The sequence below is a fragment of the Melanerpes formicivorus genome, unplaced genomic scaffold (assembly GCF_026170545.1).
Source record: "Melanerpes formicivorus ecotype bairdi unplaced genomic scaffold, bMelFor1.0.p_v2 SCAF_134, whole genome shotgun sequence".
Classification (NCBI taxonomy): Eukaryota; Metazoa; Chordata; class Aves; order Piciformes; family Picidae; genus Melanerpes; species Melanerpes formicivorus.
In genome coordinates, this window is record NW_027142486.1 from 112,635 (window position 1) to 177,815 (window position 65,181).

Below are 65,181 nucleotides of genomic sequence, written 5' to 3' on the forward strand. Positions count from 1 at the left end.
CTTCTTTGCTTTATTTTATCTTCTTTACTGTGCTATACTCACTATGCTTGCTCTACAATACTGGAACAATGGCTCAAGGGTACGGGTGTGAAGACTTTGATGGAATGTGTTGTTTGAACCTGTCAGATCATGGAGTGTCAATGCATGCTGAGATTAAGTGGCTAAGGAATCACACGCGTGCTGTTGCAATTGTGAAAAGTCCCTTGGATGATTGGTTAAGATCAATATTTGGGAATGTGTTACAGTGGGTTATACAATGGATAAAAGAAGCTTTAAGGTTTTTAGGTATTATTGTACTAATTTTGATTGTTGTTAAACTTGTCTATAATTGTATCATGCAAAGTGTTCATAGGATAACCTCCAAGGCCTTACTTGCACAAAAGAAAAATGGGGGAATTGTTGGGGATTGGCTTAGGGAGAAGGGACAATGGTCCCAGGAACATCTGTGCAATTCAGGCCTTGAAGGACTTTCTGTTGAAAATATAGCAATGGAGTAGGAGTTGTGGAAAAGCGCCTGGTATGCTAAGGTCAAGCTTCCCCTGAGAAGAGACAAACAAGATAAGGAGGAGGCAAGATCTGGGAAAAAGAGCAATTAGACTGAGTAGAAAAAACCACAGAGTAGTGAAATAATGATGTAATCTTTTAGAGGTAAACCAATAGTATGTGTTAAATTAGAATGGAATTAACTATGCATAAGATAAGACTATAAATAATGAAGTGTGGAACAATAAAGTTGGATGATTTCTATCACTCATATTGAGTGCTGTCGTCCCTGTCTCCATTCTCGTCAATCCATGAGTGTGACATCTGTGCTGCCATCAAGCAGGCCAAGCGCACAAAGCTTCTGTGGTATGGGGGGAGATGGTCAAAATATAAGTATGAAGAGGCCTGGCAGATCGACCACATCACCCTTCCTCGGTCTCACAGCAGCAAGCAGTACCTACTGACCATGGTGGAGGCAAGTAGAGGGTGGCTGGAGACCTACCCAGTACCTCATGCCACTGCTCGCAACACCATCCTGTACCTAGAGAGACATGTCTTGTGGAGTCACAGCACCCCCGGGATGATTGAATCAGACAATGGAAGCCTCTTCAGGAACCATCTCCTAAGGGACTGGGCAAAGGAACATGGCATTGAGTGGATTTACCACATCCCATACCTTGCACCAGCTGCAGGGAAGGTTGAGCACTACACTGGCTTGCTAAAGACCACCCTAAAAGCCATGGGGAGTGGAACCTTTAGGAACTGGGAGAGACACCTAGCTCAAGCCACTTGGTTAGTGACCAGCAGAGGATCTGTGAAATGAGCTTGTCCTGCCCAGTCCCACCTGCTGCAAACAGTGGATGGAGATGGAGTTCCTGTGACTGCTGAGAAGAACCTGCTGGGGAAGCCAGTGTGGGTTTTCCCTGCTGCTGGTGGGTGCAGACTAACCCGAGGGGTGGTCTTGGCTGAGGGGCCTGGTGACACCTACTGAGTCATGTTAGAAACTGGGGACATTCAGTGTATCCCACAGCAGAATGTGACTCTGGCTGAGAGGGGATGAACTGAGAGGGGGCAGCGCGGATCAATGTATTTTAGTCACTGTGTGAATAGTTATAAGTTGTTCAAAGTTTCTCCGTCCTAGCTTAATATCAGCCTAGCATCCAGGACTCAACATACACACCACACACCAACCCAGAGAACTCCTGGGTCATCTCACCTGCTTCCCTACAGCAATGGACTGTTCCTGATTTTTTCCTTTCCCTTTCAAAAACAGACTGATTCCTGATTCTTCTCCACATCCCTGCCCAGTTCAAGCACCACCTACATTGACCAGCACCAGAGAGAGAGAGACTGCCCTGAGAGAGAGCGAGCCGGGATAACAAGGGACTTGCACCAAGGATTCCAATACCACATGTCAAGATTGGATGAAGGGGCTGCGACAGGAGAGTGGAAGTGGAGCAGAGGGGTGGATTGTGGTGGGTTAACACCCATTCTGAAAATAACACAGAGCAGGGTGGAGGGCTTGCAGGTGCTTTGCCCTCCCTGCAGGGCATTTTCCCCCTGGGAAACTGAGTCTGTTCCACTCCCCCCTCCCTGTCCACCTCGGGTATAAAAAGCAGGACATTGCAGCCATTAGATCTCCTTTTTGGCTCCTGCCTCTCCTGGATGAGAGCTACTGCAGCTGCCTTCCTGCTCCTCTGCCACATGGAGCCTGATCTTTTCCCTGCTGCCTCTGCACCTCTTCAGAGACTGGTTTTGTATTCTGTTTTTTTTTCCCCTCCCATCCATCCTTGTTCCTTGCCCTTGTGAACCTTATCTGTTATTGTTTTATATACATAGTGTTGAAAGAAAACTCTTTACCTCCCTACTTCCAGGCCGACTCCAAATCATTGCTTGGTGGATTTGCTTCTTTCTGGTGTTTTTCCTTTTGTTTTCCCTCTCTTCTGGGAGGGAGGAGGGGGGAGCAGGGGAGAGATTCTCAGCCTTGCCCCCATCTGAGCTCTTAACTCCAAGCTAAGGCTTAAACCACCACAGGGGGCTGGGACAGGGACAGCCATCCCTGAAGGGCCATGGGGACAAGACAGCCACTGCTGGGGACAGGGATGTGGGAGGGACAGGGGAGTGGAGTGGTCTGACAGCAGCCATGGCGTGTCCCTGTTGTCAGCGGTGTCCCCATGGCAGGTGGCACATCCCCACCCGTGTCCCATTCCCATGTGTGTGCCCTCGGGGGGGGAAGGGGGGGCTGTGTCCTCTCTTGTGTGCCCATGGAGGTGGCACAGCCCCACACATGTCCCCAGGCTGGCTCCCTCGGTGTCCCCTGCTGCAACAGCTGCCTGAGGAGGTCCCAGAACCTCCAGGAGCTGCAGCACCACTGTGTCCAGCACCGCCAACCACATGGGGAGGGACAGCTGTGAGAGACCCCAGGGGGAAGGACATCTATGGGGGAGCTCCTGCTCCCTTCTGCTGGACATGGCTCCCCTTGACCTCCTGCACCCCTTCTGCTGGACATGGCTTCACACTTCTCCCACCCTCAGACGGGGACACGCTGCACCCAGAGTCCTCCAGAACCAAAGGTGAACTTTCCCAGTGCCCTGCTATGGTTTTCCACAGCAGCTCAAGCAGCTCCCTGGGACTCCTGGCCCTGTGGGTTCCTCACCCTGCTGCCGTGGTTTGGATGAAGAGCAGCTGGAGCCTGTGACCCCCTGGAGCTGCTCCTGCCAGCACCACTCTCTGCAGCAAAGTTCTCTCTGCAGCTCCTGCAGCTTCCTGCACAAGCAGCTGCTCAGAGGAAATGTCCATGATGCCCAAAGACTCTCCTGTTGATGTCACCCATGCTGGAGGTCACTGATCTTGGTTTGCACTTGAGCTTGGATCCATGCCCAGGTGGAGGGCAGGGACAAGTGCAGTCCTTCAGGGATCAGCACTGGGACCAGGCTTGGTTAACATCTTTGTTGTTGCATGGAGAGAGGCACTGAGGCTCCCTCAGCACCAAGCTCTGTGGTGCTGCTGACTGCTGGAGGGAAGGATCCATCCCAAGGGACATTGAGAGGCTGCAGAGCTGGGCCCAGGACAACCTCATGAGGTTCACCAAGGCCAAGGGCAAGGTCCTGCAGTTGGCTCAGGGCAATCCCAGGCACTGCTATAGGCTGGGCAGGGACTGGCTGGAGAGTAACCCTGAAGGAAAGGCCTTGGGGATGCTGAGGGAGGAGAAGCTCAGCAGGAGCCAGCAGTGAGCACTTGCAGCCCAGAGAGCCAAGCAGAGCCTGGGCTGCAGCAAGAGAAGTGTGGCCAGCAGGGCCAGGGAGGGGATTCTGCCCCTCTGCTCCACTCTGCTGAGACCACACAAGGAGCTCTGTGTCCAGTTCTGGAGCCTCTGTTCCAGGAAGGATCTGAAGGTGCTGGAAAGTGTCCCGAGAAGGGCCACAAGGAGGAGCAGAGGGCTGGAGCTGCTCTGCTATGAGGACAGACTGAGAGAGTTGGGGTTGTACAGTCTGGAGAGGAGAAGGCCCCCAGGAAACCTAATTGTGGCCTTCCAGGATCTGAAGGGGACTCCAGAAAAGCTGGGGAGGGACTTTTGAGGGTATCAGGGAGGGATAGGACTGGGGGGGATGGAACAAAACTAGAGACTGAGATTGGCTGTGAGGAAGAAGTTGTTCCCCAGGAGGGTGGTGACAGCCTGGCACAGGCTGCCCAGGGAGGGGGTGGAAGCCTCATCCCTGGAGGTGTTTAAGACCAGGCTGGAGGTGACTGTGAGCTGCCTGCTGTAGTGTGAGGTGTCCCTGCTCATGGCCAGGGGTTGCGACTGGATGAGCCTTGAGGCCCCTTCCAGCCCTGACAGTTCTGTGATTCTATGATCCTGTAGGAGGCCACTGCAGCACTGCTGGGACTCACTGCCAGTGCTCCCAGTACAGCTCCAGTGCCCCCAGTGCAGCCCCAGTGCAGCAGCAGGATCAGCGCTAGTGCTCCCACTATAAATCCAGGATCATTGCCAGTGCTCCCAGTGACAGCTCCAGTGCTCCCAGTACATGCCAGGATCACTCCCACTGCTCCCAGTGCATCCCCAGTGCCCCCAGTGCATCCCCAGTGTCCCCAGTGCAGCACCAGTGCAGCAGCAGGATCAGTGCTAGTCCTCAAACTATAAATCCAGGATCATTGCCAGTGCTCCCAGTAACAGCTCCAGTGCTCCCAGTACATGCCAGGATCACTCCCACTGCTCCCAGTACATCCCTGCTGCTCCCAGTGCAGCCCCAGTGCTCCTGCTACAGCCCCAGTGCTCCCAGTACACCACCAGTACTCCCAGTACACTCTGTTGCTTCCAGTTTGGCTTTCTAGCAGCTCCCAGTGCTCCAGAGCAGTTCCCTCACTTGTCCCAGTTCTCCCAGTTCCATAGTGTGGCTCCAGCCACTGCTCTGAGTGCTGCCCCCCGGCTCCCAGTACTGCTTCAGCATCCCCCCAGCACTCCCAGTGCCACCCCAGCGCTCCCAGTATCACTCCTTGTGTCCCCCCAGTGCTCCCAGTTCCATCCCAGTGCTCCCAGTCTTGCCCCTTGTGTCCCTCCTGCGCTCCCAGCTCCACCCCAGCACCACTCCCAGTGCTCCCAGTCTGTTTCCTGGGCCGTGTCCAGACTTGCTCTCCCCTCCCCCCATCCCTTTCACTTTCACTTTCCCCCGTGCTCAAAAAGGGGAAGCTGGGAGGAGGGGAAGAGCTGGGACTGGGCAAACTGGTCCCTGACTGGGGATAAACTGCAGCTGGACTGGGAAGAAGCAGTGGGGACAGCCCGAGGCCCATCCCCAGCTGGTGGCCCTGGGGTGAGTGGCACCAGGGGACAAACTGGGATCAGACTGGGGTGGAGGGGGACTGAACTGGGCTAACTGGGACTGAGCTGGTGCCTTTGCCGGTTCAAGCAGGACTGAACTGGGTTTGAGTCCCTAACTAACTTCTGAGACCAAAAATCCCCCCAGGTTTTGTGCCTCTCCCCACCCCACCCCCAAGGTCTCTAAACAGAGGTTTCTGACCCCAAAACTCCTGAAATGGGAATTTTTGAGCCCAAAATTTTCCCAGTTAAGCAGGGCAGGGCAGGGAGGGGGGAAGGGGGGGCAGGGGGGGAAGTGTTGCACAACAGTTCCCAGAATTGGTGGTTTTGAGATCCAAACATCTGAAAATTAGTGGTTTGGAGCCCCAAAATGTTCCTTAGTCGCTGGGTTTGAGCCCAAAATGTTCCTAAATTACTGGGTTTGAGCCCAAACACTCCTGAATTTTGGATGGAGTCAGGGAGGTCCCAGGTGAGAGCACTGGGCTAGCCCTGGGAGCACTGGGAGGAGCCAGGGAATGGAACTGCTTCAGCCCTGGGAGCACGCTGGGGGGGTGTGTGGTTAGGGTGGGAATGAGGAAGTGGCAAGGGGGTGGCACTGGGGAGAGCCATGGGGTGGCACTGGGATACTACTGGCAGCACTGGGGAGAACCAGAGTGGCACTGGCAGCACTGGGAACAGCAAAGAATTGGCACAGAGGCATCGCTGGGGCCACTAGGGGGAGCCAGGGAGTGGCACTGGTGCGGCACTGGGAGCGCTGGGGTGCAATGGGGAGAGCCTCTGTGGCTGCACTGGGATCACTGGGAGAGAACTGGGAACACTGGGGTGCTACTGGGAGCAGCTGGGGGCGGCACTGGGGCAGCACTGGGAGCAATGGGGTGCTACTGGCAGCACTGGGGAGAGGCAGGGTGCAACCTCTGTACTGCTCCATGTCAAGCTGGTCTCTGGGTCCCCAGCCTGGTCCTTCTCCAGCAAGGGCAGTACCTTCCCTCCTCCTTGCTTGCTTCCTCCTTTCATGCAGAGCATTCCCTTCTCCTGGCTCCATTTCCCAGCTTCCCAAGCCCCTCCCACAGCAGAACATCTGCAGGGCAGCTGGGAATGCTCCTGGCACAGCATGGCCAGGAAGGAGCAGCTGTGAGCAGTGACACTAAGAGGCAAGGCCTGGAGCCAATCCCAGAGCAGCTCCAGAAATTACCTGCTCCAGAGGCAGAATCACTTCCATTCCATGGTGGTTTAGAGAACTAAACAGTCTCTGAAATCCCAGGGCCATCCTCCCTGCAGTGCCAGGGACATCCTCCAGGCCCAGGGGCATCCTTCCTCCAATGCCAGGGACATCCTCCCTCCAGTGGCAGGGACATCCTCCCTCCAGTGGCAGGGACATCCTCCAGGCCCAGGGACATCCTCCCTTCAGATATCCCCTGTAAAGGCCATGAGAGAGAGAGAGAAGCTGCAAGCAGAAGGGACAGAAGAAGAGAGCCAGAACTGCTCCTGCCTCTCCTCCCTGGCCCCATCAGCAGCCAGTGAATGGTGTAGCCTTTGTCATTCTTTCCCTTTGGCATCCAGTGGTCATTTATTTGACTTTCAGTCTGTGCAGACAGGGCCTGGGCTAAAGTTCCCCTTCCAATGGCCACAACCCCCAAAGGCAGCTGAGCCCCAAGCCTGGGCCTTGCAGACAAACCATTGCTGAGTGTCAGCCAGAGCCTCCTCCTCAGCTCATCTTTGACAGGTCAGTGTCTGCTGTCCCTGTTCAAAGCTGAGCCCTTCAGCAGCTGAGCAAAGGTCATCTCTGATCCCTAGGCTGCAGGGAAGGAGTTTGTCCTCCCTGACAGCAGGCAGGGTGAAGCTTTTCTCCTGCCATGAGCTCCATTCTGGTGCTGGGCAGTGGGCATCTGGTGAGGGTCTGCTTGGCTTCTGGAGCATCATAGCTCCCTTGGCACCTGGTTGCCTCCAGTACCAACACCTTGCCCCGAAGGGGAGGCAGGGCCTGGGGGCAGAGGAAGGCTGAATTTCAACTCCAGTGCCTCAGTCTTCTGTGCCTTTTCCTTCCCTTCTGCAGGTGGAATTTCAGCTGTCCTGTGTCACTGTTCCCCTTGGGTAGCTCAGGCAGGTAAGTGTCTCTCCTCCTGCCCTGAAGGCTGTGCTGCTGTGGGGCTGCAAGAGCAGCACTCTCTTGCTTTCCTGCAAGCCCTGCACACAGGGGCCAGCAGGCCCTGCTCATCCCCCAGGTCCCCTCAGGGGCAGGCAGCAAGGAACTGGAGGCACTAGCAGCAGGGCTGTTCCCTGCAGGGCCCAGGGAGGAAAAGACAAGGGCCAGGGTGTGTCAGGTCCCAGCCATCCCTGGAGCAGCTGGGAAGGATTTTGCCCCAGGTGGACAAAGAAACCTGACCCAGGTGGGCAGAGAGACTCCCAGGGGGAGGGGTCCCCGGGTCAAGGTCTCTTCCACTCCCCCTTCCTGCCCACAGCCTGTTTAAGGGGAGCCATCTGCCTGCTTCTGCCTCTTCTTCCTGCCTGAGACTCCTCTCTGCTCCTGCAGCTGCCCCATGGTGAGTGCTGCCTCCTGCTGCAGCCACTCTCCTAAGAGCTGCAGCCAGGGACAATCCACACTTACATCCAGAGACTTCTGTGCCAGCTGGGCCTGCTGTTGTGGTGGCTTTTCTCATTTACCCTTTTTGCTTACCCCTTTGTCACTTCCCTTTTACTCAGATCCTTTCTCTCTGTTTTGTTAAGCTTTGCTTTTGACTTCCAAAGGGATTCCAGGCTGCTCCTTTCCTGACTTGTACCTCTCTTTTCTCCTGCCTAATTTGCTTTTGTCCTCCTGGGAGGCAAATCCAAGTCTGTTCCATTTGGGCTTCTGGGCTGCAGGGAAGCTTAAAGCACAGCAGAGGGTGACAAAGTAAAAGGGTTGGGAAGGAGGGAGGTGAAGCTGAGGGGGAGGCTGGGGGCACCTGGGTTGAGTGTGGCTTTGGCTTCTCCCCAAGCTGCTTGCTTTGAAATGGTCACCAAATTCAAGTGGTCTTCCCCAGGCTGAGTCTGTAGTGCCCACGATGGCCACTGCCTGGAGATCTCCCACTCCTGGTGGCCACCCAGCAGCTTTGCCCTCCTATTTCTCCCCCTGTGCAGTTGAGGAGGGAGGGAGCAGCTTGGTGTGCCTTTGGCAGCCAGCCAAGGCCATTCCACCCCTGTCCTTACTCTGGAGCTTTGCCAGGGTCCCCTCCAGGCTTGGAGTTGGTCTCAGAGCTGTGCATGTAGCCAGTGCTGCCCTTCCTGTGCCTCGGAGGGGGGAAGCAGCTGGGCTGAAGCAGCTTCTCCTGTGCTCTGCACAAGCACACAGGGCTGATTGTGAGCAAGGAGAAGGATGGGCATGGAGTGAGGATTCCCAGAGGGCTCCCCTGCACCTGAGATGGGACAGGGACCTGCTGGGAGTCCATCAGAAGGTGTCACCAACTCTGCCTTCTGTTCTCTAGAGGTTTTGGCCACTCTTTGAGCCCTGAGGAAAGGCACAGGAAGGCAGGAGGAGCAAGGAGATGTTTGGTAAGAACTGGGTTTGTTCTCTTTGGGCAGGGGTGGAAAGGCAAAGGAGTCACTGAAAGCAAATCACCTGCAGGTTCCCTTCCAGAGCACAGCTGAAGCCAAGGCCATTGGGGTGGGAGGAATTTGGTCAGAGGGAGGGGCCTGCTGCACCTGAGGGCTGTGAGGCCATTCAGAGAGCTGGACAGAGAGGAACCTAATGAGGCTCAACAAGGACATGTCCTGCAGCTGGGAAGGAAGAATCAAGTGCAGCAGGGCAGGTTGGGAGGGGATCTGCTGGGGAGCAGCCCTGTGGAGAAGGACCTGGGAGTGCTGGTGGGCAGCAAGTTCTGCATGGGACAGCAATGTGCCCTGGTGGCCAAGAAGGCCAAGGGGGTCCTGGGGTGCATTAGGAGTGTGTCCAGCAGATCCAGGGAGGTTCTCCCTGCCCCTCTGCTCTGCCCTGCTGCGACCTCACCTGGAGTATTGCATCCAGTTCTGGGCTCCCCAGCTCAGGAGGGACAGAGATCTGCTGGAGAGAGTCCAAGGGAGGCTACCAGGAGGGAATGGAGCACAGCCTGGTGAGGAGGGGCTGAGAGCCCTGGGGCTGTTTAGTCTAGAGAGGGCAGAAGCCTGAGAGGGATCTGATCCATGTCTCTCAATAGCTGAGGGCTGGGGGTCAGGAAGGAGGGGACAGGGACAGGCTCTGCCCAGTTGCACCCTGGGGTAGGACAAGGGGCAATGGATGTAAACTCCAGCACAGGAGGTTCCATCTCAACATGAGGAGGAACTTCTTCACTGTGAGGGTCACAGAGCCCTGGAGCAGGCTGCCCAGAGAGGTTGTGGAGTCTCCTCTGGAGACTTTCCAGCCCCATCTGGCTGTGTTCCTGTGCTGGATTCTATGGTCCTGCTCTGGCATGGGGACTGGGCTTGAAGATCTCTGGAGCCTCCTGCCCAGCTGCAAACAGCTGGACAAGGTGGGACTCTGTGAGCTCCTCTCCCATCCCATGGGAAGAGGAGGACACTAATTACTCTAAACTCTTTTGCAGGAAACCCTTCACACAGTTTCTCTTTCAGTGAGTGCCAGGAGTGACCAACAGCACCTAGGAACAAAAGCCTTCTGAGCAAGGAGTTCTGGAGGCTTCCCATGCCTGAGGGCCCACCACACTCAGATGAAGCCAACTCCCCACTCCAGGAATGGCCAATCACAACGACTTCAAGCTATTCCTTGATCGTGTTGGCCATCCAGGTAGGTGTCTGGGACTCCAGGCTGCCAGTGTGCAGAGCTGCCTGGGCAGGGAGCTTTTCCCAGCACAGTCTGGGCTCTGCAGTCCCATCCTCCCCAGGTTCTAAGGCAAGGAGTTGCCCTGCCCCTGCTCTGGCCAGCTGGCATCTTGGCAGGGCAGTGTTCTTCCCTCAAGGAACACCTGGCAAGGAGCATGGCCTGGGCTCCTTCTCTGGCTGTGCCTTTGGGTGGTGGGGAAGCAGTGGGCTTCCTTTGCTGCTGCTGAGAAAGGAGGAGATGAGGTTCCATGGGAACAGGGCCTGGCCATGCCCCTGAGCACAGGGCTCTGCTGGGAAGACTTTGAGCAGGCAGAGGGCCAAGTGAGAACCCTCCCCAGGTGGCACCTTCAAGGTGCAATTGAATCCCTGTGAGGTGAAGATTTCTAAGGGGGAATGAGGAGAGAGAAATCACCCACAGGAGAGGCCTGGGAAAGATGCTTTAGCAGGGGCCTTCAATCAGAGCTCTTGGGCATCTTCATGGCAGATAGATGATCTCCAGGTACCTGAAGGAGGTACCAGCAGTGTCCCAGTGGCACAATGTTTCCTTCACAGCAAGTACCACATCAGAGCTGTGGAAGCTCTCCCAACAAATGAAAACTCTCCAGAAAGCTGTGCAGGACATGCAGGAATCCACCCAGAGAGACCTTCAGAGCCTCAAGGAGGAACTAGGTGAGCAGGGCCCCCACCAAGCAGGCCTTCATCTCTCTGCTGGCAAAGGCTGGGCACAGGCAAACCGAGCTGTGAGCACATCCTCTGCACCTCCTCACAGGGGATGGAGAAGGACAAAACTCTTTCTTGTGGAGTAGATCAGAGAACTGTCAGGGCTGGAAGGGACCTCAAGGCTCATCCAGTTCCTACCCCCTGCCATGGGCAGGGACACCTCACACCATAGCAGGTTGCTCACAGCCACCTCCAGCCTGGCCTTAAACACCTCCAGGGATGAGGCTTCCACCACCTCCCTGGGCAACCTGTGCCAGTGCCTCACTACCCTCATGGGGAACCACTTCTTCCCGACATCCAATCTGAATCTCTCCCCTCTTCTACTTTTGTTCCATTCCCCCCAGTCCTATCACTCCCTGACACCCTCAAAAGTCCCTCCCCAGCTTTCTTGTAGCACCCTTCAGAAGGTCTCCTGGGAGCCTTCTCCTCTCCAGACTGCACAACCCCAACTCTCTCAGTCTGTCCTCACAGTAGAGCAGCTCCAGCCCTCTGCTCCTCCTCATGGCCCTTCTCTGGACACTTTCCAGCACCTCCAGCTCCTTCCTGCAGTGGGGGCTGGAGTAGTTCTTGTGTGCCCTGTCCCAGGGCCAGCTGCATGCTTATGTGGACACTGCAGGTGCTCAAGGCCTCTCTTCTCTCCCTTGTCTTTGGAAGCAGTGTGTAGCTTGGGCTGTCAATGACCTGATCTGTGTGATGAGGTTGTCCATCTCCATGTCCTGCTGCTGACTCTCTTTCCTCACTCCCCTGCCTCCTGACCAAGGGTCTTCTCTGCTGCAGCCCAAAGGTGCTGGCTGGAGAGATGGGTGGAGCTGCTTCCTGCCCTTCATCCTGCTCAGCAGGCTTTTGCCAAGCCTTCAGGAAGGCTCCTGGGGCCTGTGCTCTTTGCCCACCCCTCCAGCACTCAGGGCATCCAAAGCAGTTCAGAGGTGGGGCAAGGGACTTGCCAGGTCTCACCCTTCAGGAGTCCAGGTGGCCCAGGAGCCAGAGAGGTGGAGATGGGATGGAGGAAAGGGCCATGGCAGTGGGCAAGCCCCAGAGGGAGAGAGAGCTTAAAGGGAGGAGCAAGGTTGGGCTTAGGCCTTGAGTAAGCCCTTGCAGAGGCTCAGGAGTGCCCCTTCAGTCCTGGTGTGCCTCTGTCCTGCTGACTCCATGTCCCCTGAGCAGTGTCCCTGTCCTGGGGAAGGCAGCTCTGGAGCTGCACTGGTCACCCTCCAGCATCTTCTGGGGCTGGGTCTTCCTTGGCAGAGAAAGAGGTCAGCATCTTGTTGGTCCCTTCTGTGAGGAAAGGCCCTGTGCCATTGGTGGGACAAGAGCTTCCCTCAGGGGAGGCAAGGCCATTGTGCTGGTGGCACTGCTGTTTCTTCCCAGGAAAGAAAGTGGAGCTGAGTACCACAGGGGCCCTGGGATCCCTCCAGCAGCTCTCTCAGCAGATGGAAACTCTCCTGAAGGCTGTGCAGAATGTGCAGACTGTGCAGGAGGCCACTTGCCACGACCTTCAGATCCTCAGAGCAGAGCTGCAGAACAATCAAGGTGAGCAGGATCAGCACAGAGAGTCAGGGAGGCAGAAAGCATCAGGCTGGAAGGGACCCTCAAAGGTCTTCTTGTCCAACCCCTCTGCAGTGAGCAGGGACACCTCCAGCTGGATCAGGCTGCCCAGGGCCACATTGAGTTTGACCTTGAAGCCATCTCAAGGGATGAGACCCCCACCACCTCTCAGGGCAACCCCTTCCAGTAGTTCACAACCCTCACTGTGCAGAACTTCCTCCTGATGTCCAACCTAAACAGGTTTTAACAGCAAGGCAGGAGTTCAGGATGAGTGGCCTCCGGAGCTGGCCTATGGGGTCAGGGAGCAGTGTAGTGCCCCGGTAATCCATGAGGAATTTGTTTGGGACCTGCTGGGATCCATCCTAGGGTGCTGAGAGAGCTGGCAGATGAGCTGCCAAGCTGCTCTCCATAATTTTCCTCCAGTCCTGGCTCACTGGAGAGGTCCCAGGTGACTGAAACTGGCCAACGTGGTCCCCATCCATAAGAAAGGTCGGATGGAGGAGCCTGGAAACTCCAGGCCTGGCAGCCTGACCTCAGTGCCAGGGAAAGTGATGGAGCAGATTATCCTGGGGGCAATAACTGCACACCTGAAGGATGGCCAAGGGCTCAGGTCCAGCCAACATGGATTTAAGCAGGGCAGGTCCTGCCTCTCCAACCTGATCTCCTTCTATGATCAGGTGACCCACCTGGTGGACGTGGGGAGGCCTGTGGATGTGGTCTACCTGGACCTCAGCAAGGCCTTTGACACTGTCCCCCACAGCAAACTGCTGGCTAAGCTGTCAGCTCATGGCTTGGACCACTACACTCTGTGCTGGGTTAGGAATTGGCTGGAGGGCCGGGCCCAGAGAGTTGTAGTGAATGGTGCCACATCCAGCTGGCAGCCAGGCACCAGTGGCGTCCCCCAGGGACCAGTGCTGGGCCCTGTGCTCTTTAACATCTTCATTGATGATCTGGATGAGGGGGTTGAGTCAGTCATCAGCCAGTTTGCAGATGACACCAAGTTAGGGGCAGATGTTGGTCAGTTAGAGGGTAGAAAGGCTCTGCAGAGGGACCTCGACCGACTGGACAGATGGGCAGAGTCCAATGGGATGGCATTCAACAAGTCCAAGTGCCAGGGGCTGCACTTTGGCTACGGCAATCCCATGCAGAGCTACAGGCTGGGGTCGGAGTGGCTGGAGAGCTCCCAAACAGAGAGGGACCTCGGGGTGCTGATTGACAGCTGTCTGAACATGAGCTAGCAGTGTGCCCAGGTGGCCAAGAGAGCCAATGGCATCCTGGCCTGCATTAGGAATAGTGTGGCCAGCAGGAGCAGGGAGGTCATAGTGCCCCTGTACTCTGCTTTGGTTAGGCCGCACCTTGAGTCCTGTGTCCAGTTCTGGGCCTCTCAGTTTAAGAAGGACATCGAAACACTTGAACATGTCCAGAGAAGGGCAACAATGCTGGTGAGAGGCCTTGAACACAGCCCTATGAGGAGAGGCTGAGGGAGCTGGGATTGTTTAGCCTGGAGAAGAGGAGGCTCAGGGGTGACCTCATTGCCCTCTACAACTACCTGAAAGGTGGTTGTAGCCAGGAAGGGGTTGGTCTCTTCTCCCAGGCAACCAGCACCAGAACAAGGGGACACAGTCTCAAGCTGTGCCAGGGGAGGTTTAGACTCGAGGCGAGGAGGAAGTTCTTCGCCGAGCGAGTCATTTGTCGTTGGAATGTGCTGCCCAGGGAGGTGGTGGAGTCGCCGTCCCTGGAGGCGTTCAAGGGGAGATTGGACGTGGCCCTTGGTGCCATGGTCTAGTCATAGGGTCTGTGTTGATAGGTTGGACTTGATGATCCTGGAGGACAATCAAAGGAACCTACAAGCAGGTCCTTTGCACCTCCTCACAAGTGATGCAAGTGCACAGGGCTCTATTTCTTGGGGAGCAGCTCTTGTGTCCCATGCAAGTGAGATGCCTGCATGCTCAGGTGGACACTGCAGGTGCTCAAGGTCCCTCTTGCCTCCCTTGTCTCTAAAGGGAGTCTGTAGCTTGGGCTTTCCATCACCTGATCTGTGCTAAAGGTGTCCTGCTGCAGTCCTCTTCGCTATTCCCCTGCCACATGAGCAGCACAGCACTAGAGGAGAACAAGAAGCTTCTGCTCAGCAGCCTGGGCTGTGTCTCAGCACTCTGGAGCCAGCCTTGGCAAATCCACTCATGGCTGCTTTCCTCTCTTCCCACAGAGCTTTTCAGGATCCAGCGCTACCAAGGTAAGCAGCAGGGCGATGGTGGAGCCGAGCACTCGCTGGGAGTGCAGCTCTGGCAGGCAACTCCCAGTGCTCAGAGAACTCTTGGCTGAGGAACATGCTCAGGGCAGGGATTCTTTGAGAGCTTTGGACTTGGTTGTGTGCTGCCACAGCCCCTGCCTGAGCTTGACAGGAGCCCTCCCAGCTGCGGGGAAGAGGGATGGTCAACCAGCATTGGTTGCTTCAGGCCCTGCCTCCCACTCCTGGCCTTGCCCTCTTTCAAGGCTCAGGAGAAGTGTCTGCAGCTGCTCTTGCTCCACTGAAGGCTCAGTTCCTTACTCTTTAAATCTGAGTTGAGATGAGATTGAAAATCTCCTTCAGGCTTTGCTAAGGACTTCACCATGACCCCAACCCAAATTCCAGCTGCTGGTCCTGCATTTCCATAGCCATGAGACTTGTGTCCAGCTGGCTCAAGACTTGGCTGTCCTCCACCATCATTCCCAGCAGGGTCTGCTCCCACACACCAGTTTTCAGCAGTTATTGAACTCTTTGGGTCTGTATTTTAGCAGCTCTTGCTGGCCACTGAGTGTCTGCAGTGATTGCCAGGTGGGTTTCAGCTGCCTGCCAGCCTGATCCCTGATCTCTCCAGCTTCCCCCTCCCTTTCTGTCACACACAACTTCCTTTGGCCATTCTGATTGCAGCTCCTCAGGCCTGTAAAAGTCTATTGTAGTTCTGGTGTTGCCAAGGAGGAGCTGCATGGCCAGCTCCTGGTCCTTCTCCTCAGGCCATCCCCCCAGCAATTCCTGGTCAGCAGCCCGAGGGAAGGACATGGAAGGGATGGGAGGAGAGAAGCTGGAGGTCCCCTGAGGCAAGAGGCTGCCAGGTGCACCTAAGCATGGAGGGGGAAGGAAGAGCAAGGGAGAGGTGGATGAGGACACAGAGGAGAAAGTCTCAGGAATGCAGAGTTTGTGCTGACTGTTCCTGATGGCATGACTTGATGGTTGCAGGGGATGTCACCCTGGATGCGGACACAGCTCACCCCAGACTGGAGATCTCTGAGGCAGGGAAGAGTGTGAAAGACACTGGGGCCCTCAGGGACGTTCCCAGGAATGATCTGAGGTTTGACAGCCACCTGTTTGTGCTGGCAAAGGAAGGATACACCTCGGGCAGGCACTACTGGCAAGTGGATGTTGGCAGGAGGAAAAGCTGGACCTTGGGTGTTGCGCGGGAGTCTGTGAGTCGCAAAGGGGCATTGACTCTGTCCCCTGAGAATGGCTTCTGGGCCATAGGGCTTGTAGATGGGCGAGACTGCTGGGCCTTCGTGGAGCCATGGTCCCGTTTGAGTGTGGGTGGGAGGCCACAAAAGATTGGGCTCTTCCTGGACGTCTCAGCCAAGCAGCTGTCGGTTTATGATGTCCATAAGAAAAGAGCTCTGCACACTTTTACCATTGCTGGGGGCAGCAGCCAGGCAGAGAAGTTTTTTCCTTTCTTCTCCACAGGTCTTGCTTCTGGAACGCCTGAGGATGAGCCTCTAAGCATAGTGCAGGATACTGCTGATGATGACTAGTTCTGTGCATTGTGCTGAAGGAAGGACACTCCCTAATGGTTTTGCTTCCTCTTCTGTTTTCTTTCTGTTAGAAAAAGCTTCTCCAGTAGCATAGGAAATAGGTTTTGAAGCACAACTAGAAGTAGTTTCAGTTAAGCTAGGTAATGGTAATGCCTTGGGCTTAGATAGCATTGCAGCTGCAGAGAGACACAGGGAAGCAGTCTCTGGCTTGGAACCTGTGAAACTGGCCCCAGACCAATGAGAAGAAACAACTGGAAAGAGAGGATCAGGACTGCATGGTGTTTGGAAAGCATCCAAGACCAGGCAGTGAAAGGACTTTCTCTCTTTCAAGAAGTTTGTAGCCTTGTAATGCATCTGTCTTGTTCAGCCTTCCATGAGCAGTGTGGTTGCCTTGCTCAGGGCTCCCAGCCTTTGGCAGAGCTCCAGTGCAGGCTGTGTGTGATGCAATAAAGGATACTGCTTAGTGGTCATGTTGGTGTGGGGTCATTAAGTTAATGCACTGTGTCAGCTTGGTGAGCCAGCCAGAACACCGCTCTTGAGCCTGTGAGGAGCAGAGCATCAGTTGGCACCCAGCACCCAGTCACAAAGGTCATTGGTAATCAGCTAAATGCTTTTTGCTCTCTACACCGCTGCAGTTTGTTCCCAGGGTATATGGCCCACAAGAGCTAAACCATTTCCTTCTATCAGCTGAGCATTGCTTGAGGTTCTACTCCCTAAAGTCAGTCTATCAGTTGCTCCCCCCACTGCAATATGCCCTAATAAGGCATATTTGCCTTCTTAGTTTCTCATTAATCATAATCATAACACAGCAGACAGATACAATTCCCACAGCTTCTCCAGAGGAGCAGAGTTGGGATGGAAAGAGTGCAGACACCAGTGGAGAATCAACAAGGGCCTCCAGGCCCCCTGCTGCTTGTGCTCAGCTGCCTGGCTGAGCTTTTTACTCAAGCTCTCCTCCCCTGCCTGAGGCATCTCAGGGGCTGAGGTGTGCATGTTTTAAGGAAGCACAGAGAAATGAGGATCCTGTGGCATTCCCAGAAGTTATAGCAGATGAGGGCAAAACATGGTCTGAGTCTCTCCCTTATTCAGTTTAAGGAGAGCTTTGTGCTGGGTGAGGAGGAGAGAATCTGCAGCATCAGATACTGCTACGGTCTGAAATGCTTCTTGTGGAGATGCAATGCTCAGCACCTCAGCTGACCATGCAGGAATGGTCAGGCAAAACACCCCTGGGAAGCCCACAGCCACCAGCAGCTTCAAAACCCCTGCTACACCCTGATGTGGTTCTTCTGCTCACCTGGATCTGCCTCTGCCTTGCCCTGATAGCCATTTGTCACCAGATGAGGCAGGTGAGGTTCTGTGTTAACAACCAGGTGAAAGGGCTGGGACCCACCAATCCTCTCCTCCCATGGTCAAGGGCAAGACTGGATTGGCCTTGGCTAGAAGCTGCAACCCAAGAGGTCTTGAGTGGTGGAGACAGCTATACCGACCTTGATATGAGGGATGAATCTCTGTGTGGCAAGAGAGCCATCCAGGAGGGCAGAACAGGCCAAGCAGCTAGTGGTTGGCACAAGTCCCATGCACCTGAAGTCCCCTACCTGCAATGAGGACAGCCAAATGAAAGCTGACTGCAGTGATGGCTGTGCCTACAAAGCTGGAAGTCAACCAACCTAAGCCTGAACCTGTGCTATGAGTCTGATCATGTGTAAATGAGACCAGGAGCATTGGAATCAGGACTGGATACCAGGATGCCATAGACTCAGAATTAAGAAACAAAGAAGGGGGAGATGTGGGAACCCAAAAGGGAAGTGATAACCAAATGTTTAGGTGGCCATCATGTCTGTGAGGCCCTGGAGGTGATAAGCAATGTTGCACCTCCAAACTGTGTGAGAAAAGGATGGGAGCAGAAACTGGCAGAGTGCTGCATTTTGAAGGGCAGGGAAAGGCAGCTGGGGAGAAGGGCACCTGCTGAAATGGAGATAAATCAGTGGCTGAAGGAGGCAGGCTGTGGGAAAGTGCATCTGTAACATTCATCTACATGGCAATAAAGAGCCACTGGCTCTGCAGCTCTGGGCCACTTTGCCCCCCTGTGCCAGTGTCACCTCCTCACACCTGGCTGTTGGTTGCATTTCTGCTCTCCGTGTCCAGACCGGCAGGTTCGGCATCAACTTACCGCTGGATGTGCTCAGGCAAAGCACAGCCACACACAGAGAGCTCCCTCAGGTGGCCACATCTGAGCTGGCCCCATGAACTCCTTCCTCATCTCAGCATGTTCAGAGTCTTTCCCCATCTCATTATGGGATGAAATGCCTAGGTTCCTGTGTCCAGCCACAGGGCTGGCCTTTTGGACACAGGAAGTACCCCCTCGTATGAACACAGCAGAGGGCACCCAGCCCAAACTGCTACACTGAGCTACTGAGGCCATGTCCAAAGAACCTATGCAAGCTGAGGTGAGAGGCCAGGGCTGGAAATGGTGGCTGTGAGGGGCTAGTTGGGGTAGGTTGAAAATCTCACCTCCCAACTAATCTGAGAGAATTCACACACACACACACACTGAGCCAGACCTAGCTCAGTTTGGGATGGAAGGAAGTGAAGCTCTAGTTACAAGCAAACTAAAATCTAGAGCTGTGAAATGCAATGAGTAGGTACAAAATACACAACAGATGCACAATATTTGATAGATACAATTTATAAACAGCACAGAAACTTCTCAGAACCCCCTGGATGGATCCAGGGCACAGTTCACCTCCTCCCCTACTCCCTTCCTCCTTCCTGCTCCTTCTCACAGGAGTCAAAACAGAGATCCCCTGGCAAGGCCATGAGAGAGAGAGTGTGGTGGGTTGAAAATTCCCCCCAACATGAAATTGCCAGAGCAGCTCAGCTGGGAGCAAATGAAGCTGGATTTGCAAGCAAAACCACAATCTACAATGAAATGCAACAAATATGTACAAAATATACAATATTGACAATATTTACAGGTATTTACAATTTAGAAACACCACAAGAAGCCCCCTGGACACAAACCAGGGCAGGTAATAGCTTCCCCTTCCCTGCCCCCCTCCCTAAGCCCCTCGACACAAAGGGATGAGAGAAAGAGCAGCAATTTATTTACATTCTACCACTTTCTGTTCAAGATCTGTGGAAAATTGTCTAGGCACAGCCTGAAGCTCCCACAGGGAGAGAGAAGTTACAAGCAGAAGTGAGAGAAGGAGAAAAGAGAAAGAACTGTTGATGCCTCTGCTCTGTGTGCCCATTAGCAGTCAAATTAATTCTACAGACCTCATCATTCTTTTCCTTTCACAGCCAATGGTCATTTATTTTACTTTCAGTTCTTGCAGTCAGGGCCTAGGCTGCAGTTCCCCCTTCAAGCTGTACCACTGCTCCAGGGTGATTGACCCGTGGCAGCTTTCCCAGGCTCAGATCCAGCAAACAGCTTTGGACCTGCTCCTGCTCTGCTGCTCCTTCACATCTCTCTCAGGAGGCCTCTCTCTGCAGAACAGTTCTGCCTGCCCCACCCCTGCACGCTCACGTGGTTTAGCTGCTCACTGCTGCCTTCATCTATGAGACACTCTCTTGGGCTCTTGGGAAACTGTCCCTGAAGTTCCAGCAAAGTCTTGGAAGAAGGATTTGGGGCAGGAAACTGTTATTGAAAGGGCTTTGATTTTGTTTAAACAAACAAGGAGCACAGCTCCTCTTTCACAAACCCTTGGAGAGAAAAGAAAAGAGAGAGGAGATGACAGCATCCTCACAAGTCAAAATCCCCTACCAGAAGCAAACGGTATAGAAGCCAGGCTGGGCCTGCCCTGAGAGGCATCAGGAGAAAGGCATCTGCAGGAGAAGACAAAGAGTTTATTGCTTCTGAAAACACCCAGGGATCAATTTGCTGAGGGCAGCTTTCATCTCCTGGTTCCTCAGGCTGTAAATGAGAGGGTTCACTGCTGGAGGCACCACCGAATACAGAACTGCCATCACCAGATCCAGGGATGTGGAGGACATGGAAAGGGGCTTCAGGTAGGCAAAGAAGCCAGTGGTGATAAATAGGGAGACCACAGCCAGGTGAGGCAGGCAGGTGGCAAAGGCTTTGTGGCGTCCCTGCTGAGAGGGGATCCTCAGCACTGCCCTGAAGATCTGCACATAGGACACCACAATGAACACAAAGCAAACAAAGAATAAAGAGGCACTGAGCACGATTAGCACAAGTTCCCTGAGGTAGGAGGTGGAGCAGGAGAGCTTGAGGATCTGGGGGATCTCACAGAAGAACTGCTCCACAGCATTGCCCTGGCAGAGGGGCAGGGAAAAGGTATTGGCTGTGTGCAGCAGAGCAGTGAGAAAGCCACAGGCCCAGGCAGCTGCTGCCAGGAGGACACAAACTCTGCTGCCCAGGAGGATCTCATAGTGCAGGGGTCTGCAGATGGCAGCGTAGCGATCGTAGGCCATGATGGTGAGGAGATAAAGCTCTCCTGAAAAGAAAACGACAATAAAAAAGACCTGAGCAGCACATCCTGCATAGGAGATGTCCCTGGTGTCCCAGAGGGAATTGGCCATGGATTTGGGGACAGTGGTGGAGATGTAGCCCAGGTCAATGAGGGTGAGGTTGAGGAGGAAGAAGTACATGGGGGTGTGGAGGTGGTGGTCCCAGGCTATGGTGGTGATGATGAGACTGTTACCCAGCAGGGCAGCCAGGTAGGTGGCCAGGAAGAGCCAGAAGTGCAGGAGCTGCAGCTGCCTTGTGCCTGTGAATGCCAGCAGGAGGAAGTGGGTGATGGAGCTGCTGTTGGACATGGTCTGTCTCTGGGCATGGAGGACTGTTGAAAGCGAAGACATCACACAGGTTAGGACACCACAGACTCACCACGTCCAGGGCTGGGAAGCTTTCTCCTGGCTACCTTGCATCTCTCTCTGCCTTCCTCATCTCCTTGAGATGTCCTGGCAGTGCCCTCCGTCCTGCTGCCCTGTGCAGAGGAGCAGCTCCTGGGCAGAGCTGTCTCTCTGCAGTGCTGCCTGCTTGAACAGCAGCTCCCTCCAGCCCAGGAGCCTGGCCCAGGTCAGCAGCAGAGGACCAGCCCCAGGCATTTAATGACTCCTCTGGTGGCCTTGGTGTCGAGTCCATGAGTCTCAGAGACTGAGAGCACGCTGAAGAAACCTCTCAGGAAGCCAAATGCCAACTGCCAACTTTGCTGGAGCCCTAATGGGTCCCACTGGGGACCATCACTGACAAAGCCTCCCCAGGGGCTTGTTAGAGCAGAAAAGCAGAAGCAAGAGCAACAACCTGGAGCTCAAGACGGTGCCAGGGTTGCTCTGATGCTGAGCAAACCTGGATGGGCTTGATCAAGCCAAAGGGCCAAGTCCTGGCCCCCAGCCCCTTGGAAGGGAGATCCTGTCCCTCAGACATGGCTCAGGGCTCTTCCTGGGGCAGTGGGATGTGAGGATGTGCAATGGCTGGAGCAGGTCTATGGTGTGACACTTGACACTGCTGGGTGGGGCAGGGAGGCAATGAGGTCTTTGTGAATGAAGTTCAGCTACCTTCTGGTTGCAGAGACAATGGCCACAGCCATGGTGATGAAGAGGTCATCTCTGATGAGGGCTTTCAGCCTTGCCAATGCCCTCAGTGGTCCCCACCACAGCCTGCCCTATGGTGTCCCATAGCTGCACCTCTTCCTTTGAAGACACCCAGTCCTCTCTCCAAGTTCACCTCAATCTCTCATCTCCCTCACTGACATCTCTCCATCCTCCCTGCCTTTTCCATGGAAGAGAAAGCCAAGGGCCAAGGGCTGGCTCAGCCTCCCTCTGAGTGCCCTCTTGTCCCAGAGGTTATCAATTTATGCTGCACCTTGTTCTCACCAACAGGGAAGGGCTGGTAACCAATGGGAGGCTCAGAGACATCCTTGACTGCAGTGACCATGAAGCAGTGAATTTAATATCCTCAGGGCAAGCAGGAGGAAGTAGAATATAGAATATAGAATATAGAATATAGAATAAACCAGGTTGGAAGAGACCTCCAAGATCATCGTGTCCCACTTCAACCAATCCAACGCCACCCAATCAACTAACCCATGGCACCAAGCACCCCATCAAGTCTCCTCCTGAACACCTCCAATGACAGCGACTCCACCACATCCCCAGGCAGCCCATTCCAATGGGCAATCACTCTCTCTATATAGAACTTCTTGCTAACATCCAACCTGAACCTCCCCTGGCGCAGCCTGAGACTGTGTCCCCTTGTTCTGGTACTGACTGCCTGGGAGAAGAGACCATCATCTGCCTGTCTACAACCTCCCTTCACGTAGTTGTAGAGAGTGATAAGGTCACCCCTGAGTCTCCTCTTCTCCAGGCTGAGCAACCCCAGGTCCCTCAGTCTTTCCTCATAGGACTTGTGTTCCAAACCCCTCACCAACTTCGTTGCCCTTCTCTGGACACCTTCCAGCAAGTCAACCTCCTTCCTAAACTGAGGGGCCCAGAACTGGACACAGTACTCGAGGTGTGGCCTAACCTGTGCAGTGTACAGGGGCAGAATGACCTCCCTGCTCCTGCTGGCCACACTGTTCCTGATGCAGGCCAGGATGCCATTGGCCCTCTCGGCTGCCTGGGCACACTGCAGGCTCATGTTCAGCCTACCATCGACCAGTACCCCCAGGTCCCTCTCTACCTGGCTGCTCTCAGCCACTCTGACCCCAGCCTGTAGCACTGCATGGGGTTGGTGTGGCCAATGTGCAGCACCTGGCACTTGGATGTGTTCATTCTCATGGCCTTGGATTCTGCCCATCTGTCCAGCCTGTCGAGGTCCCTCTGCAGAGCCTCTCTACCCTCCAGCAGATCAACTCCTGCCCCCAGCTTGGTGGTGTCAACAAATTTATTGATGATGGACTCAATACCCTCATCCAGATCATCAATAAAGATGTTAAAGAGCACAGGGCCCAGCACTGATCCTTGGGGCACACCACTGGTGCCTGGCTGCCAGCTGGATGTGGCACCATTCACCACCACTCTCTGGGCTTGGCCCTCCAGCCAGTTCCTAACCCATCGCAGTGTGCTCCCGTCCAAGCCATGGTCTGACAGATTGGCCAGGAGTTTGCTATGGGGAACAGTGTCAAAGGCCTTGCTGAGGTCCAGGTAGACCACATCCACAGGCCTCCCCACATCCACCAGGTGGGTCACCTGACCATAGAAGGAGATCAGGTTGGTCAGGCAGGACCTGCCCCTCCTAAATCCATGCTGGCTAGAAAAGCAGGTAAGAATGCTAGGAGGTCTGCCTGGATGAGCAAGGAGCTGCTGGACACACTGTCACTTAAAGGCAAACTCTACAAGAAGTGGAGGGAAGGACAGCTAGAACAGGTGAGATATAAGGAAGCTGCCCAAGCAGCAAGGGACCTGGTAAGGAAAGCCAAAGCACAGTTCGAATTGAATCTTGCCAGGGAGGTTAAAGCGAACAGTAAGAACTTCTACAGGTAGAAGTTGCCCTCTACAACTACCTGAAAGGTGGTTGTAGCCGGGAGGGGGTTGGACTCTTCTGCCAGGCAACCAGCACCAGAACAAGGGGACACAGTCTCAAGCTGTGCCAGGGGAGGTTTAGACTCGAGGTGAGGAGAAAGTTCTTCACTGAGCGAGTCATTCGTCATTGGAATGTGCTGCCCAGGGAGGTGATGGAGTCACCGTCCCTGGAGGCGTTCAAGAGGAGATTGGTAGTGGCACTTGGTGTCATGGTCTAGTCATGGGGTATGTGTGTATAGGTTGGACTCCATGATCCTCGAGGTCTCTTCTAACCTTACTTATACTGTGATACTGTGATACTGTGATACTGTGAATGGCAAGAAGAAGACTAGGGAAGGTGTGGGCCCCCTCAGAAAGGAAAATGGTGACATGGTCAAAAGTGATGAGGAAAAGGCTGAGGTACTCAATAACTTCTTTACCTCAGTCTTCACTGTAAGGGCCTCTAGCCACACTCCTGGTGTCATGGAAGACAATGGCAGGGACCAGGAGGAAGGACTGCCCATCATGAGTGAAGATCAGGTTGGTGATCACCTGAAGAACCTGAAAGTGTTCGAGTCCATGGGACCCAACGGGATACACCCACGGGTACTGAGAGAACTGGCAGAGGAGGTTGCTAAACCCCTCTCTAGTCTATTCCAAAAGTCATGGCAGTCTGGGGAAGTCCTCACAGACTGGAAAAGGGGAAACATTACCCCCATTTTCAAAAAGGGTAAGAAGGAGGAACCAAGGAACTCCAGGCCAGTCAGTCTCACTTCTGTGCCCGGAAAGATCATGGAGCAGATCCTCCTGGAGGCACTACTGACTCAGAAGAATAGTGAAGAGGTGATTGGGAACAGTCAGCATGGCTTCACTGTCGAGGGTTTGAGCGGAAGGCCCAGCCTTCTCCCCCCACAAAGAGCCACAGTGCCCCAGTACTGTCCTTTTCTTAAAGGCACAGCCTCAAACGGTCACATTCACCAAGGGCAAATCCTGCCTGACAAATCTGGTGGTCTTCTGTGAACAGGTGACAACATCAACAGATGAGGGGAGAGCAACTGATGTCGTTTTCCTGGACCTGAGCAAAGCCTTCGACACTGTCTCACACCACATCCTGGTCTCCAAACTGGTGACACATGGGTTTGATGGGTGACCACCAGATGGATAAGGAACTGGCTTGATGGCCGCACCCAAAGAGTGGCTGTCAATGGCTCCATGTCCCAGTGGAGGCCAGGGACAAGCGCAGTCCCTCAGGGATCAGTCCTGGGACCAGGCTTGTTCAACATCTTAGTGGGTGACATGGACAGTGGCATTGAGTGCACCCTCAGCAGGTTTGCTGATGACACCAAGCTGTGTGGTGCAGCAGACACGCTGGAGGGAAGGGATCCATCCAGAGGGACCTGGACAGGCTGGAGAGGTGGGCACAAGCCAACCTTATGAGGTTCAATAAGAGCAAGTGCAGGGTCCTGCATCTGGGTTGAGGCAATCCCAGGCACAAATCCAGGCTGGGCAGGGACTGGCTGGAATGCAGCCCTGAGGAGAGAGACTTGGGGGTGCTGGTGGACAAGAAACTCAACAGGAGCTCTCAGTGTGCACTTGCAGCCCGCAAAACCAATCAGATCCTGGGCTGCATCAAGAGAAGTGTGGCCAGCAGGGCAAGGGAGGTGATTCTCCCCCTCTGCTCAGCTCTGGTGAGACCCCACCTGGAGTACTGCCTCCAGTTCTGGAGCCCCTATGACAAGAGGGATGTGGAGGTGCTGGAACGTGTCCAGAGAAGTGCCACAAGGATGATCAGAGGGCTGGAGCACCTCTCCTACGAGGACAGACTGAATGAGTTGGGGCTGTTCAGTCTGGAGAAGAGAAGGCTCCCAGGTGACCTCATTGTGGCCTTCCAGTATCTGAAGGGGGCTACAAGAAGGCTGGGGAGGGACTTCTCAGGATCTCAGGGAGTGATAGGACTAGGGGGAATGGAATGAAGCTGGAGGTGGGGAGATTCAGGCTGGAGGTGAGGAGGAAGTTCTTCCCCATGAGAGTGGTGAAGCCCTGGAATGGGTTGTGCAGGGAGGTGGTTGAGGCCCCGTCCCTGGAGGTGTTTAAGCCCAGTCTGGATGAGGCTCTGGGCAGCCTGATCTAGTGTGGGGTGTCCCTGCCCATGGAATGGGGGTTGGAACTAGATGATCCTCCCTCAGTGTCAAACATTTCTTCCTTCTCTCCAGTCTGAATCTCCCTCAGTTCAAACCATCAGCCCCTGCCTTGTCACACCAGGCCCTGCTCAGAATCCCTCCACAGCTTTCTCATCAGCCCTTTAAGTACTGTTAGGCCCCAGTTGTGGTTTCCCCTTTTCCTGTTGGTTCCCCAGATGACAGCTCCAGTCCCTGCCCCACAGCCCAGGGATAAGCCGCAGCAAGCTGCTGCCCACCATTCCTCTTGCATTTGGCTGCCCTGGGGATGCTAAGGTCTCCCTCTGCATCCAGGGAAATATTCCCCTGAAGTCAACCCCACTGAAGAGAGGAAATGATGCAATCATGGAACCACTGAGGCTGGAAAAGACCCTTGAAATCACCACATGCCATGGGGTGAGGGAAACATTGCCGCTGTGACAGTCGCTGGTAACTCAGTGCATGCCTGGAGAGACCAAAGCACAGCCCAGAGAATGGACACAAAGTGCCCAAGGCTGGGCCACACAGGGCAGGGGACAGAGGAGCATCCAACCAGTGTCTTGTGCCCATGGCCTGCCCTCCTGGTCTGCATTGGGGTACCCCAGAGAAGAGTGTGGGCTGAGGGCCAGGAAGGCCCCTGGGCACTGCATGGGGCTCTGAAATCTCCTGTAAGCCCAGGGGTGCTGAGCCCATGGGACAGGGAACCACCACCCCTGCCAGAGTGGGGCAGAGGACCCAGGGGTCCCAGCTGCCTCTCCATGCTCCTCACCTGCCCTCACCCCAAAACACCAGAGCGTTTCACCCCTCCCAAACACCACCTGCCAAAGCCTGGCAATGTGACTGCCTGCATCTCCCAGCCTCATGGCAGGGTGCTCCAGGGGAACCTTCTCTGGACAAAGGCTCCCTGGCATCCATGCTGCCAGAACCTGCCCTCTGCCAGTCTGCTCCTCACCATGGTGCTGCCAGAGGATGCAGGTGTTGGGGTAATGGCAGAGGAGGGACAACATGGTCCTGGACACACAGAGTGTAGCTTTGCTGAGGGGGTTTATTGATCATGAGAGGGACATGGCCCAGGGCTCCCAGGGGATCAGGTGGGGACATCCAGGGATGATCATCTCCTCTTTCCTCTGAAGGGGGCCAGGACAGAGGTGTCACCAGCAGTTCCAGCCCTGAAAGAGAGAGACTCCTAGGGTCAGCTAGGACATAAGAGGAACCTTGTCCCCACTATGTCTCTTTGCAGAGACTTGGGGAAAGAGAAGGGAATTGGAGCTCTCAATATACCCTGGACAGGATTTGGCTCTCCTGAGATCCAGATGTCACCAGAGTCCCTTGCCCAGTGTGTGGTTACCCTGGGATGTCCCTAAATCTCCCAGAGCCCTGCCCAGCTCTTACTGTGCCTGTGGGGGTCTGTGTGGCACCAAAGCCTCTGCCTGGCCTGCACAGCGACCCTCTGGGCCTGTAGAACCCTACTGAGTTGAAGCAAAGGCACAGAGCCAGCTCTGTGCTGTGTCCCCTGGGGCACGGATCAGGGACAGTGACCTCTGTTTCCTTTTCTGACACCTAAGGTCTGCCCACCCCAGAGGGCTCAGGGATGCCCCAGGGCCCAGGATTCTTTGTGGGGTTAGGAATGCCCTGGTGCTGCTCACCTAGACAGCAGCTTCAGCAGCTACAGCCAGGCGCTTCTGGCGCACCCGCTCCAGCAGGACATCAGCCGCAGGCAGCTGGGGAGAAAGGGAGGTTAGGGACAAGTCTGGGTGCACTGGGGTGTGCTGGGAGGATGGGGGGAAGCAATGGAGTCCTTGGGGAAGTTGCTTCTGGAGCAGATGAGCTTGGATGGTGGTGCCCAGAAGGCAGTGAGGGTCCTGGGAAGGGGCCCACCTGGCTCTGTGGTTGTGTACTGGGGCAGCCGGGGGTGTACTGGGTTGTACTGGGATGGATGGGGATGCAAAGGGGGCTCTGGGGGAGAGGTCCTCCCTTGGAAAGCACTGGGGTGCTGGGGTATTCTCTGGAGTTGCAGTGGGATGCACTGGGATGTGCTGGAGCACCCTGGGATGCTCTGCAGTGTTGTGGCCATGGGAAGGGAGGGGGTGGGGCCAGCAGAACTCGTGGTACCCACCTCGACACTCTCCAATGGCTCAGGTTTGGCTACATTCACCTGCAGAGAGACCAGGAGACCTCACTGGTCACTGGGATACCTCCAGTCCCAGCAAGAGATGGGAGGGCCAAAATGCCCTCCTGTTCCCCAGACTGGATGCCCTCCAAGTCCACCTCACTACTTACATCCAGTTGAGAATTTTCCTCAATGCTTTCCAGCAGTGCCTAGGGAGGAAGAGCAAAGAGGTGACCTGGAAGGAACCTCAGTGGGGCCCTGAGTGGGGCACAAGTGTCCTCAGTCCCAGCAGACCAAAGGCTTCCCTCTGGTCTGAAGGGGAAAATGCCTTCTGCTCCCCTCAGCCTGATTCCTCCAAGTTCCCCTGGGATGCCTCTCCATGCAGGGTCCAGGGCTGGGGATGGAGACAAGAAGAGTGTAGGGAATTCAGGTCTCCAAAGAGGATGAGGTTAAGGAAAAGGCTTCCAACAACAGAGCCCTGGGGTGAGTTAATGGACCCCAATGGACTGGGCTGGAGTGTTGAAGGGGCAGGACAGTGTGGGGTGCAATTGATAGGTAAAGAATTCAAGATGAGGGGGCATGGGGACATCAAGAGAGCTGGTTGGTGGGGGCAGAAGAAAGAGGCCAAAACCAAGGGGACTGGGAGAGTGTTTGGGAATGGCTATGGCAGGAAGAAGATTTGGGGTGACCACTGCAATGGAGAGGATGAAAGGCAAAGGGCTGAGGGACAAGATGGAAAGAAAGGCATTGGGAGAGATCAAAGGGAGGGCATCTGGGGACATTGGATAGGACATGGAGGAGATCCCAGGCAGAAGATGTTTGAGGGGAGCAAAAGCATGGGCTGGGGAGTTGCAGAAGGGAGGGGTGTGGGGTCACCAAGAGAAGAAACTGGTGGGAGCCTTCCCAGCTTTGGTGTTGGACCTTCCCAGGGAGGGAACAGCTCCAGGCATTCACAGAGTCAGGATGTGGCTCAGTTGGTAGCGCATCAGACCCTTAATGGGAAGGTCGTGAGTTCAAGCCTGAAGTGGGCAGTAGTGTCCTCCCTACTCTAGTCATGAGGTGACAGGTTGGACTCGATGATCTTTGAGGTCTCTTCCAACCTTAGTGATACTGAATACTGAGGAACTCAGGCCTTGGGCACAAGAAGCTGCTTAGTGGGGGAAGTGGAGGGAAGAGATGGAGCTGTGGGAGGGAGAGAGCTGCATTGCCAGGAGAGGCAGGGGAGCCTGGAGGAGCCTCTTGCTTGGGCAAGGGAGAGGCCAAATCAAGGGGTTTCATCCTCACCACTCCAATTTCATTCCACATGTCCTGTAGCCATGACCCATCCCCATGAGCCCCTCCCTGTGGCACTGGAGTCTTACCTTGGCATCTGCTGGGGTGCACAGCAGGATGGTGAAGAGCAGAGCCACGCCGACCACTGCCACCTTCATTTTCCTCTGTGGTGTGGTAAGTCCTGGGTGAAGCTGGGGAAGGTGAGGGGCAGATTTATCCTTCTCATGACTCCTCCTTCTTCCTCCTAAGAGCCCCCAGGGCAAAGGCAGGCTTGGCAGTGGCACCAGCCCTGGCAACAATCCCAGGCCTGGCACGGAGTCACCCTCACCTCTGGCACAGATCCATCCACCTTCCTTGGCATCTCTCCAGCTTCCTGCATGGGGCAGCTGCAAATCAAACAGCCCAGGCCTCCAGGGGCACTGGGGGGTGGGGTGGATAGAGTGCTGCTGACAGCAGTGACCACTCACTGCTTCAACATGAAGACTCCAAAAGCCAGACCCTCCCTATCTCCCAGTGCCTCTCCTTTCCCAGCACTGCCACCTTCCAGTCTCCCTCACCTCCCAGCTCAGTCTTTCACTCCAGTAATGCTCCAGAGATGACACCAAACTCAAACCCAGGGTCACTAAGAGCCATCCCTGACACCTCTCCAGCCCCCTGGGGAAATTTGGGGCTGAGACTGACTCCTCTTCTTGGGAACACTGGGAGATGGGAGGACAATTGGTGGCCTGGGCAGTAGGGACAGCAGAGTGGCTGAGTGTCTTGGTTTGAGGAGCGAGACAGCTGCTCTTCAGCCCTTCCCAGGGGAGGAAAGGACAATGCTCCCTGCTGGCTATGAAAGAAAGAAGTGGCAGTGGAAGTATCAATCACAACTGCATACAGCAGCACAAAATCCATCATCCACCTCGGCCATGGCTCTCCAAGAACCTCCTTAAGCCAAAGCTTCACACCACCTTCCTCCAAACCAGGCCAAACACCCAGGCCTCACATGCACCCTCCTCCCCACCCCCAAGAGAAATTCTGCTTGCCAGCTCCAGGCCAAGCCAGGCCACTCCAGGCCCCAAGTGGCAGCCTGGCCAAGGCTGAACAAGCCTGAGTCCCCTGCACAAACCCAAGATAAAGCTCCACCTGTCCTCCTGGGAGCAGAGAGGTACAAAAAATGGAAGAACAAAGAGAAATGGCAGTGTTTATAGAAATGCAGGGCTTATGGGCATGAAATAACAGGAGATTACACTTTTTGGTCCCCCTCTGGGACCTATCTAGGAGGCCTGTAAGGTATGGTTTAAGACACCCCAGTGCTTAAAGGCTCGACACTGAGATCTTCAGTGACTGGAAGCACTGCTGGGGAGCACTGGGGGGTGCTGACCACTGGGAGATGAGAGCTCATTTGGGGGAAGTGCTGGGGTGGTTGCAGTGCTCAGCTCCAGCCCACCCCATTGCTCTTGCACTCCAGGACCCAAACTGGTCATGTCTGCAGCCACAGCTTCCCCAGAGCAGAGACCAGAGGGGAATATCCTCTGCCCTGGCCCTCACCCTGACAATGCCTGGGGCCACTGAGCCCTCCCAGACAACCTGGGTCCCACTCTGCAGAGCTGCCCCTGGATGGTAGGTCCCAGTGACCCTGGCCCCAAGAAGACTCTGGCTCCAGCCCTGTCCCTGGCTGGAACTTGGCCACAGCTCACCCAAGGCCGTTGGGTGTCCTTGAGTGTCCTTTCAATGCCCTTTTCCTTGGCCCAGGCCAGCACTGTCCCTGAGCAGGGTGTGACCATCCACAGGGTCACAATGAAGAGGGCTCTTGTGCCCAGGCAGCCACTTGGAGAGCTAATTGTGGGGCCAGTGCTGCCCTGGCAAGAGGAAGGATGTTTGTTCCTGCAGCACCTCTGATCAGCTGTGAGTGCCCAGGGCCTGTGGCACAAAGAGCCCCTTCAGCACTGACCTCCTGGGGCATTTTGAAGGGCCATTGGTCTCTCTTTACAGGACACTAACTCTAAACAAGAGCTCTGCTGTGGGGCAGTTGTGCAAAGGCCTAAGGCAATAGACTTGAGAGTTTGCTTTGGAAGCTGCCCAAGAGCAGGCAGTCACCTGGCACATGGTCACTGTGACAGCTCCTGCTCTGGGAGCTCTTTGTCAGAGCTGAGTGGCTCAGGGATGAATTCTTGAGCCTATCAACACTGTGCTGTGAGCTGATTGGTGTTCTGGAGTTCCCTCCAGGACTGCAAGAGAATCTCACCTCCTCCCCACAAGCTGGGATACATCCCAGCCCTTGTCCCAGCATTTCCAAGAGGATGCCTTCCTCTCTCACACTGAGCTGTGTCTCTGCAGTTAAGGCTCAGGCTTTTTCTGCTCAAGGGAAAGGGCACTGCTGGCACACACCACATGCCACCCTGTGTGACCAGGGGGGACATGAGGAGGTGGCATGGTGAACCTACCTGGGGACTGGAACCTTGGAGATAGGAAGTGCAAGAACAACCAACAGCCAAAGGCCATGGACCCAGGAAAAGTGCTGCTGAAGGGTCTGTTGGGTGGAGCAGAAGGGCTGCTCCTACTTTCCACCTGGAGGAAGGGAATTCTGCTCTGCAGTTACAAAACCCAAACCCTGCCTATGCTGACCAGAAGTAGAGAGTCCTGTCTCCAGTTGGGCTAAATAAGAATATGGAACTAAAAAGTGAGACAGGGATGTTTTCTCTTATTATCAAATGTGTCTTGTGCAGATTTGTCATGGGTTGAGGTGGTGCCTCTTTAAAAAAGCACAGAGGTGAGTCCTCTAGGATGGAGTGGAAAATTGTGCCTTTGTTATTCAATGGCAGGATTCTGCTCTTTCTTTACAGCTGGCAGCAAGGCCAACTCGCTCTTGTTCTGCCTCCTGCCAGCTCAGTATCACAGGATCACCAAGGTTGGAAGAGACCTCAAAGATCAACGAGTCCAACCTGTCACCACAGAACTCATGACTAGACCATGGCACCAAGTGCCATGTGCAGTCCCCTCTTGAACACCTCCAGGGACGGTGACTCCACCACCTCCCTGGGCAGCACATTCCAATGACGAATGACTCTCTCCTCACCTTGAGCCTAAACTTCCCCTGGCGCAGTTTGATACTGTGTCCTCTTGTTCTGGTGCTGGTTGCTTGGGAGAAGAGACCAACCCAGCTCTTTGGAGGGAGTCCTTATCTCCTGCTAACATGAAGGACAGACCTGCAGACGCCTGACTAATTTTCTCCTGTGCAATTATGGCCTGCTTAGGCCAGGGAGACAATGGGTGGGGGAGAAAAGGAGCAGCTGGGGTTTGTGGTTCAGTCTGCTTGGGGGATGGGGTTTGTGCATTTTCATGCATTCTGTATTTTTCCTGTCTATTTCTGAATACAATTTCTGTACTTATCTCCAATTCCACAAGTGTCTTTGGTTTACTTCCATTGGGAGTAAAATGATCTCTGTCCACTCTTTAAACTAAGACAACGTTCTAATTAGATTTGCATCATCATCATCATCATCATTATTATTACATCTCCCTTTCACTTTCTGTCCTATTAAACTGTCTTTATTTCAGCACACAAATTTGACTTTTTCCCCTCTGCTGGGCTCTGGCACATGGAGGATGATGCTAGACCACTGTGCACCCTGTAAAGAGCTGGCTGCATCCAAAAGGGATTGTCTGAGGCAAGCACTAGCAGGTGGCCATTACTTGATAGCTCAGAAATAACAGCAGGATCAAGATAGCTTCTCCTGCGTTCATTGCTCCCAGCGTCCCTCAGATGGGAAGGGTGAGACAGGATTTGTGTCTTAATGTCTGTGTGCAATGTGTTCAGGCATGATCAAGTCTTCTCTGTCAGGAGTGAAATGTAAAGATCAGAACTATTAAGATCTAAGTTCTTCTTTACAATGTCTGTTATCTTTGACCATGTATTATGCCAGCTCTGTTAGAACATTGTAACTAGTTCAACTTAAGCTTTGTACCTTATATGGGTTACATCAGTCTGTTAGACATGCTGCACTACAGAACTCCTGCTTTTGCTATATAGCTTAGGTTTAATTTGCTAGCTTCTGTGTATGCAAGTAGTATCTTGTATAGGATGAGAACAACTCCTATGACCAAATGCCAGTGACGAACAGTGTGAGCGATCAGGCAGTGTAGGCCTAGAGTCTGACATGGTGGTAGGCCATGCTCAGCATAAGTGCAGAAGTGGCTAGCAGTGTAGCAAAACAGTGCTGTGCCTGCAGCATGTAACTAAAGCAGGACACTGGTAGCTATAAACACAGAAAGTTATGTGGGAATAACAGGACACACACCTGCATCAACAACCTCACATGTCATTAGGAGTTGGACCAATAATCTATAACAGTGCGATGTGTGGTCACTCATAGGGAACCAATGAAGCTATGCCAACGAGGCTCTCCCAGTTTATATAAGTTGTAGGAGTTCCCTTGATATGCACTTCTTCTTCTTTGCTTTATTTTACCTTCTTTACTGTGCTATACTCACTATGCTTGCTCTACAGTCCTACAATACTGGAACAATGGCTCAAGGGTATGGGTGTGAAGACTTTGATGGAATGTGTTGTTTGAACCTGTCAGATCATGGAGTGTCAATGCATGCTGAGATTAAGTGGCTAAGGAATCACACGCGTGCTGTTGCAATTGTAAAAAGTCCCTTGGATGATTGGTTAAGATCAATATTTGGGAATGTGTCACAGTGGGTTACACAATTGATAAAAGAAGCTTTAAGGTTTTTAGGTATTATTGTACTAATTTTGATTGTTGTTAAACTTGTCTATAATTGTATCATGCAAAGTGTTCAAAGGATAACCTCCAAGGCCTTACTTGCACAAAAGAAAAATGGGGGAATTGTTGGGGATTGGCTTAGGGAGAAGGGACAATGGTCCCAGGAACATCTGTGCAATTCAGGCCTTGAAGGACTTTCTGTTGAAAATATAGCAATGGAGTAGGAGTTGTGGAAAAGTGCCTGGTATGCTAAGGTCAAGCTTCCCCTGAGAAGAGACAAACAAGATAAGGAGGAGGCAAGATCTGGGAAGAAGAGCAATTAGACTTAGTAGAAAAAAACACAGAGTAGTGAAATAATGATGTAATCTTTTAGAGTTAAACCAATAGTATGTGTTAAATTAGAATAGAATTAACTATGCATAAGATAAGACTATAAATAATAAAGCATGGAACAATAAAGTTGGATGATTTCTATTACTCATATTGAGTGCTGCCGTCCCTGTCTCCATTCTCGTCAATCCATGAGTGTGACATCTGTGCTGCCTTCAAGCAGGCCAAGCGCACAAAGCTTCTGTGGTATGGAGGGAGATGGTCGAAATATAAGTACGGAGAGGCCTGGCAGATCGACCACATCACCCTTCCTCGGTCTCACAGTGGCAAGCAGTACCTACTGACCATGGTGGAGGCAAGTAGAGGGTGGCTGGAAACCTACCCAGTACCTCATGCCACTGCTCGCAACACCATCCTGTACCTAGAGAGACATGTCCTGTGGAGACACAGCACCCCCGGGATGATTGAATCAGACAATGGAACCCACTTCAAGAACCTTCTCCTAAGGGACTGGGCAAAGGAACATGGCATTGAGTGGATTTTCCACATCCCATACCTTGCACCAGCTGCAGGGAAGGTTGAGCGCTACACTGGCTTGCTAAAGACCACCCTAAAAGCCATGGGGAGTGGAGCCTTTAGGAACTGGGAGAGACACCTAGCTCAAGCCAGTTGGTTAGTGACCAGCAGAGGATCTGTGAAATGAGCTTGTCCTGCCCAGTCCCACCTGCTGCAAACAGTGGATGGAGATGGAGTTCCTGTGACTGCTGAGAAGAACCTGCTGGGGAAGCCAGTGTGGGTTTTCCCTGCTGCTAGTGGGTGCAGACTAACCCGAGGGGTGGTCTTGGCTGAGGGGCCTGGTGACACCTACTGAGTCATGTTAGAAACTGGGGACATTCAGTGTATCCCGCAGCAGAATGTGACTCTGTCTGAGAGGGGATGAACTGAGAGGGGGCAGCGCGGATCAATGTATTATAGTCACTGTGTGAATAGTTATAAGTTGTTCAAAGTTTCTCCCTCCTAGCTTAATATCAGCCTAGCATCCAGGACTCAGCATACACACCACACACCAACCCAGAGAACTCCTGGGTCATCTCACCTGCTTCCCTACAGCAATGGACTGTTCCTGATTTTTTCCTTTCCCTTTCAAAAACAGACTGATTCCTGATTCTTCTCCACATCCCTGCCCAGTTCAAGCACCACCTACATTGACCAGCACCAGAGAGAGAGAGACTGCCCTGAGAGAGAGCGAGCCGGGATAACAAGGGACTTGCACCAAGGATTCCAATACCACATGTCAAGATTGGATGAAGGGGCTGCGACAGGAGAGTGGAAGTGGAACAGAGGGGTGGATTGTGGTGGGTTAACACCCAATCTGAAAATAACACAAAGCAGGGTGGAGGGCTTGCAGGTGCTTTGCCCTCCCTGCAGGGCATTTTCCCCCTGGGAAACTGAGTCTGTTCCACTCCCCCCTCCCTGCCCAGCTAGGGTATAAAAAGCAGGACATTGCAGTCATTAGGCTCTCTCCTTTTGGCTCCTGCCTCTCCTGGATGAGAGCTACTGCGGCTGCCCTCCTGATACTCTGCCATGTGGTTGGGAAGAAGTTCTATACAGAGAGAGTGATTGCCCATTGGAATGGGATGCCTGGGAAGGTTGTGGAGTCGCCGTCATTGGAGGTTTTCAGGAGGAGACTTGATGGGGTGCTTGGTGGCATGGGTTAGTTGTTTAGGTGGGTTGGATTGGTTGATGGGTTGGATGCGATGATCTTGAAGGTCTCTTCCAACCTGGTTTATCCTATGTAATTTTATTCCATGTAATTCTCCCTGCTGCCTCCATGCCTCTTCAGAGGGAGAGACTAGTTTTGTATTCTTGGTTTTTTTCCCCCCCTCCTATCCATCCTTGTTCCTTGCCCCTCAGTTTAGGAAGGATGTTGACTTGCTGGAACGAGTCCAGAGAAGAGCAACAAAGTTGGTGAGGGGTTTGGAACACAAGCCCTATGAGGAAAGACTGAGGGAGCTGGGGTTGCTCAGCCTGGAGAAGAGGAGACTCAGGGGTGACCTTATCACTCTCTACAACTACCTGAAGGGAGGTTGTAGACAGGCGGATGATGGTCTCTTCTCCCAGGCAGCCAGTACCAGAACAAGAGGACACAGTCTCAGGCTGTGCCAGGGGAGGTTCAGGTTGGATGTTAGGAAGAAGTTCTATACAGAAAGAGTGATTGCGCTATGGAATGGGCTGCCTGGGGAGGTGGTGGAGTCGCCGTCATTGAAGGTGTTCAGGAGGAGACTTGATGGGGTGCTTGGTGCCATGGGTTAGCAGTTTGGGAGGGTTGGATTGGTTGATGGGTTGGACACGATGATCTTGAAGGTCTCTTCCAACCTGGTTTGGTTTATTCTAATAAAGGTTTTTATTGCCCTTGTGAACCTTACCTGCTCTTATTATATATTGTTATATATATTGTTATATATTGTTTAAAGAAAACTCTTTACCTCTCTACTTCCAGGCTGACTCCAAATTATTGCTTGGTGGATTTGCTCCTTCCCTTTCCATTTTTCCTTTTCCCCCCTTCTGTTGGGAGGGAGGAGGGGTGATCAGGGGAGAGATTCTCAGCCTTGCCCCCATCTGAGCTCTTAACTCCCAGTTAAGGCTCAAGCCACTACAAGTGTCATAGAGGCAGAGTGTCACAGCGCCAGAGAGACACGGTGCCAAAGTATCACGCTGCCAAATTATCACAGTGCCAGAGCATCACAGTACCACAGCCTCACAGTGCCAGAGCGTCACACTGCCAGAGTTTCACAGTGTCGGAGTGTTACAGTTCCGGAGTGTCACAGTGCCAAAGTGCCAGACTTCCAGAGTGTGACAGTGCCAGACCATCACAGTTCCAGAGTATCACAGTGCCAGAGTGTCACAGTGCCAGTGTGTCACAGTACCATAGCATCACAGTATCAGAGCGTCACAGTAGCAGAGCATTACAGCACCGTAGCATCACAGTACCATAGCATCTCAGTGCAGGTGTCACAATGTCCATGCATCACAGTGCCGGAGCATTGCAGCACCACAGGATCACAGTGCCAGAGAGTAACAATACCAGAGTGTCAGTGTATCAGAGCATCACAATGCCAGAGCATCACAGTAGCATAGAGCCACAATACCAGAGGATTACAGTGCCAGAAAGTAACAATTCCAGAGTGTCACAGTATCAGAGCACCACAATGACAGAGAATCACAGTGCCAGAGCGTCACTGTGCCATACTGTCACAGTGCTAGGGCATCATGGTGCCAGAGTGTGGTAGAGCCAGAGCATCACCATGCCAGATTGTAACAATGCCAGAGCATCAGAGAGCCATAGCATCACAGTATCATAGTGTCCCACTACCATACCATCAAATTGCCATAGCATCACTGTTCCACAGCATCACAGTGCCATAGCATCACAGTACCAGAACGTCGCAGTACCATAGTGTCACAGTAACATAGCGTCACAGTGACAGAGCGTCACAGTGACAGAGCATGGTAGAGCCAGAGCATCACAATGCCAGACCATCACAGTGCCAGAATGTCACAGTAAAAAAGTGTCACAGTGCCAGAGTGTCACAGTGCCAGAACATTACAATGCCATAGCATCACAGAACCAGAGCATCACAACACCAGAGCATCACAACGACAGAGCATCACAGTGCCAGAGTGTCATAGTACCATAGCATCACAGTACCAGAGCATCACTGTGCCATAGCATCACAGTGAGAGAGCAAGATAGTGCCAGAGCATCAAGAGCCAGAGCATCACAATAGCATAGCATCACAGTGCTGGAGTGTCACAGTTCCAGAACATCACAATTCCAGAGTGTCACAGTGCCAGAGCGTCACAACTTCAGAGCATCATAGTGCCCCAGCATCACAGAGCCAGAGCATCACAATATCACAGTATCACAGTTCCCTAGCATCACAGTGCCATATCGACACAGTGCCATAGCATCACAGTACCATAACGTCCCAGTGCCAGAGTCACACTGCCAAAGTGTAGCAATGCAATAGTGCCACAATGAGAGAGGGTCAAAATACAATGGTGTCACAGTGGCAGAGCACCACAACAACAGAGCTTCACAGTGCCATAGTGTCGCAGTGCCAGAGCTTCACAGTGCCAGAGTCACAGTACCACAGATTCACGGTAAAAGAGCATCACAGTACCAGAGCTTCACAACCTCAGAGCATCATAGTGCCAGAGTATCACAGAGCTAGAGCATCACAGTACAAGAGCACCACAATAGCAGAGCTCCACAAGATCAGAGCATCCTGGTGCCATACCATCACATAGCCAGAGCTCACAGTGCCCCAGATTCACACTGCCATATCAAAACAGTGCATAGCATCACACTACCAGAGCATCACAGTCCCATAGGATCAGAGTGACAGAGTGTTAGAGTGCCAGAACATCACAGTACTATGTGGTCACAGTGCAATAGTGTCACAGTGCCATTGCATCCCGTGTCCTGTAGGGGCTTGGCAAGTGACAGGCTGGGTACAGAGCTGGTGGAGCGGTGATCCTTGGTAAGGCTAAGGCCGAATAGACATCTGGTGGTGAAACACGCTGCAGCTCCTTCAAAATGCACATCGCAGAAAGGTTCAGTGGCACAGTGCCCAGAGCAGCTGGCACAACCAGAACATCCATGGCTGCTATCGGCTTAAAGTCTTGTGCCACAGTAAAAGGCACCACTTTAGAGTCTATCTCCTTAAAATCCCTTTTGTGGCACCACAGTTCAGGCAGTTTGAAATAAAGAAGGTGAAGAGGGTCTGGCTCCGGACACCCAGGCGTGGTCTCCACGAACCATGTTGGGATTGCACAGCTGTTTGGGCTCTGGGAGGAGCTGGAAATACAATCAGTGTCTGACTCCACAAATGATCTAAAGACAGCATTAGACTCCTTAACCATGAAGCCTCTGGCTTTTTATCTCCAACCTCTCAACTCTTTCTCCAAATAAAAAATCCTCTTATCAAAATATCCACTTTTTTGCCTCAAAATTTTCAAGTTCGTCCAGCACCTGCTCGCCGCAGGAGCCCAGGGTCACAGCAGGGTCACTGCTGGGGTCGCTGCTGGAGCGCAGCAGGGTTGCTGCTGGGTTTGCAGCAGGGTCGTAGCAGGGTCACTGCTGGGTTCGCAGCAGAGTCACTGCAGGGTTGTTGCTAGGGTCACAGTAGGGTCACAGCAGGGTCACTGCTGGGGTCGCTGCTGGAGCACAGCAGGGTTGCTGCTGGGTTTGCAGCAGGGTCGCAGCAGGGTCACTGCTGGGTTCACAGCAGAGTCACAGCAGGGTTGCTGCTGGGGTCACAGTAGGGTCACAGCAGGGTCACTGCTGGGGTTGCTGCTGGAGCACAGCAGGGTTGCTGCTGGGTTTGCAGCAGGGTTGCAGCAGGGTTGCAGCAGGGTCGCAGCAGGGTCGCAGCAGGGTCACTGCTGGGGTCGCTGCTGGAGCACAGCAGGGTTGCTGCTGGGGTCACAGTAGGGTCACAGCAGGGTCACTGCTGGGGTCACAGTAGGGTCGCTGCTGGGTTTGCAGCAGGGTCACAGCAGGGTCACAGCAGGGTCACTGCTGGGGTCACAGTAGGGTTGCTGCTGGGTTTGCAGCAGGGTCACAGCAGGGTCACAGCAGGGTCACTGCTGGGTTCACAGCAGGGTCACAGCAGGGTTGCAGCAGGGTCACAGCAGGGTCACAGCAGGGTCACTGCTGGGTTCACAGCAGGGTCACAGCAGGGTTGCAGCAGGGTCACAGCAGGGTCGCAGCAGGGTCACAGCAGGGTCACTGTGGGTTCACAGCAGGGTCACAGCAGGGTCGCAGAGGGGTCACAGCAGGATCACTGATGGGGTCACAGCAGGGTCACTGTGGGGTCACAGCAGGGTCACTGCTGGGGTCGCTGCTGGAGCACAGCAGGGTTGCTGCTGGGGTCGCAGCAGGGTCACTGCTGGGTCACAGCAGGGTCACTGCTGGGGTCGCTGCTGGAGCACAGCAGGGTTGCTGCTGGGTTTGCAGCAGGGTCGCAGCAGGGTCACTGCTGGGTTCACAGCAGAGTCACAGCAGGGTTGCTGCTGGGGTCACAGCAGGGTCACTGCTGTGGTCGCAGCAGGGTCGCTGCTGGGTTTGCAGCAGGGTTGCAGCAGGGTCACAGCAGGGTCACAGCAGGGTCACTGCTGGGGTCGCTGCTGGAGCACAGCAGGGTTGCTGCTGGGGTCACAGTAGGGTCACAGCAGGGTCACTGCTGGGGTCACAGTAGGGTCGCTGCTGGGTTTGCAGCAGGGTCACAGCAGGATCACTGCTGGGTTCACAGCAGGGTCGCAGCAGGGTCACAGCAGGGTCACAGCAGGGTCACTGTGGGTTCACAGCAGGGTCACATCAGGGTCGCAGAGGGGTCACAGCAGGATCACTGATGGGGTCACAGCAGGGTCGCAGCAGGGTCACTGATGGGGTCACAGCAGGGTCACTGTGGGTTCGCAGCAGGGTCACAGCAGGGTCACTGCTGGGGTCGCTGCTGGAGCACAGCAGGGTTGCTGCTGGGTTTGCAGCAGGGTCGCAGCAGGGTCACTGCTGGGTTCACAGCAGAGTCACAGCAGGGTTGCTGCTGGGGTCACAGTAGGGTCACAGCAGGGTCACTGCTGGGGTCGCAGCAGGGTTGCTGCTGGGGTCGCTGCTGGAGCACAGCAGGGTTGCTGCTGGGGTCACAGTAGGGTCACAGCAGGGTCACTGCTGGGGTCGCTGCTGGAGCACAGCAGGGTTGCTGCTGGGGTCACAGTAGGGTCACAGCAGGGTCACTGCTGGGGTCACAGTAGGGTCGCTGCTGGGTTTGCAGCAGGGTCACAGCAGGGTCACAGCAGGGTCACTGCTGGGTTCACAGCAGGGTCACAGCAGGGTTGCAGCAGGGTCACAGCAGGGTCACTGCTGGGTTCACAGCAGGGTTGCAGCAGGGTCACAGCAGTGTCACAGCAGGGTCACAGTGGGTTCACAGCAGGGTCACAGCAGGGTCGCAGAGGGGTCACAGCAGGATCACTGATGGGGTCACAGCAGGGTCGCAGCAGGGTCACTGATGGGGTCACAGCAGGGTCACAGCAGGGTCGCAGAGGGGTCACAGCAGGATCACTGATGGGGTCACAGCAGGGTCGCAGCAGGGTCACTGATGGGGTCACAGCAGAGTCACTGTGGGTTTGCAGCAGGGTCGCAGCAGAGTCACTGCTGGGGTCACAGCAGGGTCACTGTGGGTTTGCAGCAGGGCCACAGCAGGGTCACTGCTGGGGTCACAGCAGGGTCACAGCAGGGTCACTGTGGGTTCGCAGCAGCCTTGGCTAAGTCTTCCTCAGTGGGATCTGGAATTTTACAATTTTGTTTCACCCATTCCAAATCTGAGCTTGTAAATCCATGTCCCCTCGTGGGCAAGGCCTCCAGGATGGAATACCCTGCTCACTGCACCATGAGGATATGAATTATTCATTTATCTATCAATAATCAGGCAAAGATATTCACACAAATACATACATTATTTATTAATACAAAAGTCTCACCAGAGCTCATTTGCAGATTCGGTGGTGGTTTGGTTATTTACACAAAAGGTTTCTACACAACAGTAGAAATCATTCAGGAAAATCAGAAACTTGGGAAAATTAGGGAAAGCAATGTTTGGGAAAGAGAAAAGCTGCAGTTCTGGTTTTGGTCACAAGGTGGAACCTGCGATTCAGCAATAGAGTCAAGGACACAGATCAAGCCAAACGTGAGAGCTTATGGAAGAATTAACCAAAACCTATTCAGGAGAATTTCCTGTGTGAGGCACTTCCAGAGTTGTGATATGGAATGGAATGGAATGGAATGGAATGGAATGGAATAGAATGGAATGGAATGGAATGGAATGGAATGGAATGGAATGGAATGGAATGGAATGGAATAGAATAGAATAGAATAGAATGGAATGGAATGGAATGGAATGGAATGGAATGGAATGGAATGGAATGGAATAGAATAGAATAGAATAGAATAGAATAGAACTAACCAGGTTGGAAAAGACCTTTGCAATCCTCAAGTCCAACCTATCATCCAACACTATTTAATCAACTGAACCATGGCACCAAGCACCCCATCCAGTCTCTTCCTAAACACCTCCAGTGATGGTCACTCCACCACCTCCCTGGGCAGCACATGGCAATGGCTAACAAGTCTTTCTATGAAGAACTTCTTCCTAACATCCAGCCTAAACCTCCCCTGGTGCAGCTTGAGACTGTGTCCTCTTGTTCTGGAGGAGGAGGAGGCTGTTCAGTGGCCGTTTGGCTATAACACATTCTGCTGAATCACCTTGGGGATTGCAAAGTGGCTGCTATGATCCAACCTCCTTCTCACTACCCAGAAATGCTGCCTGGCTGATAAATCATAACCATGCCTCAACTTGTTGGTGTGGCCACAGGCTTGTAGAGAGGCCACCTGCTGAGAGACAGCTTGTGCTGAGCAGCTGGCTCCAGGGGGGCTGCATTGCTGATGGGACTTTCTCAGGCTTTACTTTGCTTAGCTTCCAAACAGCAACAATTCTGCTGTGGCTGTGTGCAGACACGGCTCTAAGGAGAGCAGGGGGGGAGCTGGTGCCATGGAGCTGTGAGCTCCAGCTGCAGAGAGCAGTGGAGAAGTCTGATGCAAGGAGCAGCAAGTAAGCCCCAGGTGGGCAGGGACAATCATGGGGAGGCTGGGGAGGTGAGGAGCAAAGTTGTCCATACAGTGTCAGAGCTGAAGAAACAGATGTTCTGCAAGTGCAGCTGTGCTGGTGAGACAGCCTGGCTCATATCACTTGATGAATGATCACCAAATGAGCTTTATTAGGTGCACTTTGGAATCTTGAAGGAAGTTACAGAGACACAAATAGCTCCTTAGGGCACTTGGGCTCATTACAGGAACCTCAGGCACTGAGAGAAGACTGAAGAGACTGCTCAAGAAGTCAGAAGCAAAACACAAGCTCCTTGAAGTAGGAATGGGCCCCACTGAGGCTTGTTACTGCCAAAGCCTCCCCAGGGACTCCTTAGAGCAGCTCATTGGAGGCCATGACTGCAGGGAGACAAAGGCAAAGTGCAGGGCAGCAAAACCTGGGTTTGGTTAGTGGAGCAGGAAGGCCAAGATCTGACCACAGCCCCTGGGGCAGGCAGATCCTGTCCCTCATGTGTGGTGCAGGGGGCTGTGGATGCTGTGATGCTGAGTGAAGGACAAGGGGATGACAGCCCCCAGCCTTCCTGGGGAAGTGCAAGGAGGCACTGAGGCCCTGCCAGTGCCTTAGGACAATGTCTCCTCACAGGCCTTGGTGGCAGATGGTTGTCATAGCCAAGGGGGCACAGCCTTGGGTTCTCTTGATCACTCCCAGCATTGTCTGTGCCCTTTGCCATCTCCACCACAGACTGCCCTGCACTGTCCCACAGCTGCTTCTGCTTCCCTGCAGGCTGGAGACCCTCATCTCACTTCCCCACCTTGGCATTTCCAGACCTTCCCTGATGTCTGTCCACACTCACACTCTGCTCCTTGGAACAAAAATTGCTGAGCTGAGCTCAGACTCCTTCTGGAGACCTTCTCCTACCACAGCACTCCCCTTTGAGAGAGGTTTCTTGCTCCTCATGTCCAGTCCCCACCTGCCAAGCTGCACCATGTGGCAGTGTTTCTCTCTCCTGCTGCTTCCTATCTCCAAGGAAAGCTCCATCTGGGAAGCACCCTTCAAGCAGGCACCCATCCCATCAGCCTTCTTGTGGCCTTTCAGCTGAGCAGGCAGAAGTGGCCTCACCAGGAGCTCCCAAGGCTGCTGGCCTTGCAGCTTCTCAGACAGACACCACCGAGCCCTGTGCCTGCTGCTGTCCCATCAGGTACTCAGGCAGCAGAGACCTGGCAACCAATACCTGAGCCCCTTCCTGCAGTGAGCCCAGGTCCCTTGGCAGAGGGCATCTGACAGTCCCTGTGCCAGCCAGGTGCCTTCTGCTGGCCTGGCAGAGATGCTGTCAGATGGCAACTTAAAAGCTCATCTGCCAGCCAGGAGCCCAGGGCTGCCCTATCAGCTCCTGCAGACAGAACTGACCTCACAGTCCCTTTCCAGCCATGCTCCTGCTGCTGGCCAATCCCCTCCTGAGGCAGAAGTCACCTCACAGCCCCTTCACAGTCTCCCTAGTGAATTGTGAGCTCCTGAGACACAACTGACCACATGACTCCACACCCAACCATCCCCCTCCTTGTGGCCAGAGCCTGAGCAGATCACAGTTTCATCAAACCCCTCTGGTACCTTTCCTGCCAAGGGTTTGAGTGGAGAAACCTTCCTCAGAGGAGCTGCTGGATCTGTCCTGGTGATTCATGGAAGGGGTCCCTGCACATCATCCTGTCCAGTGACCCTACTCAAGGCAGGGGGAAGCAGATGAAGTCCCTCAGAGGCTCTGTCCAGTTTGGCCTCATCCCCAAAGGAGCTGCACAGGCCCTGGGTCAGATGGTGCAGGGAGCTGATGAAGACATTGTACAGTGCTGGCCCAAGGGCTTGCCCTGAGGGGGATGTCACTGGGAAGCATCTGCCAGGAGCACTCCAAGCTGGTGACATTTGGGCTTGATCCACCAGCTGGCTTCCCATCCACCACCTCATCCATTGCTTCTCTCCAGCTATCACCATTCTGGCTCTAAAGAAACTATGAGAGACCATGGCAAAGCCCTGGCTAAGGTCCAGGGACAAACCATCTTCTTTCCCCTACTCACAGATATTCCTTACTCTCTCTCTTGGCCTGCAAATAGCTGCAGGGGGGTTTGGCCAATCACCTTCCCAGGGACTGTGCTGAGGGTGACCAGCCTGGAATGTGTCCCATCCTCCTTCTTGGCCTCCTTGAAGATGCATTTTCCAAAGACCCAAAACCTCTCTGCTGGTTCTGTGCACAGTGCAGGGCACAGTCCAGGTAGGGTGATGTGAGCAGACAGGAACTGTTGCAATGAACCTGTCCAAGGCACCTGAGATGAATCTCCCTGGAGCAGAGAGTTTGTTCTGCAGTCACACACAGAAAGGTCAGAGCTCTGTCAGGTGTCCACATCTGAGCTGGCCTCATGAACTCCTTCCTCACCTTGGGATGTTTAGAGACAGAATCTTTCCCCATCACTCACACAGACCCTGCACTGCAGCAGTCACAGGGTCTCCCTGGCCTCCTGCTGCCCCTGCCAGAGGCTGAGAGGCTCCTCCAACCTCCAGTGCCTTGGCTGTTGGTGTCTGTGCTCACTCAGGTTCCCCTCAGCCCACACACAATGCCCCTGCTGACCTCTCACCTGCACAATGCAAGCAGGCACTGCTGGCCTCCCAGGGAGGGACAAAGAACCTATCCAAGCTGGGGTGAGAGGCCAGTGCTGGAAGTGGTGGCTGTGAGGGACTAGTCCAGGATGACTGCCCTGGGACAGCTTCCCCAGGGTGTGCAGTGAGCACAGGCACAGGTCAGACCCTGCTCTGATGCTCTTCAGGTCTCTTGCAGGAGGCCTGGCTGTGTGAGGACACCGCTGTGTGCCCCATCCCTGCACACTCCACACTTCAACCCTTCCCTGGTGTTTGTCTCTGGGGGACAATTTCTTGGGCATGCTCCTGAAAGAAACTTTAGATGAAGACCTAAGCCTCCAGACACTGCCCTCAGCAGATCACCTGTCTTCATGGAACTGCCCTTGGGGGCCAGCTCAGTCACAGAAGTGCTCATGGCCTGTCCCTGCCTGCGGTCACAGGGCTGCACACGGCAGAGCCATGAGCAAGGTGCCACAGCACTCAGGCCTTAGACCAACACAAGGGATCTGAAGGAGAGTGTGGCAGGGGAAAGAGAGCAGCCCTGGAAGAACGAGTGCTGGGGCTGTGTGGCAGAGCTGTTGTGCTGGGACTCTTCACCTCTACCTCTGAAGAGATGAACTGCCCCTGGAGCTGCAGAGAAGGCTTGGAGGAAGGAGCTCAGGAAAAGACAAATGCTCACAGAAAAGCCTTTCTGTTGTTTAACCAAAGAAGGAGCACAGCTCCTGTTACACAAACTCTGGGTCAGAAAAGCAAAGCAGGGAGGGGATTAGAAAGGGGATGACAACATTATAAATAGCAAAAATCCCCCTCCCCAGCTCCAACCCCCCAAAGTACAGGAGCCAGGCTGGGCCTGCTCTGAGAGGCATCAGAACTGCTCTGCAGGAGAACACAAAGAGTTTATTGCTTCTCAAAACACCCAGGGATCAGTTTGCTGAGGGCATCCTTCAGCTCCTGGTTCCTCAGGCTGTAGATGAGAGGGTTCACTGCTGGAGGCACCACCGAGTACAGAACTGCCATCACCAGATCCAGGGATGGGGAGGACATGGAGGGGGGCTTCAGGTAGACAAAGATGCCAATGGTGATAAATAGAGAGACCACAGCCAGGTGAGGCAGGCAGGTGGCAAAGGCTTTGTGGCGTCCCTGCTGAGAAGGGATCCTCAGCACTGCCCTGAAGATCTGCACATAGGACACCACAATGAACACAAAACATCCCGCAAATGCAAAAGCACTGAAAGCAAGAAGCCAAACTTCCCTGAGGCAGGAGGTGGAGCAGCAGAGCTTGAGGATTGGGGGAATTTCACAGAAGAACTGCTCCACAGAGTTGCCCTGGCAGAGGGGCAGGGAAAAGGTATTGGCGGTGTGCAGCAGAGCAGTGAGAAAGCCACAGGCCCAGGCAGCTGCTGCCAGGAGGACACAAACTCTGCTGCCCAGGAGGGTCTCATAGTGCAGGGGTCTGCAGATGGCAGCGTAGCGATCGTAGGCCATGACGGTGAGGAGAAAATACTCTGCTGAAAGGAACAAGGAAAAGAAAAAGAGTTGAGCAGCACATCCTGCATAGGAGATGGCCCTGGTGTCCCAGAGGAAATTGGCCATGGATTTGGGAAGAATTGTGGTGATGGAAACGAGATCTAGGAAGGCAAGGTTGAGGAGAAAGAAGTACATGGGGGTGTGGAGGTGGTGGTCCCAGGCTATGGTGGTGATGATGAGACTGTTACCCAGCAGGGTGGCCAGGTAGGTGGCCAGGAAGAGCCAGAAGTGCAGGAGCTGCAGCTGCCTTGTGCCTGTGAATGCCAGCAGGAGGAAGTGGGTGGTGGAGCTGCTGTTGGACATGGTCTGTCTCTGGCCATGGAGGACTGTTGAAAGAGGAGAAGACATCACACAGGTTAGGAGAGAATTCCTTCAGACAACTCCTTGGCTATTTCCCAGACAATCCTCTCACATTTACTTCTCCTTCTGTGCAGGAAGTTTGTGCACTCCAAGCTTCACAGCCTTGCAGTCATCCCAGCAGGAGGCAGCTGTCCTGTCCTGTGTCTCTGATGGTGCAGATGGGAAGCTCTGCTCTGGAGCATCTCCTGCCCCTCTCTAGAAGAGAGAGATGCCAGAGGCTGTGGGATGTGGCAGCTTTACAAGCTCCACAAACTGCAAATCCATCCTCCTGCACCACAGACTCACCACACCCAGGGCTGGGAAGCTTTCTCCTCTTTGAGCTCTCAGCACCCAACCTGTCCTGCCTACCTTGAAGCTCTCTCTGCCTTCCTCATCTCCTTGAGATGTCCTGGCAGTGCCCTCAGCCCTGCTGCCCTGTGCAGAGGAGCAGCTCCTGGGCAGAGCTGTCTCTCTGCAGTGCTGCCTGCTTGACAGAAGCTCCCTCCAGCCCAGGAGCCTGGCTCAGCTCAGCAGCAGAGGACCAGCCCCAGGCATTTAATGACTCCTCTGGCGGCCTTGGTGTCGAGTCCATGAGTCTCAGAGACTGAGAGCAAGCTGAAGAAACCTCTCAGGAAGCCAAATGCCAACTGCCAACTTTGCTGGAGCCCTAATGGGTCCCACTGAGGACCATCACTGACAAAGCCTCCCCAGGGGCTTGTTAGAGCAGAAAAGCAGAAGCAAGAACTAGGAAGACTAAGACAATATCAAGGTTGCTCTGATGCTGAGCAAACCTGGATGGGCTTGATCAAGCCAAAGGGCCAAGTCCTGGCCCCCAGCCCCTTGGAAGGGAGATCCTGTCCCTCAGACATGGCTCAGGGCTCTTCCTGGGGCAGTGGGATGTGAGGATGTGCAATGGCTGGAGCAGGTCTATGGTGTGACAGTGCTAGGTGGGGCCGGGAGGCAATGAGGTCTTTGTGAATGAAGTTCAGCTACCTTCTGGTTGCAGAGACAATGGCCACAGCCATGGTGATGAAGAGGTCATCTCTGATGAGGGCTTTCAGCCTTGCCAATCCCCACCACAGCCTGCCCTATGGTGTCCCATAGCTGCACCTCTTCCTTTGAAGACACCCAGTCCTCTCACCAAGTTCACCTCAATCTCTCATCCCCCTCACTGACATCTCTCCATCCTCCCTGCTGGTTCCATGGAAGAGAAAGCCAAGGGCTGGCTCAGCCTCCCTCTGAGTGCCCTCTGGTCCCACAGCACTGCCCTTGCAGGGACATTTCCTTCTCCTCACTTCTGCTCTCAGCCTCCCTAGCCACACTTCCTATCTCCTGATTTTTTTCCCACCACTCAGAACAACTCCACCAGCTCTGAAACCACACTTCAGCCACCTGCAGGTTGTGACTGGGATGCTCTGAGCTTCTCCTTTACCTGCCTCAAGAAGCCCAGGTCCTTCAGCCTCCCCAGGCAGGCTTTGTGCTCAAGGCTTCCAATCTCAGCTTGTCAGAGCTCCTCTGGACTCTCTCCACTCCTCCCCACTTCTCTCCAACAGGAAGCCCCCCAGAGGGACTCACTGGTCCTCTCGTGGCCACACTAGGGCTCAGTGGAGGGGGATGACAACTGCCCTGGTGTAGAAGACCCAGCTCCTCCTAACACAGACCTGGGTACACAATGGCCTTGTTCACGGTGAGCATTCCCTGCTGGCTCCTCTTGCATCCCCCGCAGTGCCCAGGCCCTTCTGCTCAAGGTTCTGTGCTGAAGGCACCAGGTGCCTAGAATTATGCCCCCAATACTGTCAAACTTACCCCAACATGTTTGGCCACATTCCCCCTTCCACCCTCCTTTCCAGAGTGGGTACTCAGCCCAGAGCTGAGGAACAAAGACCAGGTGTGCTGGTTTGAGCCTTAACTGGAGTTTAACAGCTCAGATGAGAACAGACTGAGAATTCCTCCCCCCTCCCCCTCCCTTTCCCTAGTAAGGAAGGGGAAAGGAAAAGGAGAAAAGGGAAAAAAAAGGGGGTGTCGAGGGTTGGGGGGAAGGCCTCAAGCCTTCTTCCCCCCCCACCCCCCCGTAAGTAAAGGGAAGAAAATTGAAAGGAAAAAAAACTACAGCTGGATTAGCAAAGGATTGTGTGCTATATTTACAAAGCAGTTTGGGAAATGCAGGGGAATATACAGAATTTACAGTATTTACAATATATACAGAAATATACAACGAAGTAACACAGAAATGAGATTCCCCTCCCCCGCCAGGAGGAAGAGTTTCCCCCTGTACCTTTTTCCCAGAAGAGGGTTAGAAAGAGAGAAAAAGAGAAGTTGTTAATTAAAAGCAGTTATATGGTTAGAGCAAGTGTGTTAGCAGAGGCCTTATCTTTTTCCAAGGTCAGTCTGGCTGAAAGCCCAGAACCTGTGAGCAGTGGGAAGGAGAAAGTGCAAGACTGAACTGAGACAAGTCCCACTGGGAATCAAAACCTAAGGCAGTGCCTCTGCTTCTCCACCAATGAAATTAGTTTAGACCTGTCTTGCTTATAAAACATTCTGCCATGGTGTGACCGGTTGAGGCTGTCCCCTTAAGAAAGGGAATATGGTGGATGGAAGTTGGTAAACGAAAAGAAGGATCTAAACTAATTTCATTGGTAGATTGGGAGGAAGCACCTTCAGGACTGGGAGTGCAGCAGGGTATCTTGGGCTTTCCTGCACTTTTCCAGTTCAGTTCAGTTCTGTCTTTCTTCCGCTCCTTCGGTGGTTTGCAGCTCACAGCGTTCTGGGCTTTCAGCCAAGGCTTGACCTTGAAACTGATAAGCTGCAAGGCCTGTATTAACTGCTTTCCAATTAACACATAACTGCCTCTAACTTTTTTCTCTTTCTCTCTCTTTCTAACCCGCTCTGGGGAAAGGGGGAGAGTCATTCCCCCCTCAGCAGAGGGGGGAACTCTCATTTCTGTGCTGCTTTGTTGTATATTTTTGTATATATTGCAAATATTGTAAATTCTGTAAATTCCCCTGCATATCCTGTATTGCTTTTGTAAATATACAGCTCCATTGCTTTGCTAATTCAGCTGTGAGGTTTTTTTTCCCCTTTCCCTTCAATTTTCTTTCCCTTTACTTTACAGGGAGGAGGGAGGAGGCTTTTTGGCCTTACCCTTCCAACCCTCGACACATGGTGTCCCTTTGTTAAAGGCACCACCTCAAATGGTCACAGGGGGGATAGGAAAAAAGGGAAGGAGGTGACTCTACAAAAGAGTAGTTTGGACTTGGTTTGGAAGTAGGAGAAGTAACTTTTTTAACAAAATATATATATAGCAATAGCAGGGAGGGTTCACAAGGGCAAGGGATAAGGATAGATAGGAAAATGTACAAACCCAAGCCTGGATGGCCTTGGATTTCCCTGGATGGAAGTGGATTCAGTCCTTCAGAAAGCTTGGATGCAGCTTGGAGAGAGAACCAGGCCTGACCACGTGGCCAGCACAGGAAACCAGCAGCAGCTGAATGCTCTTTCAAGCAGGCAAGGCAGGAGCAGAGGGCAGCAGCAAATGTCCTCTCTTTATAGGCTTGCTGGGCAGGCAGGGGGAGTGGAATAGAGCACCTTTGACCTCCTGGAAAGGGGAAACCAAGTCCTTCTCTGCCCACCTGGGTCAAGTTTCTTGTGTCCTCCTGATGAGCTGGCCTCTTTCAGCCTCCCCTCTGCTCCCCAGGATGAGTGTAACCCAGCACACCAGGGTACCAGCCAGTCAAGTAAACAACCCAGACTGCCTTCCCAGGGGTAAACAGCAACATGCACCCCTGCATGGGATGCTCGTGGCACTGCCTAGTAAGGGCAGAATTCCAGCCTCACAAATAGAATAGAATAGAATAGACCAGACCAGGTTGGAAGAGACCTTCAATATCAAGTCCAACCTATCATGCAACACCACCTAATCAACTAAACCATGCAACCAAGCACCCTGTCAAGTCTCCTCCTGAACACCTCCATCGATGGCGACTCCACCACCTCCCAGGGCAGCCCATTCCAATGGGCAGTCACTCTGTGAAGAATTTCTTGCTAACCTTCAGCCTACACCTCCTCTGGTGCAGCTTGAGACTGTGTCCCCTTGTTCTGGTACTGGCTGCCTGGGAGAAGAGACCAACATCTGCCTGTCTACAACCTCCCTTCAGGGAGTTGGAGAGAGCAATAAGGTCACCCCTGAGTCTCCTCTTCTCCAGGCTAAGCAACCCCAGCTCCCTCAGCCTCTCCTCACAGGGCTGTGTTCCAAGACCCTCACCAACTTCGTTGCCCTTCTCTGGACACCTTCCAGCAACTCAACCTCCTTCCTAAACTGAGGGGCCCAGAACTGGACACAGTACTCGAGGTGTGGCCTAACCACTGCAGTGTACAGGGGCAGAATGACCTCCCTGCTCCTGCTGGCCACACTGTTCCTGATGCAGGCCAGGATGCCATTGGCCCTCCTGGCTGCCTGGGCACACTGCAGGCTCATGTTCAGCCTACCATCGACCAGTACCCCCAGGTCCCTCTCTACCTGGCTGCTCTCCAGCCACTCTGACCCCAGCCTATAGCTCTGCATGGGGTTGCTGTGGCCAATGTGCAGAACTCGGCACTTGGATGTGTTCAATCTCATGCCCTTGGACTCTGCCCATCTGTCCAGCCTGTCAAGGTCCCTCTGCAGAGTCTCTCTACCCTCCAGCAGATCAACTTCTGCCCCCAGCTTGGTGTTGTCAACAAATTTACTGATGATGGACTCAATACCCTCATCCAGCTCATCAGTAAAGATGTTAAAGAGGATGGGGCCCAGCACTGATCTCTGGGGGACTCCACTACTGACTGGCTGCCAGCTGGATGCGGCACCATTCACCACCACTCTCTGGGCTCGGCCATCCAGCCAGTTCCTAACCCATCTCAGTGTGCTCCCATCCAAGCCATGGGCTGACAGCTTGGCCAGGAGTTTGCTATGGGGGACAGTGTCAAAGGCCTTGCTGAGGTCCAGGTAGACCACATCCACAGGCCTCCCCACATCCACCAGGCAGTCACCTGATCATAGAAGGAGATCAGGTTGGTCAGGCAGGACCTGCCCTTCCTAAATCCATGTTGGCTGGACCTGATCCCTTGGCCATCCTGTAAGTGCTGTGTGATTGCACTCAAGATGACCTGTTCCATGATCTTGCCTGGGACTTTCTGGAGGCTAAAGCTCTCTGTTGACAAGATTGCCCACTGGCCAACTTCAGCCTCCAGAAACTTACAAGTATTGCCCCAAGCTGCAAACAAGCCACTCTCTCTTTGCTAGGAAGCCTTCTCATTCCACACACAAGCAAACTAGCAGCCTCTGCAGTCTGGAGAGAAGCCAGCACCCTCCAGAGCCTGCAAAGGAGAGGCCTTCGCTGCAGCTCCAGGCGGCCAGCGTTGCATTTGCCAGTCCCACTGGCGGGAGACAGCTGCTGTGTCTCCAAGAGGACTGCAGCCCTGAGGGTGAGAGTGCCCAGGGGTGGGGGAAGGGACTAGCCTGAATCTCGGCAGTCCAAACATCTACCACAGCTCCAAGCAGCGGAGCCACAACCCTGTGTGCCAGCTTGTAAAGCAGGAACAGTGCCCAGCCGCATCCTGCCCGACCCTGCTCCGTCACGGGGGAAGAGGAATCACCACCTGTGCCTGCTCTGCAGCCCTGTAACCCCCAGGGTACCTCAAAGCCAGGACTAGCTGTGAAAGTTCTGCCAGCTCCTCTGAGCCAAGGGGAAGCTCCATGGCCACTGCACACTGCCCCGAGGTAGCCACCTGAACCCTGCAAGGGAATGTGCCGAGTGGCAGAGTCTGCATCTCATGGTGTAGTTGCCGTCACAGAAGCGTGGGGTGGTGATCCCCAGGGCTGGAGCACTGCACTGCATGCTTCCAATCTCTTTGGGAGAGACAGGTGAGGCAGAAGAGGAGGAGGGGTGGCTCTGGGTGTCAGGGAATCTCTCAAGGCCACAGAACTTGAGGTAGAGGATGAAAGGATCGAGTGCCTGTGGGTTAAAATCAGAGAGAGGGCTAACAAAACTGACATCCTGGTTGGAGTCTGCTAAAGACCACCCAACCAGGATGAAGAGGTAGGTGAAGTGCTCTACAAGCAGCTGGAGGCTGTCTCAAGATCGCCAGCCCTTGCTCTTGTGGTGACTTTAACCTGCCAGATATCTGCTGGGGCCTTAGCACAGCAGAGAGGAGGCAGCCCAGAAGGTTCCTAGAGTGTATGGAGGACAGCTTCTTGGCACAGTTCTTAAGTGAGCTTACCAGGGGTCAGGCCCTGCTTGACCTGCTGGTGGGAGATGTGATGGTAGGAGGCTGTCTAGGGTGCAGCAACCATGAGACAGTGGAGTTTTCACTATGCAGGGAAATAAGGAGGAGCAACAACAAAACCCTGACCTTGGCCTTCCAGAGGGCAGACTTCAGCTTACTTAAGCAGCTGATCCTGAGAGTCCCCTGGGGAGCAGCACTTAGGAACTGTGACAGTTTCAGGCTGTGCCTTCAAGAAAGATAGCTGCAGAGTTCTCTAGCTGAAAGCTTTGCTGTAAGAAGGAAAACAAAAGGAAGATGTCTACATGAATTTCATTGGTCAGCTGTGAGACTACCACAGCAACAGATCCCTCACAGTCCTTCCTCTCAGCCAGTTCTGCCTCTCTTCTGCTCCTGGCCGAGTGCATTCTCCTCGGGAGGGAGTTTCTGTGTTACATTCTTCCCTGTGTATTTTTGGGCATACTGTAAATGCTGCATGCTTTGTATATGGAGGCACTACTGGCTCAGAAGAATAGTGAAGAGGTGATTGGGAACAGTCAGCATGGCTTCGCCAAGGGCAAATCCTGCCTGACCAACCTGGTTGCCTTCTATGAGCAGGTGACAAAATTAATAGATGAGGGGAGAGCAGCTGATGTCGTTTGCCTGGGGCTGAGCAAAGCCTTTGACTCTGTCCCACACCACATCCTGGTCTCCAAACTGGTGACACATGGGTGTGATGGGTGGGAACTAGATGGATAAGGAACTGGCTTGATGGCTGCACCCAAAGAGTGGCTGTCCATGGGTCCATGTCCCAGTGGAGGCCAGTGACAAACGCAGTCCCTCAGGGATCAGTCCTGGGACCTGTCTTGTTCAACATCTCTGTGGGTGCCATGGACAGTGGCATTGAGTGCACGCTCAGCAAGTTTGCTGATGACACCAAGCTGTGTGGTGCAGCAGACAGCTGGAGGGAAGGGAGGCCATCCAGAGGGACCTGGACAGGCTGGAGAGGTGGGCACAAGCCAACCTCTGGAGGTTCAATAAGAGCAAGTGCAAGGTCCTGCATCTGGGTCGAGGCAATCCCAGGCACAAATACAGGCTGGGCAGGGACTGGCTGGAAAGCAGCACTGAGGAGAGAGACTTGGGGGTGCTGGGGGAGGAGAAGCTCAGCAGGAGCTCTCAGTGTGCACTTGCAGCCCGCAAAGCCAATCAGATCCTGGGCTGCAGCAGGAGAAGTGTGGCTAGCAGGTCGAGGGAGGTGATTCTCCCCCTCTACTCAGCTCTGGGGAGACCCCACCTGGAGTACTGCCTCCAGTTCTGGAGCCCCTAGGACAAGAGGGATGTGGAGGTGATGGAAGGTGTCCAGAGAAGGGCCAGGAGGATGATCAGAGGGCTGGAGCTGCTCTCCTGTGAGGACAGACTGAAGGAGTTGGGGCTGTTCAGTCTGCAGAAGAGAAGGCTCTGAGGTAACCTAATTGTGGGGAATGGAATGAAGCTGGAGGTGGGAAGATTCAGGTTGGAGGTGAGGAGGAAGTTCTTCCCCATGAGAGTGGTGAAGCCCTGGAATGGGTTGTCCAGGGAGGTGGTCGAGGCCCCGTCCCTGGAGGTGTTTAAGCCCAGGCTGGATGAGGCTGTGGCCAGGCTGATCTAGTGTGGGGTGTCCCTGCCCATGGCAGGGGGGTTGGAACTAGCTGATCCTTGTGGCCCCTTCCAACCCTGAATGATACTATGATATCTTCATTGCATTTCATTCTGCTTGTCCAATGCAGCAATTTCCTTTGCTCCTCCCACTGAGTGAGCTGTGCTTTACGTGGTGGGAGGGTTAAACCTTCACACTGCCACACACCCTGACGCTTTGGCACTGTGACACCCTGGTACTGTGACACTGTGTGTAGCACTTTGGGCCAGGTGCCCCCTGCTGTGCCCACATGAGGAACACCTCCCCTGTCCCAGAGGGGTCCAGCCCAGTGGGTGGACACAGGATGCTGTGCATTTCATCCTATTATGTCCTGCTCCCTATAAACTGACCTGCAAAGTCCTGCACTTCCTCTTTCTGCCCTCACTGCTATCTGGTAATGGGGGGAGCTATCTCAGGGCCTTTTGGGCCTGGCTAGGGCCAAGGCCAGGGGGAAGGGCAATCTCACATCTGGCCAGCTGAGATTAGCCTAACAGTGGAGGGGAGGGGGAAGAAAGAGCCCTGGGGGGTTTGGTTGTACCCTCAGGTGGGGATGGGATGCTTCTGGGTATGCTTTGGGACCTCTTTTGTCACTGTGCTCGTGGTTCTCTGTAAAACTTTCACTGCTTTTCCATTGCAACTTTCCACCACTTTGTGCAATCCATTTGTCTGAGTCTTATTTTCTGCCCGTGGTGGGAGCATCAGCCTCTTCAACTCACCACACCAACTCACCCTGGGGCTGCTGGGTTAAGATGGTGACCTCTTGACTGATGCCTTGGGAGGAGGTTTTGGAGCTGCTGCCACCTTCTGGGCTGGTTTCTTTCTCTTGGTGGAAGTCCCTCAAGCAGCTGCTTTGTCCAAAAAAGGAGCAGGAGCAGAGGGGAGACCCTGGAAGCATCCCAGGTCAGGTTGGACTGGGATCTGAGCAACCTGATCCAGCTGGAGTCATGGAGCAGCGACCTTGAAAGGTGCCTTCAAGCCAGACCACTCTGTGAGGCATTTAAGGATTCTGCAGAAAAGCTGAGGGAGGAGAAAGGAGAAGGGAAATCTGCAGGACAGGTGAGGGGAGATGCCTCTCCTCCAACCCCTTTTGCCACCGAGGTTGGAGGACTTGGAGATGCAAGTCTGGAGCAGCTCCCACATCCCCCAACCCTTAGAGGTGCTGGAGAACATATGGAAAGTTGACATCTCCTCTGTAGGAGCTGAGGCAGGATGGAGGCTCCCAAGAGACTCTGAGCTCAGAACATCCTGGGCAGGACAAGCTGAGGATGCCAATGTGCCACCACCCAGCACCAGGCCTCCTGGGTGTGGGCTGAAAAGCCTTGGGCTGGTTGGGGATGGAGCTGGGAGAGCTGAAATTGGTGGGATCCCAGATGTTCACATCCACCACCTTGCCCTGGACCAAGCAAGGAGTTACAGGCCATGAGCTGGGGGAAAACCTCAAGGAAAGAGAGGGGGGAGGGTGAGCATTGGGCTGCAGTGCGGTGGGGACCACTGGCAGAGGTGGTTATGCCCAAGCCAAGAATCACAGAGTGGTGAGGGCTGGAAGGGACCTCTGGAGATCATCTGGTCCAACCTCCCTGCTGAAGCAGGTTCCACATCAGGCTGCACAGGAAGCTATCCAGGTAGGGTTTGGAAGTCTCCAGAGAAGGAGACTCCACAACCTTCTGGGCAGCCTGCTGCAGGGCTCCAGCAGCCTCCAAGTGAAGAAGTTTCTCCTGAAGTTCAGGTGAAACCTCCTGGGCTCCAGTTTGTAGCAGTTGTCCTTTCTCCTATCCTTGGCCAAGGTCCAGGGTGTCTTGGAGCAGCAGGGGGTTGTAGCTCTGCTCCATTCTCCACATCCCAGCAGATCCTGGCCAGAGTTTGGGATGCAGCCACATTCCCAGTTGGGGCTGAGAAGCTGGAGTGGAAAAGCCTCTTTGCCTTGGAGCTCATGGAGGGTGAGTTGGGAACCTGTAGAGATGGACACTGGGGGCACCTCACAAAGCCCCCTGGGTGGGAGACCCCCAAACTGCATCTGGGGGCAGGACTTTTCCATCCTCCAACACCTTCCCCCTCAGCACCCTGGGCTCTGGGTCTCCCTTGGAAGGGTCCTGGTGAGCCCAGAGCAGCCCCTGGCAGTGACTCCTCACTGTGTCCCCTCTTCCTGCAGACAAAAGTTGCCTTTTTCTCACTTTTCCCCCCAGAAGTTGGATTTTTCCATTTCCCAGCATGATTTGGGTGTGGTCAGGGCCAGAGCCCCCAGAGAAGGAGACTCCACAACCTGCAGCCCGCTCTGAACCCTCACACCAAAGGAGTTTCTCCTCATGTTGAGAAGGAAATTCCTGGGTTCCAGTCTGTCTGTCACCCTTTGTCCTAGCACTGGGCACTGAGCCCAGCCCCTTCCTCTTGCCCCCTTCCCCCATCCTCAGATATTTGTCATCATTGAGCAGATCTCCTCTCAGGCTGCTCCTCTCCAGGCCAAACAGCCCCAGGGCCTCACCCTTTGCTCCTCACACAGACATTCCAGGCCCTTCTTCATCCTCACAGCCCCCACTGGACTCTCTCCAGTAGTTTCCTGTCCCTCTTGAGCTGGGGAGCGCAGACCTGGACACAATACTCCAGCTGTGGTGTCACCAGGGCAGAGCAGAGGGGCAGGAGAACCTCTCCAGACCTGCTAGACACAGGGGGCAAGGAGAGGGTCTCCCCTCTGCAACCTCCTCTGGCCTTGTAGAGTCTGCAGCTCCTGCACTGCCCTCAGCTCACAGCTTCCCTCCTGCCCCTCTGGCTCCCCTCGGCTCCAGCACCTCACACCCAGACCTTTCCTTCCTCTGCTCTCCAGCACTGAACCTCAGTCGATGCAGTTCTTTCCCTTCCCATTTCTCCTCTGCTCTGCTGTCAGCTGAGGGGTTGGTTGCTGAGAGAGCTGGCAGATGAGCTGGCCAAGCCACTCTCCATAATCTTGCAGCAGTCCTGGCTCACTGGAGAGGTCCCAGAAGACTGGAAGCTGGCCAACGTGGTGCCCATCCACAAGCAGGGCCGGTTGGATGAGCCAAGGAATTATAGGCCTGTCAGCCTGACCTCAGTGCCAGACAAGATCATGGAACAGGTCATCCTGAGTGCAATCACACAGCACTAACAGGATGGCCAAGGGATCAGGCCCAGCCAGCATGGATTTAGGAAGGGCAGGTCCTGCCTGACCAACCTGATCTCCTTCTATGATCAGGTGACTGCCTGGTGGATGTGGGGCAGGCTGTGGATGTAGTCTACCTGGACCTCAGCAAGGCCTTTGACACTGTCCCCCATAGCAAACTCCTGGCCAAGCTGTCAGCCCATGGCTTGGACGGGAGCACACTGCAATGGGTTAGGAACTGGCTGGATGGCCGAGCCCAGAGAGTGGTGGTGAATGGTGCCACATCCAGCTGGTGGCCAGGCACCAGTGGTGTGCCCCAGGGATCAGTGCTGGGCCCTGTGCTCTTTAACATCTTTATTGATGATCTGGATGAGGGCATTGAGTCCATCATCAATAAATTTTTGGATGACACCAAGCTGGGGGCAGGAGTTGATCTGCTGGAGGGTAGAGAAGCTCTGCAGAGGGACCTCAACAGGCTGGACAGATGGGCAGAGGCCAAGGGCATGAGATTGAACACATCCAAGTGCCAGGTTCTGCACACTGGCCACAACAACCCCATGCAGTGCTACAGGCTGGGGTCAGAGTGGCTGAGAGCAGCCAGGTAGAGAGGGACCTGGGGGTACTGGTCGATGGTAGGCTGAACATGAGCCTGCAGTGTGCCCAGGCAGCCAAGAGGGCCAATGGCATCCTGGGCTGCATCAGGAACAGTGTGGCCAGCAGGAGCAGGGAGGTCATTCTGCCCCTGTACACTGCACTGGTTAGGCCACACCTCGAGTCCTGTGTCCAGTTCTGGGCCCCTCAGTTTAGGAAGGAGGTTGACTTGCTGGAACGAGTCCGGAGAAGAGCAACAAAGTTGGTGAGGGTCTTGGAACACAGCCCTGTGAGGAGAGGCTGAGGGAGCTGGCGTTGCTCAGCCTGGAGAAGAGGAGACTCAGGGGTGACCTTATCACTCTCTACAACTCCCTGAAGGGAGGTTGTAGACAGGAGGATGATGGTCTCTTCTCCCAGGCACCCAGCACCAGAACAAGAGGACACAGTCTCAGGCTGCACCAGGGGAGGTTCAGGTTGGATGTTAGGAAGAAGTTCTATATAGAGAGAGTGATTGCCCATTGGAATGGGCTGCCCAAGGAGGTGGTGGAGTCGCCATCATTGGAGGTGTTCAGGAGAAGACTTGATGGGGTGCTTGGTGCCATGGGTTAGCTGTTTGGGTGGGTTGGATTGGTTGATGGGTTGGACACCATGATCTTGAAGGTCTCTTCCAACCTGGTTTGGTTTATTCTAAATAAAGGTTTATTCTAAATAAACTTTCCCAAGTCTTCAAGGAAGCTGTTTGAGTGCAGCTTTAGGTGGTTTTAGGAAGTTCTAAAGCTTTTGAAAGATTTCAGTCAGTTTTTAATGGGGTTTAAGAGTTCTAAAGAGTTGTTGATGATTTTTAGGGCAGTTTGTAACCATTTGTAAGTGTGCTTGGAGTGTGCCAAAACTGACCAATAAGCCTAGAAAGTCCCTAAACCCTCTTCAGAATCAGTTGTTGTGAGGTGCTCAGAGATTTTCACACTTCTCCTGATGCAGCCCAGGATCTGATTGGCTTTGCGGGCTGCAAGTGCACACTGAGAGCTCATGTTGAGCTTTTTGTCCACCAGCACCCCCAAGTCTCTCTCTTCAGGGCTACTTTCCAGCCAGTCACTGCCCAGCCTGTATTTGTGCCTGGGATTGCCTCGACCCAGCTGCAGGACCCTGCACTTGCTCTTATTGAACTTCATGAGGTTGGCTTGTGCCCACCTCTCCAGCCTGTCAAGGTCCCTCTGGATGGATCCCTTCCCTCCAGCGTGTCTGCTGCACCACACAGCTTGGTGTCATCAGCAAACTTGCTGAGGGTGCACTCAATGCCACTGTCCATGTCCCCCACAAAGATGTTGAATAAGACAGGTCCCAGGACTGATCCCTGAGGGACTCCGCTTGTCACTGGCCTCCAATTCTGCCCTGCAGTTACAAAACCCAAACCCTGCCTATGCTGACCAGAAGTAAAGGGTCCTGTCTCCAGCTGGGCAGAGGAAAGACCTCAAAGGTCAACGAGTCCAACCTGTCACCACAGAACTAGACCATGGCACCAAGTGCCATATCCAGTCCCCTCTTGAACACCTCCAGAGACAGTGACTCCACCACCTCCCTGGGCAGCACATTCCAATGACAAATGACTCTCTCAGTGAAGAACTTTCTCCTCATCTCCAGCCTAAACTTCCCCTGGCGCAGTTTGATACTGTGTCCTCTTGTTCTGGTGCTGGTTGCTTGGGAGAAGAGACCAACCCAGCTCTTTGGAGGGAGTCCTTATCTCCTGCTAACATGAAGGGCAGACCTGCAGAGGCCTGACTAATTTTCTCCTGTGCAATTATGGCCTGCTTAGGCCAGGGAGACAATGAGTGGGGGAGAAAAGGAGCAGCTGGGGTTTGTGGTTCAGTCTGCTTGGGGGATGAGTTTTGTGCATTTTCATGCATTCTGTATTTTTCCTATCTATTTTTGAATACAATTTCTGTACTTATCTCCAGTTCCACAAGAGTGTCTTTGGTTTACTTCCGTTGGGAGTAAAATGATCTCTGTCCACTCTCTAAACTAAGACAACATTCTAATTTGATTTGCATCATCGTTATTATTACATCTCCCTTTCATTTTCTGTCCTATTAAACTGTCTTTATTTCAGCACACAAATTTGACTTTTTCCCCTCTGCTGGGCTCTGGCACATGGAGGATGATGTTAGACCACTGTGCACCCTGTAAAGAGCTGGCTGCATCCAAAAGGGATTGTCTGAGGCAAGCACTAGCAGGTGGCCATTACTTGATAGCTCAGAAATAACAGCAGGATCAAGACAGCTTCTCCTGCGTTCATTGCTCCCAGTGTCCCTCAGATGAGAAGGGTGAGACAGGATTTGTGTCTTAATGTCTGTGTGCAATGTGTTCAGGCATGATCAAGTCTTCTCTGTCAGGAGTGAAATGTAAAGATCGGAACTATGAAGATCGAAGTTCTTCTTTACAATGTCTGTTATCTTTGACCATGTATTATGCCAGCTCTGTTAGAACATTGTAACTAGTTCAGCTTAAGCTTTGTGCCTTGTATGGGTTACATCAGTCTGTTAGACATGCTGCGCTACAGAACTCCTGCTTTTGCTATATAGCTTAGGTTTAATTTGCTAGCTTCTGTATATGCATGTAGTATCTTGTATAGGATAAGAACAACTCCTATGACCAAATGCCAGTGACGAACAGTGTGAGCGATCAGGCAGTGTAGGCCTAGAGCCTGACATGGTGGTAGGCCATGCTCAGCATAAGTGCAGAAGTGGCTAGCAGTGTAGCAAAACAGTGCTGTGCCTGCAGCATGTAACTAAAGCAGGACACTGGTAGCTATAAACACAGAAAGTTATGTGGGAATAACAGGACACACACCTGCATCAACAACCTCACATGTCATTAGGAGTTGGACCAATAATCCATAACAGTGTGATGTGTGGTCACTCATAGGGAACCAATGAAGCTATGCCAATGAGGCTCTCTGAGTTTATATAAGTTGTAGAAGTTCCCTTGATATGCACTTCTTCTTCTTTGCTTTATTTTACCTTCTTTACTGTGCTATACTCACTATGCTTGCTCTACAGTCCTACAGTACTGGAACAATGACTCAAGGGTACGGGTGTGAAGACTTTGATGGAATGTGTTGTTTGAACCTGTCAGATCATGGAGTGTCAATGCATGCTGAGATTAAGTGGCTAAGGAATCACACGCGTGCTGTTGCAATTGTAAAAAGTCCCTTGGATGATTGGTTAAGATCAATATTTGGGAATGTGTCACAGTGGGTTATACAATGGATAAAAGAAGCTTTAAGGTTTTTAGGTATTATTGTACTAATTTTGATTGTTGTTAAACTTGCCTATAATTGTATCATGCAAAGTGTTCAAAGGATAACCTCCAAGGCCTTACTTGCACAAAAGAAAAATGGGGGAATTGTTGGGGATTGGCTTAGGGAGAAGGGACAATGGTCCCAGGAATATCTGTGCAATTCAGGCCTTGAAGGACTTCTGTTGAAAATATAGCAATGGAGTGGGAGTTGTGGAAAAGCGCCTGGTATGCTAAGGTCAAGCTGCACCTGAGAAGAGACAAGATAAGGAGGAGGCAAGATCTGGGAAAAAGAGCAATTAGACTGAGTAGAAAAAAACACAGAGTAGTGAAATAATGATGTAACCTTTTAGAGTTAAACCAATAGTATGTGTTAAATTAGAATAGAACTAACTATGCATAAGATAAGACTATAAATAATAAAGCATGGAACAAAAAAGTTGGATGATTTCTATTACTCATATTGAGTGCTGCCATCCCTGTCTCCATTCTCGTCAATCCATGAGTGTGACATCTGTGCTGCCATCAAGCAGGCCAAGCGCACAAAGCTTCTGTGGTATGGAGGGAGATGGTCGAAATATAAGTATGAAGAGGCCTGGCAGATCGACCACATCACCATTCCTCGGTCTCACAGCAGCAAGCAGTACCTACTGACCATGGTAGAGGCAAGTACAGGGTGGCTGGAGACCTACCCAGTACCTCATGCCACTGCTCGCAACACCATCCTGTACCTAGAGAGACATGTCCTGTGGAGACACAGCACCCCCGGGAGGATTGAATCAGACAATGGAACCCACTTCAAGAACCATCTCCTAAGGGACTGGGCAAAGGAACATGGCATTGAGTGGATTTACCACATCCCATACCTTGTACCAGCTGCAGGGAAGGTTGAGCGCTACACTGGCTTGCTAAAAACCGCCCTAAAAGCCATGGGGAGTGGAGCCTTTAGGAACTGGGAGAGACACCTAGCTCAAGCCACTTGGTTAGTGACCAGCAGAGGATCTGTGAAATGAGCTGGTCCTGCCCAGTCCGACCTGCTGCAAACAGTGGATGGAGATGGAGTTCCTGTGATTGCTGAGAAGAACCTGCTGGGGAAGTCAGTGTGGGTTTTCCCTGCTGCTGGTGGGTGCAGACTAACCCGAGGGGTGGTCTCGGCTGAGGGGCCTGGTGACACCTACTGAGTCATGTTAGAAACTGGGGACATTCAGTGTATCCCACAGCAGAATGTGACTCTGTCTGAGAGGGGATGAACTGAGAGGGGGCAGCGCGGATCAATGTATTATAGTCACTGTGTGAATAGTTATAAGTTGTTCAAAGTTTCTCCCTCCTAGCTTAATATCAGCCTAGCATCCAGGACTCAGCATACACACCACACACCAGCCCAGAGAACTCCTGGGTCATCTCACCTGCTTCCCTACAGCAACGGACTGTTCCTGATTTTTTCCTTTCCCTTTCAAAAACAGACTGATTCCTGATTCTTCTCCACATCCCTGCCCAGTTCAAGCACCACCTACATTGACCAGCACCAGAGAGAGAGACTGCCCTGAGAGAGAGCGAGCCGGGATAACAAGGGATTTGCACCAAGGATTCCAATACCACATGTCAAGATTGGATGAAGGGGCTGTGACAGAAGAGTGGAAGTGGAACAGAGGGGTGGATTGTGGTGGGTTAACACCCATTCTGAAAATAACACAGAGCAGGGTGGAGGGCTTGCAGGTGCTTTGCCCTCCCTGCAGGGCATTTTCCCCCTGGGAAACTGAGTCTGTTCCACTCCCCCCTCCCTGCCCAGCTAGGCTATAAAAAGCAGGACATTGCAGTCATTAGGCTCTCTCCTTTTGGCTCCTGCCTCTCCTGGATGAGAGCTACTGCGGCTGCCCTCCTGATCCTCTGCCATGTGGTTGGGAAGAAGTTCTATACAGAGAGAGTGATTGCCCATTGGAATGGGATGCCTGGGAAGGTTGTGGAGTCGCCGTCATTGGAGGTTTTCAGGAGGAGACTTGATGGGGTGCTTGGTGGCATGGGTTAGTTGTTTAGGTGGGTTGGATTGGTTGATGGGTTGGATGCGATGATCTTGAAGGTCTCTTCCAACCTGGTTTATTCTATGTAATTCTATTCTATGTAATTCTCCCAGCTGCCTCCATGCCTCTGCAGAGGGAGAGACTAGTTTTGTATTCTTGGTTTTTTTCCCCCCTCCTATCCATCCTTGTTCCTTGCCCCTCAGGTTAGGAAGGATGTTGACTTGCTGGAACGAGTCCAGAGAAGAGCAACAAAGTTGGTGAGGGGTTTGGAACACAAGCCCTATGAGGAAAGACTGAGGGAGCTGGGGTTGCTCAGCCTGGAGGAGACTCAGGGGTGACCTTATCACTCTCTACAACTACCTGAAGGGAGGTTGTAAACAGGCGGATGATGGTCTCTTCTCCCAGGCAGCCAGTACCAGAACAAGAGGACACAGTCTCAGGCTGCGCCAGGGGAGTTTCAGATTCGATGTTAGGAAGAAGTTCTATACAGAAAGAGTGATTTCGCTATGGAATGGGCTGTCTGGGGAGGTGGTGGAGTAGCCGTCATTGAAGGTGTTCAGGAGGAGACTTGATGGGGTACTTGGTGCCATGGGTTAGCAGTTTGGGAGGGTTGGATTGGTTGATGGGTTGGACACGATGATCTTGAAGGTCTCTTCCAACCTGGTTTGGTTTATTCTAATAAAGGTTTTTATTGCCCTTGTGAACCTTACCTGCTCTTATTATATATTGTTATATATATTGTTATATATTGTTTAAAGAAAACTCTTTACCTCTCTACTTCCAGGCTGACTCCAAATTATTGCTTGGTGGATTTGCTCCTTCCCTTTCCATTTTTCCTTTTTCCCCCCTCTGTTGGGAGGGAGGAGGGGTGAGCAGGGGAGAGATTCTCAGCCTTGCCCCCATCTGAGCTCTTAACTCCCAGTTAAGGCTCAAACCACT

At 53.4% G+C, this 65,181-nt stretch overlaps 3 protein-coding genes and 1 long non-coding RNA gene across 12 annotated transcripts; 1 reads left to right on the forward strand and 3 right to left on the reverse strand.

The window, feature by feature from the left end:
• The first annotated feature begins 5,158 nt into the window (after window positions 1-5,158).
• LOC137456693 (E3 ubiquitin-protein ligase TRIM39-like) lies at window positions 5,159-16,596 on the forward strand. Of its 9 annotated transcripts, none has more exons than XM_068168254.1 (8): window positions 5,159-5,291; window positions 7,350-7,400; window positions 8,758-8,824; window positions 9,850-10,049; window positions 10,637-10,753; window positions 12,173-12,334; window positions 14,556-14,582; window positions 15,567-16,596. In XM_068168254.1, exons 4-8 carry the CDS (start codon window positions 9,998-10,000, stop codon window positions 16,124-16,126), a joined length of 918 nt encoding a protein of 305 aa, XP_068024355.1. In that variant the 5' UTR covers window positions 5,159-5,291; window positions 7,350-7,400; window positions 8,758-8,824; window positions 9,850-9,997; the 3' UTR covers window positions 16,127-16,596. The 9 variants fall into 9 exon arrangements, with proteins under 9 accessions (XP_068024355.1, XP_068024356.1, XP_068024363.1 ...); XM_068168255.1 differs by having other exon boundaries at window positions 9,878-10,049; XM_068168256.1 differs by lacking the exon at window positions 5,159-5,291 and adding an exon at window positions 6,998-7,019.
• Window positions 16,597-19,972: 3,376 nt separating this feature from the next.
• On the reverse strand, window positions 19,973-20,905 carry LOC137456667 (olfactory receptor 14A16-like). Its single transcript, XM_068168226.1, has one exon. The coding sequence runs from the start codon at window positions 20,903-20,905 to the stop codon at window positions 19,973-19,975; it is 933 nt and encodes a 310-aa protein (XP_068024327.1).
• A 5,868-nt stretch (window positions 20,906-26,773) lies between these two features.
• Window positions 26,774-29,339, reverse strand: LOC137456656 (uncharacterized). Its single transcript, XR_010991070.1, has 5 exons — window positions 29,218-29,339; window positions 28,027-28,065; window positions 27,863-27,901; window positions 27,393-27,467; window positions 26,774-26,915 (listed from the first exon to the last, which is right to left on the reverse strand). It is a non-coding gene; the product is annotated as an uncharacterized lncRNA (long non-coding RNA).
• Window positions 29,340-46,352: 17,013 nt separating this feature from the next.
• LOC137456673 (olfactory receptor 14J1-like) lies at window positions 46,353-50,813 on the reverse strand. The gene is made up of 4 exons (XM_068168231.1): window positions 50,683-50,813; window positions 47,395-47,537; window positions 47,171-47,308; window positions 46,353-46,963 (listed from the first exon to the last, which is right to left on the reverse strand). Exons 3-4 carry the CDS (start codon window positions 47,283-47,285, stop codon window positions 46,353-46,355), a joined length of 726 nt encoding a protein of 241 aa, XP_068024332.1. The 5' UTR covers window positions 47,286-47,308; window positions 47,395-47,537; window positions 50,683-50,813.
• Between the last annotated feature and the right edge of the window lie 14,368 nt (window positions 50,814-65,181).

Excerpts from the sequence above, each read along its gene's own strand:
- LOC137456667 (XM_068168226.1), bottom strand. The coding sequence starts at position 20,905 with ATGTCCAACAGCAGCTCCATCACCCACTTCCTCCTGCTGGCATTCACA.
- LOC137456673 (XM_068168231.1), bottom strand. The coding sequence starts at position 47,285 with ATGTCCAACAGCAGCTCCACCACCCACTTCCTCCTGCTGGCATTCACA. Across the intron at positions 46,964-47,170 it reads CTACCTGGCCACCCTGCTGG|CAGAGTATTTTCTCCTCACC; the intron begins GTAACAGTCTCA and ends TGTTCCTTTCAG.
- LOC137456693 (XM_068168254.1), top strand. The coding sequence starts at position 9,998 with ATGGCCAATCACAACGACTTCAAGCTATTCCTTGATCGTGTTGGCCAT. Across the intron at positions 10,050-10,636 it reads TGATCGTGTTGGCCATCCAG|CAAGTACCACATCAGAGCTG; the intron begins GTAGGTGTCTGG and ends TTTCCTTCACAG. Across the intron at positions 12,335-14,555 it reads AGAGCTGCAGAACAATCAAG|AGCTTTTCAGGATCCAGCGC; the intron begins GTGAGCAGGATC and ends CTCTTCCCACAG.